This window comes from Populus alba, chromosome 17 (assembly GCF_005239225.2).
Source record: "Populus alba chromosome 17, ASM523922v2, whole genome shotgun sequence".
Classification (NCBI taxonomy): Eukaryota; Viridiplantae; Streptophyta; class Magnoliopsida; order Malpighiales; family Salicaceae; genus Populus; species Populus alba.
The window spans coordinates 477,468-543,277 of record NC_133300.1 but is presented as its reverse complement, the minus strand read 5'-3'; the positions used below and the strand labels follow the sequence as shown (position 1 = coordinate 543,277).

The following is a 65,810-nucleotide window of genomic DNA, read 5'->3' as shown; positions in this document are numbered from 1 at the left end:
TCCTTGTCTCTGCATGCGCAAGGGAGAAGGAGAACAGTGCTAAAACGATACTATTTTGGGTTTTTTTTTTTTTGAAGAAAAGAAAATGTAATTAGGAAGAACCCAAAAATGGGTTATGACAGTTGCCCCCCTCTTTACAATGCTTACGGAGCAAAGGCTTTGCGTATCAAGCTTGTAAAGAAAACAAAAGGAAAGAAAATGATTTGATTATCTTGGGCGACCTGCCCACACACGCTCACAATGGTCTATTTTCAAGGGCGACCAACCCATATACTCATACTGAAAGTGGTCTATTTTCAGGGACGACCAGTCCACACATTCACACTTACCCAACTTCATCATGCCCCCAAGTATTCAATTCGGGTTTTAGGATGAGGCTATGTGAAGAAAGGTTTGACAAGGAGTTGTTTTCATGCAGAAATTTTGGAATTTCAAAGCTATTCCAGACAAAAAAATCATTTTGACATCGATTCAAAGCAAACTTATTCTGAAGAAATTCAAGTGATTCCTATGGAGAGGTTTTCAGAAGCGATGAAAACTTTTTGTTTTGATTTTGATGAAAAATATGAAGTGACATTTGGTTGGTCAAAAAGGTTTCAGATTTAATTTGAGTGTTTCAAAGAACCAGTGTTCAAAACATTTATTTTATTTGCATGAATAATGACTTGGTTTGCCTGAGAAAGTATTGCCTACCGATCCAGATTGCTTGCCTTTGATAAAAAAGGGCTTGATTAGGCACGTAATGTAGGCTTGGGCTATTGGTTATAAAGAATGGGATATTTGCAAGCTCAAAAGGTGCTTAAGGGATTTCAAGACTAAGGATCACTTGTGCTTGTTTCCTGACCTTTTGTCATTTGAATTTATTTTTGAAATGGTCTATCGTGGCCCCTAGTGTTGGGCTTAGGCTCTTTCTCTTCATTCCTCACTTGGTCAAGCATCATCATATCAGTTCTTATTTTTTTTAAGCTCAGATCTTTTGGATTTTTCTTCATGCCCCCCAGTTTTGTTTTGGCATCCTTGATGATTGAGAATTTTCTTTTATGCCCCTTAGTGTTGCTTGGGCACTTTTAATCATTGGGGTTTTTTTTTCTTTTTTTTTTTTGCTATGTCTCTCGTACTTGCCCCTAGTGTAGGGTATAATATTAGCCAAGGTTATTTTTTTAAAAAAACTACTAGGCTCAAAAGAAGACTGCAAAGGATATAGTTTTAGCTTCATGAAAGGATCAGTAAGCATGCATTAAGGATCAGTAAGCCTTGCTTTCATGCGAGTATGCAAAATGATTTCTCATTATTCATCCAATTAAAACTCAGCTTTTGGAGTCACTTCATGGTGTTTTTTGTTGGTTTTGTTTTAGGTTTTCTAGGTGTATGGTTACCTTTCTAAGAAATCACTTGAATTTTCAATACTCATTAGTTTTGAACAAACACCAAAATAAATTTTTTTTTGTACTAAACTTTGAATTCCTAAAAATTCTTTGGAAGAAAAGGGAAACACACTAAAGGATTCTTGGTGCAATGGTTTTGTGAGCAAATATTGTGCTCAGAGTGTTATTTACATAAAACAATAACAAAAATGAAGGTATGTCATAAACACAGGAAAACACTTGATCTTATTAACAAGAAGGCTCTTTTGATAAAGAAAGTCTGTTGCATTATGAGCCAGATTACCAATAAGACTGAAACAAGTTAAAACAGACATGCTCAAACAAATGGAAATAATAGGGTCGACTTCATTCTTCCAATTTGGCAAATCTTCTCTTAGGCTAGCCTCCCCACCACGACTCTTGTAGATGTCTCATTGATGATAGGGATAAAAGAACTGTGGTCGAAATTCAAGTCCTTCAAAATTTATGCTGTCTTTTTCGCACCCTACCTTGACCATCAGTGCTTTTTGAGCATTCTACCTCTAGTGCCTTTACTGATCCTCCGCTTCAAGCATGATTAGGTAAGGGGTTCATGTTCATTTTAGGAGCGTCTTCCAATGCTACCCACCCAGCCTTGATTAGTTGCAGAAGCTTTCTCTTGAAGGCGTTGCAAGTATGGATGTTGTGTCTAGCAACACCAGTATGGTATTCACAAGTAAGCTCTGGCTTGTACCAGGTAGGGTAAGGTGGTTGCACAAGCGTCAGAGGTTCAGGAGCTACTTGCTCGATGCTTAGTAGCTTCTGGTACATCTCATTCAAGGGTAACGGTAATAGAGGTAGTTGTTCTTGGACCCTTTGGTAATTTCCAATTTGGCTTTTGGCTTGAAAGTTTTAGGGCTCAGGTTTTTTGATGTCGGCAACTTGGGATAGAGTATGATAGTTTTGGGATGAGGTTTTCCTACCCCTATAGTCATCTCCAATATGGTTGACCTCTTTCCTTTCGAAGCCTCTTTTCTCGATGGGTGCATAAATTCTACCACTCTTGATACCTTGCTCTATACATTCACACACTACCACAGCATCAGTGAATTGCTAGGCCAAACTACCCACCACATACTCATAATATGGTGTTTTGAGTGTGTTGGCAAATAAAGTGACCATCTCCTTGTCCAAAAGTGGTGGATGGACTTGAGTAGCTGATTCTTGCCATCTTTGAGCATATTCCCTTATGCTTTCTTTGTCCCTTTTCTCTAGATTGGGCAAGTTGGTTCTATCAGGAGCAATGTTCGTATTGTACTTGTACTGCTTGATAAAAGCATCCACTAGGTCTTTTCATCTCCAGATCTTTGTGTTGTCCAATCTAATGTACCAGCTCAATGTTGCCTTACTTAAGCTATTTTGAAAAAAGTTCATCATTAGTTTTTCATCATGTACTACTTCTGTTATTCTATTGCAATAAGACTTGAGATGAGTCATGGGACATTGTGTTCCACTATATTTGATGAACTCTGGAACACGAAACTTTTTCGGGACAACCACATTTAGGACCAAACACATCTCTACAACCCACACTGGATCATATAAGTCTACCCCCCCTCAATTACTCTGATTCTGGCTTCCAGTGCCTCCATCTTATCTTGATTAATGCTATCAGATGACATGGCCTTGTGGGACTCGTTAGCAAATACATCCATGATTGCAGGGTGCAGGTGTTGCTGACTGCACAAATGTTGGATTATGTTGAGGCTCTTGACCATGTTCACTCATTCTTTCTTCGGGCTGAGCTATTGTTGGAATCTGATTAAATTTGACCGGTTAGTTAGAAGGACCTTCACCAGAGGTATTTCACAGTGTTTGCTCAAGTAAGCTAGTGAGGCGAGCCACACTTGTCTTCAGAGACTCCAACTCTTCTTGAAAATGAGCGTCACGGTGAGCGTGCTCTTTATCTTCCATGTTTCTCGCTCGAAGTCGGGTGTTGTAGACTCTTTGGGGACCTATATTTCAACCTGATGCATATATGTATGTTATTTACAATGAATGGATGTATGTGTACGATGCAAATGTATGTACATGTGCATTAGAGAGTTCATACTTTAAAGATAGGTTTGGGCCATTACATGATGGGTGGCTTTCTACCTGGTCTCAAAAGGATCTTTTATTGTCCCAGTGATCACCCTCGTGGAGGTAATATGGGGGCTCAATAGGTAATCGGATGGCATATGCACCAATCATTACCAGTATAAGCACTCAACGAAGAGTTGGCATTTACACAAACTTAAACCTTGACTAAAAGTTGTAAGGTAAGCTGCTAGTCCCCCACTTAACCTAAAGTTTTTTTCAGTATAATTCCCCTCAAATATGAATGATGCATGAAATAATTTTATACAATGCATGAACAAATATGTACAAAATTAAAGCCTATGAGCAAATGAGAATGAAAATTAACAATAACACAAAACCAAACAATAAAGCACGATGATTAGATAAAAACAAAGCTTAGTCCACAAGGTCCCTAGTGGAGTCGCCATTCTATCGCACGTGTGTTACATCGCAGTGATCGTCCACCCTCTCAAGTAAACGTATGTCTATCTGAAAAATATGGGGAGGCAAGGAATTCTTGTCTCTTATTTGTGGGAAAATGGAATGGGAGTCGCCACCTAGTATTTTGGTCACTAGGAACCCTAACTAGTCTCAGAGATCAGGTACGGAGACTGGTTGCGTAAAGGGAAGGTATTAGCACCCCAAATACACCCTACCTAAGGTAAGCTGCATTGTTTTATTGTCTGATAAATGCTAAGGTTTCATTTATTTCTAATTGTTGATCTGTCTACGGTTTAAAAAAAATCCTCCTCGGTAAGGAGGTCCTTATCTTATCGGGTAAAGCCTAATTGTTCTAATGTCTATAAAAAAAACTACCTTTTAAATATCAGGAATACATTTTACGTATAAATTCATAATCCCAGACATTAAAACCAAACAAAATATTTTTTTGGATTTTTTTGAAATTTTGGCCAAGTTCTCGTGACTTTAATAAACAGGTTATTAAAGCTAAAATGCATGCTAAAACATTTTTTTTTTTTAATTTTTCTTTGTTGTATGAAAATACAATATGAGTTTTTTACTTTTAGAGACTTGGTCGTATGCATGGAAACAAAGACATTTTTTTAAAAGACATTTAAAATTATTTTTTTGATGAAAACCAGGTATTTTAATACCGGATTTATATTTTTATGGTATAAAAATACAAACCAATATTAATAAAAATTTAGTAGAGAAATACACGAAAAAATCACAGATTTTAATGAAAATATTTTTTGGAATTTTTTTTTGGACAGGCCGAAACCGGCCCAGAAATTTGGGCTAGGCCAGAATTGATTCGGCCCAAAGTCCACTTGAACAATAGACTTGAATTATAATTCACGTCCACTGTTCATGTATGAACAATGGAACCTGCTTGGGGAAGAAGAAGAAGGAAGAAGGGAGAGGCTGGGAAAGCAAACCTGGCGGCGGCTCATGGTGCTGCTGGCAATTGCTGACCGGAGAACGACTTGGACGGTGGTCGACCTTTCTTCTTCTTCTCTACGTTTTTTTCTTCTGCTCTGTTCTCCTATGTTTCTGTTTTTTCAGTGTTTCTTCTTCTGTTTCTCACGGTGCAAGGGTTGTTATCAATGACGGGGAGGACGGTGGCAACTGGCGGTGGCTCTAGGGTGGTGGCTATGCGGAAAGCAGCCAGTGGTTCTTCCTCCTTTCTCTCCTTCTTAGTTTTCACTTCCAAGACTTGGCAATGGCATTGGTGATGCGGCTGCTGTTCTTCTTGTCTGTGTAGAGGCGTATGCTTCTTCTTCTTGTTCACGAGTGTTACAGTAGGGAGAGGAAGGTGGTGAGAGACTGACGGTGGCGCTACTCCAAATGGTGGAGAGAGAGGGAGACCGAAGAGATTGAGATTACTGTTCTTCTCTTCTCCTCTGGTCTCTGTTTTCCATTATGTTCTCCATCTCTTGTCTAGCTTTTTTTTTTTTTCTAAAATCTGTCGTTGGTTTCCCTAAAATTCCTCTCCTGCTTTCGTTTGGTTCTTTTTTATTCTTTTTTCTTGTTTTCTCCCCTCAAATCTTCAATTCGTTCCCCTCTTTCTCAAAAAATGCGCCCCCCCCCCCCCCGAATCTGTCGTTTACTTCTCTCCTTCTCTCAAAATTTTTGCCCCCCTGGATTTCCTTTTTTTTTTTTTTTTCCTTTTCTCCCTCGAAAATTGTTGTTTTCTCTCTTTCATTCTCTCCTTTCTCTCTCAAAAAAATTGTTGGTCTCTCTCTCTGTGTATTTATAGCTGCAGGAAGAGAGGGGCACCTTACCACTGTCATGGCGCAGGGTAAGGTGGCTATCCTGCCCATGTCTTGGCACAGGGTAGGGTGGCCGGTCATGGCTTGCATTAATGGTAGCCGGGTATGGGATGTGGCTTGTGTTTTTGGGCAAGTGAGGAGAGGAAAGAGAAGGAGAAGGAGAACTTAAGAACCAAACTCAAAACTCAAAACTCAAAACTTAAGAACCTCCAGGCTGCTCTCAATTCTTAATTTGACCACTGCTCAGCAAACATTATATGAGAGTTTTATATATTAATTTTAGGTGAATATTGCATGAAAAAAAGAAAGATGCTCTCTTGACCCAAAAGATCTAGTGAAAAGTCGTTGCTGCATGTTTCCGAGTCTGCTTTGAAGTGTCCAAGAAACGACAAGTTTGGAAATAAATAAAGATTCGACAGTCTATTTCTTCAAGTCAAAAAGCAAGTCTCCTGTAATCCAAGTTCATGGAACACACAGCAGGTCTCTACTAGCGAGAAATAAGAATCATAAAAGCCTACCTAAAAATAAATTTGAATTGAAATCTGTTTTTGTTTCTGAAATCTCCAAAGAGAGCATTTATTCTGCATTGAAATGGATGGCCCTTTACTGCAACTTCCACGAAAGGGTGGGGAAAACAAACTAGTCAAGAAGCTTAAGTCCTCATTTTTAACTTCTTTCAATTTCCTCTTTTTTTTCAATAAAAGTATTTCAACTTAAATGTTAGCTGAGATTAAATCTTTTGTTTTTGTATTTGATTAAAAATAAAAGTACCCATTTCCTTAATAAGTAGGCTTAAATCTTTTTGTTTTTGTATTTGGAACTACATTTTAAAAGTATATTTGACTTAAAATCAATTTAATGTTTTTTAGTATTTTTTTAATGGTTTTGATGTTTAAATTTTAATAAAATAAAATAAAAAACTTATTTTCATATAATTTCAAGTAAAAAATACTTAAAAATTGAGCCACAATATTAAACACATACTTATTATACACACAGCCCTTCAATTATAAGCTTTTTACATTGAAACCTCAATATTTTGTTCTGTAATTAATTTCAATTGTTGGAACTTAGGAAGTTTTGATTGCTATTATTTCTTATATCAGATTAATCTCTTCCATTCTAAGGAACATAGCTTCTTAAAACAAGGGTAACGCCGCTGTGAAACCTTTGTTTCCAGGACTTGAGTGAATAAAAAATAAGCTCCGGGAGTATATTGATAAAGTATGCAAGTCTGATTCCAAATTTGGGACTCAGGAACCAAAACCCACAGCTTAAAAACATGTTTCGGGTAGCGTTCATGGACCGGGAACGTAGAGGTCGAAGGTGGCAGAAACTCATTTTAGTCCCTGTAGTTATAGAAACATCTTATTTGTTCCCTGTATTTAATTCAAGATTTATCTTAAAGTGATTGGTATGGACTCAATCAATATGGAAATAAATAAAGAAAAGATGCATTGATTTGTTAGTCTATTTTCTTCAAGTCAAAAAAGCCAAGTCTTCCTGCATCAATTCTAAATTTATGGACACGTAATTACAGAGAGAGTAATGGATGGCCCTATAGGACTCCAATTTCCACGAAAGTGTGGGGAAAACAAATTAGTCAAAAAAAAAAAAATGTTAAGTCCTGATTTATAACTTTTGTCAAATAATGTAGGCTTATTTTTCTTCCTTTTTTTTTTTCAATAAAAGTATTTGCATGTCAGTCAACTTAAATGTTAATTGAGATTAATTTTTTAATCCGAAAAATTTAATAATACTTAGTATATTTTATAATTTTTTTTCAATTTAAAATTTTGAAGTTTAAAAGAGAAAAAAACAAAGAAGGAGAACTTCCTTAACTTTAATATCAACTCCTTTTAATTGATTGCTTCCATATAATTTAAAGTTAAAAACTTTATCTGTTTTTCGCAATTATGTTTTGAAGATTTATTTTTATTTAATTTGATGATGATAATTAAAATAAGTATTAATAAAAACTTTAATGATTTAAATTTAGGGAAAACATGTTAGGGTGAGAAAACCTCATTCATAACAAATTATTACACTAAAGTGATTTTACACTCAATATTTATTTTTTATTTATTGACGACTGCTTACCAAACATTAAATGGGAGTTTTGTGTATTAAATTTAGCAGAATATTCCATGAACAAAGATGCTCTTGAGAAAAACATCTATGCAAAGTCATTAAATTTAATTCCTTATCACTGATTTAGGAATTAAATTCTTAAAAATCATGTAAATTATTCATAACCTTTTTTTCATTTTTTTTATTAACGTGAGTGTCCAGGCCTGTTTACACGCACCTCGACTAATCTCACGGGTCCTGAAGTTAACTACCATATAAATCTCTAGTGGCTATCATATGAGCAACCACAGAACTCAAACCTAAAACTACAGAGGGAGCAAACATGTTAGTTCTTATTGAGCATGTTGAGTCCACGAAGAAAAGATGCATTGATTTGTTAGTCTTTTTATTCATGTAAAAACAAATAGTCTTTTTATTATTAATAATAATACTAATAGATTCAAATTTTTTTTATTTTTAAATTTATAAATAGATTTTTCACATGATTTATCTCATTCAAGGATTTTTTAGCTTTAATCAAACATAAAATATGAACATGCTATTTTATTATTGTTTTATTAATTTATTTTAATAAACATAAGATTTTTTTAAAATAAAAACAATTATTCAAGCTATAAAGCTAGTATTTATGCTAAGGTAAACAAGATATATGTCAATAAAGAAATTTATCTTGATAAAAAAATCAAAACAATTATAAAAACAATACAAAAAAATATTATATATATGAGCTTAATATTATCAATTTGAAAGCAGGGCCTCCAAATTTTGAGAACATGGGCCTGTAAAATAAATCGAGACTTACAGCTAATAAAGATGGGTCTGTCATATCTAATGGTTGTATGAGTCCAGTACCCCTTCCTTCTTGTTTAACTACCAAAATATTTCCAGACTGCAATCTGCAGCATCAAATGATCAAAGATGTTTATCCTGTTTGTTCACACAGCAGATTCTTCTTAAGGAGAATCTCTGAATTATCAACAGACCACGTTGTTCCTCTCTTAGCAATGAGGCCGCCATATATCTGTACTGTTTTCCTACACACAGGGATATTGTTAGTTTTACAGCTAGTGCTGCTAATGGCACAAGATGCATGGCATTTCCCAGAAGATATGCAATGGGAGAGGGATCACTCCTGGGCAACCTTCACTAATTTACTCGCAGAGAAAATATTGGCTTGTTCTGCTTGTCGTTTTTCTTGGTTTTGTTTTCGTCTACGACGTCAATTTGCTGCTTGTTTTCTTCTTCGAAAACACATCCAAATTCTTAGGAACCTTGCTGATCAACAGATCGGTGAAGTTCCGGCGATGGCTGGAACTCAAAACATGAGGTTGTTTACCAGGTGGTAGATCTTTCTGCATTCCTCCACGCATGGAAGGATCACAAGACAAGCAGAGATTGTAAACCACCACACAGCATCTTTTCCACTTTCTTCTTCTGGTGCTTCTAGTTTGATGCTAGCCACCTGTCGTGACGTACGTACGGGTTTGATTCTTTTGGAAAGCCACTGCACATAGTCCTTGAGAATCACCTGCTTCTTGCTCATCACTTCCTCACCACCAACTCTGTGATCACTAGCCACGCTTTTTGCTAAAGTTCTTAAATTAATTTGTTGTTAAACAAAATGGTTGAAAAATGTTGCTGATGGTCTACAAGGTTGCAATATGCCCTTGTTGAAGAGTCAATTCAATGCACAATATGTTGTATACAAAACTTTAAGCTGTATCCTGAGGTTTTTTTCAAGTCCCCAGAAAAGAGACTAGTTTGAAATATTTGTAGTCACTTTTGCAGTACCTTGAATTTGGATAGATAGTTCAAGCTTATTCTCAAACAGCACCGTTGCTTCTTACATGTTTATTATACCAAAACATGATAGAGTTGCCTAAATTTGTCCTGTTTTTCCTGTTTCCATTTCAATCTCATCTCTCCCTCATTGCTCTTATGTCTTTGTACACTTGAAGCATTGTTGGTCTTCGATCTGGAATGGAATCAACACAGTGGCATGCAACTTTAAGCAGCTGAAATATCTCATCATCAAATCCTTGCCCAACCAGAGACTTATCAATGGCATCATAAATCTTGGAACTAGTCAAAAGATGACTATTCCATTCATTAAGAAGACTGTTTGAGGAACCGGTCATTCTGCTAGAATCCAGAAGCCAATGTTTTGATGTGATTGAAAATCCCAAAAGTTGAATGGAATTGGTCCCTGAAGCTGATTATATGAAAGGTTCAATCCTGTTAAGCTCGTACAGTTCTCCAATCCAAGAGGGAACTGGCCCATGAGCCCCAGGTCAGTGAGTCTGAGGTTTAAGACTCTGTTCTCTCAGGATGCCAGCATTCGACTCCCAGAAATTCACAGATGAAACCTTCTGTATTGTTGCTGAAATCCCATGTGCTGTTTAAGTATCCATAAGGGTCTATCATAGAATCCTTAATAGATTTCAAGCAACAAACATCAGTGTCAGTAGCACTAGTTACGGTGAAAGTAGCTAACAAGGAGAACATAAAAGAGTAGATAAAAAATAAATTAGCCATTTGGATTTGAGAGTTCATCAGAGTAAGGGTGTGTTTGGTATTGAGGTTGCTGTTGTGGTTGTGGTTTTAAAAAAGTTGTTTTATAAAAAATACTTTTAGTTGAGGTTGGTTTGGAAAAATATATGTTTGGTTAAAACTGTGGTTGAAATTGAGGTTGAACAAAAAGTAGTTTAATGTGTTTGGTAAAAAAATGCTTTTCAAATTGAGGTTATAAAATAATTAATATATATATATATATACATATATATTAATATTAATATTAATGATTTTTTATTTAAATATTGTAGATTTAACCACTGTTATTATATCATGAAATAAATAATATTGATATCAAATATTTTTTATTATTCCATTAAACTATGTGCAATATCATTACATACGAAATCTATTCATAAGAACTATATTTTCCATTGGTTTCTTAAATGCGCAATAAAAAAACTGAATTTTTTGTTACGTTATTAAGCGATCTCCTTTTAAGTTTATAAATAAAACACAATTAAAAAAAAAAAAAACTGAATTTCTTTTTAATTGGGTCGGACCCGGCAAGAACATAATTGGAATTGCGATCAAATCCCCCAAATGTTATGTTATCATGCGATATATTTCTAATTTATGTAGTGTTATTAAATAATATTAAATATAGTTTTTTCAAGTAAAACACAATTTTTTTAAAAAAATTACAATTTTATTATGTACAAAATTCATTCGACAAGAACTATAGAAAAAAATAATTTTTTGAGTGTGCAATAAATTTAAGTAAAATATTACCAGTAATAAAATTGAGATTACAGTACGAATAAATTTAATTCACCTTAAATTAATTTTTTTTTAAAAGTAAAATCAATTAATTGTATTTGTTTTTCAAGAAAAAAAAACGCAATGTTTTTCAAAAAAAAGAAAAGAAAACTAAAACTGTAACAGTGCGAGTGAATTAATTCACTCGCACTGTTGCAAGTTGCAACAGTGGAGCATGGCTCCACTGTTCACTGAACAGTGGAGCCATGCTCCACTGTTCTGCTTTTCTTCCCTGCGAGAAGCAGCATGCTGCTTCTCCAAAACATGCGGTGCAGCCGGGATTTTGACGGGTTCCACCATCAGAAAACAACTTTCTTTTGCTAACCAAACAGCATTTGGTGTGGCTGCGGGTGAACCTCACCCGCAACCACGTTACCAAACGGGGCCTAAGACTACAATGGAATGGTTGGAATGACAAAAAATGAGAAATAAGAATCATAAAAGCCTACTTAAAAATAAAATTGAATTGAAATCTGTTTTTGTTTCTGAAATCTCCGAAGAGAGCATTTATTCTTGAGCTACTTCTTCTGCATTGAAATGGATGGCCCTTTACTGCAATTTCGACGAAAGTGTGGGGAAAACAAACTAGTCAAGAAGCCAAGTCCTAATTTATAACTTAGGACAAGTAACAGACATGCCTATGAATCCAACTATAATTTTGTCAAAATCATTATACTATTTAGTTTTTTTAAGTTTCTTATATTCTGATTGGGATTCTCTCGATATATATGAATGTAATATTTCTGTTAATAAATATTGATGGAGTCAGCAAAGAAAAAACTGTAAAAAAATTAGTTAATGATTTTGTTTGTATTCGTGTACTTTCTAGTATTGTAAATAGTTATAATGGAAACGGTATTAAAAACCCACTTTTGAGTGAAGATATTAACTTTTTCCGATGTTCATGATCATCACTCCCGTAGTCGTTCTCTCTTGTAAAGAACTGTATCCATTGCCGGCAACACTAAGGATATGAATCAAAAGAAGAACTGTATTCATTGCCGGCGAAGAACTGTATTCTCAAGAATATGCATTTATAAAATATCCATTGCCGGCAACACTAAGGATATGAATCAACACTAAGGAATATGCATCAAATTCCAAGTTCATGATGGGACAGTACATCAAGAGAGAATGGATGGGAAAACAAATTAGTCAAAAAAGTTAGGTTCTGATTTATAACTTCTTTGTCTAGACTTATTTTTCTTCTTTTTTTCTTGTTTTTGTTTTTTTCCAATAGAAGTATTTGCACGATTGAGATTAAATTTTCAATCAGAGCAATTTTAATAATACTTAGTATATTTAATAATTCTTTTCGATAGTGATTTTGAAAGTTAAACTAATTAATAAAAGAGAAAAAAACGAAGAAGGAGAATTTCCTCAACTTTCATATCAACTTCTTTTAACGATTGCTTCCCTACAATTTAAAACCATGCCAGTTTTTACATCAATGTTTTGAAGATTTATTTTTATTTAATTTAAAGATGATAATTATAATAAGTATTAATAAGAACTTTAATGCTTTAAATTTATGGAAAAGGTGAGAAAACCTCATTCATGATAAATTATTACACAAAATGATTTTCCACTCAATATTGTTTTATTTATTTATTGACGACATGCTTAGCAAACATTAAATGGGAGTTTTGTGTATTAATTTTAGCTGAATATTCCATGAACAAAGATGCTCTTGAGATAAAAGATCCCGTGCAAAGTCATTAAATTTAATTCCTTATCAATGATTTAGGAAATTAAATTCTTAAAAAATCAAGTAAAATATTTCGTAACCTTTATTTTTCATTTCTTTATTGAGCACGTTGAGTCCACAAAGAAAAGATGCATTGATTTGTTAGTCTTTTTATTCATGTAAAAAAAAAAAAAAACGATGTTAGTCTTTTTTATTATTATTAATAATACTAATAGATTCAATTTTTTTTATTTTTAAATTTTATAAATAGATTTTGCACATGGTTTATCTCATTTAAGAAATCTCAATATATTAGTACTGAAGAACATATATATACATTGAAATTAAACCAGCTTCAAGAATTCAGGGTCTTGTGTAGATTGGAAGTAAAAACTGAACTGCTGTTGCTCAAGACTTGAATAAGGAATAAAAATATAAAACTAACAAAGCTAAAACAAAAAAGAATCAATCTTAAAGAGTAGTACCTCTTTAATTCCTTCCTCCAAAAGACCTGCTGTTGGGGAGCTGCCTGCTTGATCATCATCTGTTATCTTATGCTTCCTCTTCACCATCAACATCATCATTTCTGATATTGTGATTTTTTTTCCCCTCTCCCCCATATACAACCATGGTACACAGTAGGATGTAAAAAAAATTGCAACTGAAAAAAACTATATAACCAATCACAAAACCACTTTTGAATGAGTAATCAAACTTCATTTGATGAATTGAGCAGCTTTTCAAAGGCTTCCCACAGATAAATTGGCAATACTTGACTACAATGGAATGGTTGGAATGAACAAAAATGAGAAATAAGAATCATAAAAGCCTACTTAAAAATAAAATTGAATTGAAATCTCTTCTTGTTTCTGAAATCTCCGAAGAGAGCATTTATTCTTGAGCTACTTCTTCTGCATTGAAATGGATGGCCCTTTACTGCAATTTCCACGAAAGTGTGGGGAAAACAAACTAGTCAAGAAGCTTATGTCCTCATTTTCAACTTCTTTCAATTTCCTCATCTTTTTCTTTTCTAAATAAAAGTATTTGCACGTCAGTCAACTTAAATGTTAGCTGAGATTAAATCTTTTGTTTTGTATTTGAAACTACATTTTAAAAGTATATTTGACTTTAAAAAATCAATTTAATGTTTTTTCATATTTTTTTTAATGGTTTTGATGTGTAAATTTTAACAAAATAAAATAAAAAACTTATTTTCATATAGTTTCAAGTATAAAATACCTAAAAAGTAAACCACAGTATCAATTAATTTGTAATTAAGCTTTTTACATTGAAACCTCAATATTTTGTTGTGTAATTAATTTCAATTGTTGGAACTTAGGAAGTTTTGATTGCCATTAATTCTTATATTAGATTAATCTCTTCCATTTCAAGGAACATGGCTTCTTAAAACAGGGGTAACTCAGCTGTGAAAACTTAGCTTCCAGGACTTAAGTGAATAAAAAATAAGCTCCGGGAGTATATTGATAAAGTATGCAAGCCTGATTCCAAATTTGAAACTCTGAAACCGAAACCCACAGCTTAAAAACAAGTTTTGGGTAGTATTCATAGATGTGGAGCGTAGGGGTCGAAGGTGGCAGAAACTCATTTTAGTCCCTATAGTTATAGAAACATCTTATTTATTCCCTGTATTTAATTCAAGATTTATCTAAAAGTGATTGGTATGGAAATAAATAAGCCACAAAGAAAAGATCCGTTGACTTGGTAGTCTATTTCTTCAATTCAAGAAGCCAAGTCTTCCTGCATCAAACTCCAATTTGCACGAAAAAGGTTAAGTCCTGATTTATAAGTTTTTGTCAATTAATGTAGACTTATTTTTCTTGTTTTTTTTTTTTCTTTTTTGCAATGGAATTATTTGCACGTCAGTCAACTTAAATGTTAATTGAGTTTAAATCTTTAATCCGAGCAATTTTAATAGCACTTAGTATATTTAATAATTCTTTTCAATTGTGATTTCAAAGTTTAAACTAAAATTAAAAAGAAAGAAAAAAACTTCCTCAACTTTCATATCAATGATTTAAATTTAATTCCTTATCAATGATTTAGGAATTAAATTCTTAAAAATCAAGTAAAATATTCTTATCTGAGTCATAAAATAAGAATAATCTCATAAGAAGCAGATTAAAATAAATTATAAAGTTTAATTTTTAATCAACCTAGTGTTTAAAGATAAAATTTCAAAAAAAAAAGTCAATTAAAAAAAAACTTAAGTTAACCTATCAAACTCGTAGTTTGAGTAGTTTAATTTCGAAGGATATAATTAAAATTAAAAGAAAAAAACATATATTAGAAAAAAAAATAAAAAATAAAAAAAGATAAAAACATGTGGTCATGACTCATGACAAACATGTGGCTGCTTCGCCGCTTATATCAATATATAACAAGTCTATTTTCATTAGTTTCCAGATAGATTAACGGGATTTGATTAGAGTTGCTATTATCAATGAAGACAGATGGTGGTCCTGGAAATGTTGTGAGAAACAAGAAGTTGATGCTCAAAGACTACATCAAAGGTTCCCCAAAAGAATCAGACCTTCATCTAACAACTGAAAGTATAGAATTGAAAGTACCACAAGGTTCAAATGCAGTTCTTGTGAAGGTTCTTTACCTCTCCATTGATCCTTACCAGTATATTCGATCCACGAAGATCGAAAAACCTGGCTACTTCTCTTCCTATTCCCCTGGTTCTGTAAGTCTTTCATCTTCCTTTCTTCTCTTCCTTTCATATACAGACGGCCAGACTCAAATTTCCAGGATTGTAAAGTAACAGGCTGACCCTTTTCTGCTGAGAAAGGTTTTTTGCAGGTGATGGCCAGTTATGGAGTGGGTAGAGTTCTTGAATCTGGACACTCTGATTTCCAAAAGGGTGATCTTGTTTGGGGAACAACTGGATGGGAAGAGTACAGTCTGATTACTGAACCTGAAACTCTCTTTAAAATCCAACACTCAGATGTACCCTTATCTTACTATCTGGGAGTTCTTGGTAAGTTTTCAAGGATCTGATCACCAAACTCCTGAAAGATTTTGGAGCCCTAAAGGTGTTTTTGTGTCTTCTCCATAGGTATGCCTGGTTTGACAGCTTATGTTGGTTTTTATGAGTTCTGTGCTGCTAAGGAAGGAGAGACTGTTTTCATTTCTTCGGCATTTGGGGCCGTAGGTCAGCTTGTCGGGCAGCTAGCAAAATTGACGGGCTGCTATGTGGTTGGCAGTGCAGGAAGTCAAGAAAAGGTATTTCGTTTTTCATGACATTAACATCGGGTCTGCTGGCCTGAACTTTCCATGGATTTTTTATAGTGATTTCCAACTTCTCATATATATCCTATCAAGAGCACATCCATTTGTAGCATAACATCAGCTTTTCTTTAACCTGATCTTATCATTTGTTGTCATGACTAGTTTTCTTTCTGTTTGCCGTTCAAGATGACCCAGTTTCAACAATTTGATGTTTCTTTCTTCTAATTTCTTATATAAGGTTGATTTGCTGAAGAACAAGCTGGGATTTGATGAGGCCTTCAATTATAAAGAAGAGAAAAACCTGGATGACACGTTGAAAAGGTCAGGTTTTGCCTTTATCTGTGCTTGATATATATATATATATATATATATATATATATATATATATATATATATATATATTATTCGTGGGATGCAGAATCAACTAAAAACCAGCCTGCCCTGCTCCAACTACCCACTCACCATGTTATCAACCCTCCATGGAGCTACCCACTCACCATATTATCAATCTAAAGAAATGTGAGCTTCAAAAAACTCAATCCACAAGTTCTTGCTGTTGTTTTTGCATCGATTCGTTGCAGGCACTTTCCTGGAGGCATTGACATTTGCTTTGACAATGTTGGGGGCAAAATGCTCGATGCTGTGCTACTCAACATGAAACTTAATGGCCGCATTGTTCACTGTGGAATGATTTCACAGTACACACTGGATGAGCCTGAGGGCATAAAGAACATGATGAACATCATTTACAAGCGCCTTCGCTTGGAAGGATTTGTTGTCACTGATTACTTTCACCTCTTTCCCAAGTTCCTGGACTTCATGTTGCCTTGTATTAGAGAAGGGAAGATTGTGTATATGGAAGACATATCTGAAGCTCTCGAGAGCTGTCCAGCTGCTCTTGTCGGACTTTTTAATAGCAGCAATCTTGGAAAGAAAGTTGTTATAGTTGCTAGAGAATAACAAGCCAACCAAATTGTAGTGTTCTCATGGACCATTGAGAATCGTATGTATCCTCTTTCTCTTACAAGTTAAATATAATCAATAATGTGGTTGGACTCTTTTATATATTTAGATACAACTCGGCTTGACGGGTTTACTCAGAAATCGGTCGTTAAAGGTTTGTTCTAAGCTGGGTTTATTTGTCAACTAAATCGGGATTTGACACAATTAAACTTAGATAAGATCTAGTTGAGTCACTTCTAAAATTTTTTTAAAAATATATATTTAAAAACATAGTTTTAGTTTTTAAAAATTCATTTTGAAAAAAAAAAACTAAAATAATGCAATTTTGGGATAAACTAGGTCAATCCGCTAACTTATAAGTTGATCCTTCCAAACATCACCCGAGTATTGGACAAGTCTTATAACTATTAAATATAAAACTAAAAGGTGTGTATTTTCTACTATAACTAGCATTGTTCATACACAGTTACACTAACAAAACATTGTGGACCTCTTGTTCACTTTTTAGTAATTTATTTTGGTTCTCTAAATTTAATTTTGGATGATTAAATCCTAATTGAAAATCAATTGTTTTAGATTTCCTAGTCAAATGTGAAATTGAAAGAGGATGGGCCATAATAAAAAAAGACATCAAACATGGATAGATTATCATATATTTAAGGAAAAATACATTTAGACGCTCAAACTTTTAAAATAACATAAATTATATAATTTAGATCCCTTTAAATTAGAAGAAAAATATTAATTTTTGTACCAAAGTTTATTTGTATTATTTTTCAATATGTGATTAGAGAGAGAAGAGATAGAAAGATTAATTTGAAACATGTTGGCATTAAAGGATTCGTGGTGCTTGATTACTATCACCTCTACCCTAAGTATCTGGAAATGATTTTACCTAACATCAAAGAAATGATCCCTTTGGTTTGATGCCTTGTAGGATATATCGTAATCCCCAACGCATCCCTTGAATACACATGTTTAGCGCAGAAGTCTCAGTGAGTTGACCTCTATAGTTGAGGCTAAGGTTTCTCCACCGATGAATGTAGTCGATGACAGGCTTTTCATTCCACTGATGTTCATTGGTGAGTTTAATCATGCTAACCACAGGATGAGTGCTGTAAAAGCGGTTAAGAAACTCGCGCTCCAACTACTCTCAGGTATCAATCGAGCAAGACTCCAAGTCAGTGTACCAGTCGAAGGCATTACCTTTCATGGAACGAACAAACTGTTTTACCATGAGATCACCATTAGTCCCGACATTAATGCAAGTCTCCACAAAGTGAGCTATGTGTTGCCGAGGATTTCCATTGCCATTGAATTGTTGAAACTTTGGTGGTTGGTAACTTAAAGGCATCTTTAATAGGTCGATTATTTGGGTGTACGACTTTGTATACGAATACGAGAGTTGAATTGAGCTTTCCACCTAGTCTATGATGGCTTCCTTGATGAGTTTTTTTAGTTGATTTGTGGTGAAAATGCCATCAGTAATACCACGTATATTCTTTACAGCTTCGATTGTGGACTCCTCAATGGCATCTAGTTGATCTACTTGAAAAGCCTTGGTAGTCAAGGTTTGGCCTCCTTTGTTCAAGCTGTCAAGTTTGTTCATCAACTTTGCTATCTCATTGTCTTTTGCCTTGAGTGAAGTCGAAAGCCCCTCGACAGTTTTGTCAAGTTAGCCTCTTGATCCTCTAGAGATATTGTCTCGGTCATCATCACTGACATGGTGCCAGAACCCAAAGCCTTGGTGATTGACACAAAGAAGTTTCCATAAGTGAATTGTGAAAGTCTCCTTGAGTGCCAAAGACAATTTCGCATGCCCCACTTGACTTTTGTAGTGAAGTTGCTTGTGGCTTCATCTTTGAGGCGAGATCTTGTGCCCCTCTTGCATTCGAAGTTGATGTCAACTTGAGAGTCGGCTTAGTTTGTGCATACAACTCGACGATGGATTTTGTTTTCAATGGCGGGGTTGAAGAATCTTCAATAATATGTTGATGACTTGAATCGGTGGCCTTATTGCTTTTCGAAGCAACAATGGTGATCATGCTCCTTCTAATTGCCATTGAGAGTTTGTTGAAAATTCTTTCTTGAAGGGAAGAGATGAAAGGTAGAGATTTCCCTAGTGGAGTTGCTAGAAATTTGTAGACACAATTTTGAGCACCTAAAATTAAACAAGCACACTTGTACAAATATATAATTCTATTAAATATATAAATGTTACAATCTCTATGTATTATATTCTTTCAAAAGAATATGGCAATCCTCTGATTCTTCCCTTGGATTTGATGTATAGTGACTTGATTTATTTGAGTAATCAAGCCAAGATTTGTGCTTTGTAAGAACGCGAATTTGGGCATGTATTGCGAAGCAAGATGTTATGATTTGATGCTTTGAAGAGTACCTTGATTTATCTTCAAAGTGTTGTTGAAGAACTGTTATGGGGCGTTTTGGCTTGATCTAACTGAGCTTCATTCTTTTTAGACTTCGAGCATAGATGAAAGAGGCTTGAGAACTCTTTGAAAGAGAGCTTCCTTGCTTGAAAAGAGAGAGAGAGAGAGCTTTTTGGCTTAAAGAGCTTGTCTTGAAGAAAATTTGTACCTCCCAGAATCTCTTCTTTTTTTTTCTTTTTAGGTTGAGGCCCTCTATTTATAGAGATTTGTAGGGGCTCTCAGGTCCTTTTTCAATGCCACAAGGCATAATCTCATTGGTTGATATTTATTAACAGAATCTTGCATTTATGACAAGATATCTTGAATATATCATCCCAAGTGTCAACTTTTCATTAGCCAAGAAATATATAAATTAAGAATCATTTATTTTCCATATCATTTATTTCAATTTTTTTTTTTAAAGAATAAAATAATACATGATAAAATTTAATTGGTAAAAAATTTATGTTTCTACACCATTGCCGGCAACACTAAGGATATGAATCAAAAAAAGAGCAAGTTTTGCATCAAGAGCCATTTGTGGATAGCGAAACAGCTGCAAATAGCAGGAGATCGTTCAAAGTTATATTTGACTTTTAACTACGTACCGCGTCCAAAGAGAGCATTTACTCTTGAGCTACACATCTTCTGCCCTGAAATGGATGGCCCTATACTACAATTTCTACGAAGCTTGGGAAAACAAATTAGTCAAGAAGCTTAAGTCCTCATTTATAACTTCTTTGTTAGTAAAATCTGCAACTTACTTCCCGAATCAATACAATTTTAAAATTTAAACAAAAGAACAAGTCTACCCTTCCATATAAATTTCCAAGTTTTCCTGGTGTAGGGCTGAAGAACTCAAGGCGGGTCTTAAGAAACAAATCTTTTTATTTGGGGTTTGTTTACTGTGCCTGGAGTATTAGTTTAATGGGTTTTAGGTTGTGATTTTGGTTTTGTTGAGAAACAATATGGGAAATTAAACATGGTGTGCTCTGTGTGCATGGCATAAGAAGACAGTGAGGGTGAGGATGTGTTGTGGAAAGAATTTTGGTACTTTGAAACCAAAACCCACAACTTCAAAACCTGTTTCGGGTACTATTCATGGATCTGGAGCATAGAGGATAAGGGTGGCAGAAATTCATTTTAGTCCCTCTAGTTATAAAAACTTTTCCTTTGTTCCCTGTATTTAATTTAGGAGTCTTACAGTAGTAATGGGCATGGATTATATAATTTGACCACTGCTTAGCAAACATTATATGAGAGTTTTATATATTAATTTTAGGTGAATATTCCATGAAAAAAAGATGCTCTTGACCCAAATGATCTTATGAAAAGTCGTTGCTGCATGTTCGCGAGTCTGCTTTGAAGTGTCCAAGAAACGACAAGTTTGGAAATAAATAAAGATTCGACAGTCTATTTCTTCAAGTCAAAAAGCAAGTCTCCTGTAATCCAAGTTCATGGAACACATCGCAGGTCTCTATTAGCGAGAATGGATGCTTCCATATGATTTAACGTTAAAAACTCGCAGCTATCTGTTGTTATATTTTAGTGATTAAATATTATTGCTAACATGCTATATAGAGTAATTTATTCTCAAATAATAATAATTTGAACCACAGTAAAATTTCTGGAGATTTATTCTCAAAAGCTATCATATTGTGTACAATATTGGTTCATTACACCAAAGCATGATAGAAACTAGAAAATGCAGACTTGCTTTTTGTTTGTCCTGTTGTTTTCATTGGAATTCTGCCATTTCAATCTCCACAGATTTTTCTGAAGTAGCAGGGCAAATTTCAGGTTGCTTTAGCATCGATGAATCATCTACTAGGTCACATCTCTCCCTTATTGCTTTTATGTCTTCGTACACTTGAACCATTATCGGTCTTCGATCTGGAATGGGATCAACACAGGTACATGCAACTTTAAGCAGCTGAATGATCTCATCGTCAAATCCTTTCCCGATCAGAGACTTCTCTACCGCGCCATGAAAATCCGAACTGCTCGAAAGATGAGCAATCCATTCATTAAGAACATTGTTTGAGGAAGCAGTCATGTTGCTGGGATCCACCCCAGTAATCATCTCAAGAAGCACAACTCCAAATCCATGCACATCTTCCTTCACAAATGCCATCTCCCAAAACTCACTATTTACGGAGGAAGCGCAGGTCGAACTCACGAGCATTGCCTCTCCAAAATTTGATAACTTGGGCAGGAAGTTCTGATCAAGTAATATGCATTTTGAGCTAATGTCAAGATGGATTATTTTGACGGTATGACAGTTCTGATGAAGCCACGCCAAGCCTCTTGCTAATCCGACGGCGACTTTAACCCTCACACCCCATTCCATAGCTTTTTCCTGACCTTCTTCCATGGGATGTAGCCAATCATAAAGGTTACCATTTGGCATATATTTGTAAACCAGAAACCTTAATTTGGTTTGACTCAACGCAAAACCCCAACAGTGGAAGTACGTTGATATGTCTCAATGAACCAAGTATCTTCAACTCCGATATAAATTGTTCTTCAAGGAACTGAGAGTCATGTAACTTCTTCACTGCAAGGACATAACCATTAGGCAATGATGCCTTGTACAGCATCCCCATCTTTCCCTGTCCGATGACATTGTTCTCACTGAAATTATCGGTTGCATCTTTAAGATCTGCGTAGCTCATTCTTGTAACCCTCTTCTCCAACATGGAAATCTGTGGACAGAAATCTCAGTATATTAGTACTGAAGAACTTATATATACATTGAAATTAAGCCGGCTTCAAGAATTCAGGGTCTTGTGTAGATAAGCATCCTGTAATTGGAAGTAAAAACTGAACTGCTGTTGCTCAAGACTTGAATAAGGAATAAAAATATAAAACTAACAAAGCTAAAACAAAAAAGAATCAATCTTAAAGAGTAGTACCTCTTTAATTCCTTCCTCCAAAAGACCTGCTGTTGGGGAGCTGCCTGCTTGATCATCATCTGTTATCTTATGCTTCCTCTTCACCATCAACATCATCATTTCTGATATTGTGATTTTTTTTCCCCTCTCCCCCATATACAACCATGGTACACAGTAGGATGTAAAAAAAATTGCAACTGAAAAAAACTATATAACCAATCACAAAACCACTTTTGAATGAGTAATCAAACTTCATTTGATGAATTGAGCAGCTTTTCAAAGGCTTCCCACAGAGTCCTGTGTTGTTCGCAAAGCTGTCTGCTGGAATATTAGTATGTATAAAAGTTGGCACTGGTCCTGATAATCGATTGTTAGTAACAGTAAAGATCTTGATCCGATCGAGAAGGCCAATTTCTAGTGGGATATGACTACAATAGAATGGTTGGAATGAACAAAAATAAGAAATAAGAATCATAAAAGCCTACTTAAAAATAAAATTGAATTGAAATCTCTTTTTGTTTCTGAAATCTCCGAAGACAGCATTTATTCTTGAGCTACTTCTTCTGCATTGAAATGGATGGCCCTTTACTGCAATTTCCACGAAAGTGTGGGGAAAACAAACTAGTCAAGAAGCTTATGTCCTCATTTTCAACTTCTTTCAATTTCCTCTTTTTTTTTTTTTTTCAATAAAAGTATTTGCACGTCAGTCAACTTAAATGTTAGCTGAGATTAAATCTTTTGTTTTTATATTTGATTAAAAATAAAAGTACCCATTTCCTTAATAAGTAGGGTTAAATCTTTTGTTTTTGTATTTGGAACTATATTTTAAAGTATATTTGACTTTAAAAAATCAATTTAATTTTTTTTTGTATTTTTTTAATGGTTTTGATGTGTAAATTTTAACAAAATAAAATAAAAAAACTTATTTTCATATAGTTTCAAGTAAAAAAGACCTAAAAACTAAACCACAATATCAAACACATACTTATTATACATACAGCCTTTCAATTATAAGCTTTTTACATTGAAACCTCAATATTTTGTTCTGTAATTAATTTCAATTGTTGGAACTTAGGAAGTTTTGATTGCCATTAATTCTTATATTAGATTAATCTCTTCCATTTCAAGGAACATGGCTTCTTAAAACAGGGGTAACTCAGCTGTGAAAACTTAGCTTCCAGGACTTAAGTGAATAAAAAATAAGCTCCGGGAGTATATTGATAAAGTATGCAAGCCTGATTCCAAATTTGGGACTCTGAAACCGAAACCCACAGCTTAAAAACAAGTTTTGGGTAGTATTCATGGATGTGGAGCGTAGGGGTCGAAGGTGGCAGAAACTCATTTTAGTCCCTATAGTTATAGAAACATCTTATTTATTCCCTGTATTTAATTCAAGATTTATCTAAAAGTGATTGGTATGGAAATAAATAAGCCACAAAGAAAAGATGCGTTGACTTGGTAGTCTATCTTCAATTCAAGAAGCCAAGTCTTCCTGCATCAAATTCCAAGTTTATGGGACACGTAATTCAAGAAGCCAAGTCTTCCTGCATCAAATTCCAAGTCTATATAGGACTCCAATTTGCACGAAAAAGGTTAAGTCCTGATTTATAAGTTTTTGTCAATTAATGTAGACTTATTTTTCTTGTTTTTCTTTTTCTTTTTTTCAATGGAATTATTTACACGTCAGTCAACTTAAATGTTAATTGAGTTTAAATCTTTAATCCGAGCAATTTTAATAGTACTTAGTATATTTAATAATTCTTTTCAATTGTGATTTCAAAGTTTAAACTAAAATTAAAAAGAAAAAAAAATTCCTCAACTTTCATATCAATGATTTAGGAATTAAATTCTTAAAAATCAAGTAAAATATTCATATCCTTTATTTTTCATTTCTTTATTGAGCACGTTGAGTCCACGAATAAAGGATGCATGGATTTGTTAGTCCACAAAGAAAAGTCCACAAATTTATTAACTTGTTTTAATAATTACAAAATGTTTTCTTCTAGGATATGAATCGAAAGAAGAGCAAGTTTTTGAAGATAGAAAAACAGCAGCGAATAACAAGGTTATATCTCACTATTAACTTCAATTGTTGGAACTTAGGAAGTTTTGATTGTCATTAATTCTTATATTAGATTTAACCCTTCACCATCCCAATATTCTTCTTTTTTTTGTTTTTTTATAGTTCCTTCTATTTTGAGAATTGTGCTTTTTATATATATATATTAGGTTATATACTGGTCTTATAGATTTATAAAAAGAATCTTGTAAAAAGATAAGATAAGTTGGAGGTAATGATGAAGGTTTTGATGAGAAAAATAGATAAATTAAGTAATGAAATGATTAGTAAACATGATGTTCTTAGCTCTAAGAAAAAAAAGGAAATAATCCAAAGGTTTATTTGGATCCAAAAGTCTATTAATAATACTAATAATACATTTTTCATTGAAAATTAGATTCGAATTGTTTTTTTATTCTTAAATTTTATGCATAGGTTTTGAACATGATTTATCATATTTAAGGGTTTTTTTAGCTTTGAATCACAAATAAAATATGAACATACTATTTTGATATTTTTTTGCTAACTTATTTTAATAATCATAAGATATTTTTTTTAAAAAAATAAAAAATTATTTAGATAAACAAGATATATGTAAATAAAAAAAAAAATTGTGTGAACTAAATATTATTGATTGGAAAGGAGGGACTCAAAATTTTGAGAACATGGGCCTATGAAATAAATCGAGACTTATAGCTAATAAGGATGGGCCTGTCATATCAAATGGTTGTATGAGTCCAGTACCCCTTCCTTCGTGTATAACCACTTTCTTCTTCTGGTGCTTTTAGTTTGATACCGTTATTTTTTGTCATGTATGTATGGCTAGTTTGATTTTTTGGAAAGTTTATTTAGAAAAGATTTTTGAATAAAATTATTTTTTTAATTTATTTTAAATTAATATTTTTTTGTGTTTTTAAATTATTTTAATATGCTGATATTAAAAATAATTTTTAAAAAATAAAAAAAATATATTTTAATATATTTTTAAATAAAAAATATTTTTAAAAATAACCATACTCTCAACAAATAAAATCTCTTACTTCTTCTTGCTCATCACTTCCTCGCTACCAACTATGTTAGATTTAGCAGAAAGAAGAAAAATGATAAACTGAACAATATTCTTATTGAAGCAAATCTCATTGTTCACTGTTACATTGTTTATATAGGCTCGTTTGTGTAGAACTGAATGAGCCAAGATAATTAACAATAATAACTGATTTATATAACAGTTAACTGAATCTTCTAACTATCATAACTGACTTCCAACTTCTTTAACTAACTCTAACTGCTGCAATTGCGTGCTGAAGACGTCAACTGTGCATTGCTGGAGAGTGCTTCTGCTGATGATCATTTCTTTGCTCTGTTGTGGCTGTATATATGTTTAATACTCCCCCTTAAGATGAGACATAAAGAATCAAGGGGAATAGATGTTATGAAGGCTCATCTTGGACACCAAAGGAAGGAAAAGAGAGAAACCAAGAGCCTTGGTAAAAACATCTGCGATTTGATTTGTGGAAGAAACATGGAAAGTATGTAGAATGCTTGACTGAATCTTCTCATGAACCACATGACAATCAATGTCTATATGTTTGGTTCGTTCATGATATACAGGATTAGCTGCAATATGGAGAGCAGCTTGACTGTCACAGTAAAGAAGAGTAGTTTGTGGGGGAAACTGGAGATCCTGAAGAAGAGATCGAAGCCATACAACTTCACAACAAGTAGATGTCATGGCTCTGTACTCGGCCTCTGCAGAAGACCTGGACACAGTGGTTTGTTTCTTTGATTTCCAAGAAATTAAAGAATGATCAAGGAAAATACAGTACCCTGTCACTGATCGTTTAGAATCAACACACCCTGCCCAATCAGAATCACAAAATGCTTTCATTTGTAAACTGGAGAGGACTGGAAAGAACAATCCTTGTGCTGGAGAAGCTTTAATGTAACGTAAAACTCTATAAGCTGCAGCTACATGAGGAGCACGTGGTTGAGCCATAAACTGACTTAACATTTGAACAACAAATGAAATGTCAGGTCTGCTGATGGTGAGATAAAGCAAGCGCCCAACAAGTCATCTGTAAGCAGTAGGATCTTCTAAGAGTTGTCCAGAATCTTTAGAAAATTTTACATTAAGTTCCATGGGAATGTGGACTGGCTTTGAAGCCAACAAACCCGAGTTTTCAAGCACTTCCAATGCATACTTTCTTTGACAAACAAAGATGCCAAGTTCACTACGGGCTATTTCCAAACCAAGGAAGTATTTCAGCTGGCCAAGATCTTTGAGTTGAAATTTATCATTAAGTAATTGAATAAACTTTGAAACCTCTGCTGAATTATCACTAGCAACCACTATGTCATCAACATAAACCAATAATGTGATGAATGAACCGTCCAAAGTTCTTGTAAATAAAGTGTAGTCAGCTTTAGATTGTATGAATCCAAACTCAAGTAGAGTAGTGGAGAATTTAGCAAACCATTGCCTAGAAGCTTGCTTTAAGCCATAAATTGACTTGTGAAGCTTGCATACTTTCGACTCCCCCTTACTGACGAATCCAGAAGGTAATGACATGTAGACTTCTTCATCTAATTGACCATGAAGAAAAGCATTATTTACATCCAACTGATGAAGATGTCACTGTTTTACTGCTGCCACTGCTAAAAGAGTGCGCACAGTAGGGAGTTTAGCCACAGGAGAAAATGTTTCATAGTAGTCCAAGCCCTCACATTGGTTATACCCCTTAGCAACTAACCTGGCTTTATACCTCTCCAAAGTCCCATCAGATTTCAACTTGACTTTATAGACCCATTTGCATCCAATGACATGTGTTGAAGCAGGAAGGTCAACAACAGTCCAGGTCTTATTGAGCTCAAGTGCTTTAATCTCAATATTCATAGCCTCACGCCATTCCTTATGTTTGACAGCTTGAGTATAAGATGTTGGTTCAACAAGTGCAAAGACAGAAAGACTAAAAAAATTTTGAGAAGGGGAAAGATGATCATATGAAAGAACTGAAGAAAGTGAATAAGAAATACCTGAAGTTGTGGATGAAGATGTGGGATCTGAAGTGGAGGTTGCAAGATGACAATGATAGTCATGCAAATATCCAAGTGTCTGTTTTACCCTAGAAGATTTTCTGCTAGGCTGAGGTATACATGGTTATGAAGGTATTATATCCAAAGTAGATGATATGCAAGGTTCTGAAGTGGAATTTTGGTTATTTGGACTAGAAGGTGAAGGATTTGAAAGTAGGGGATCAAGTAAAGAGATAGTTGATTCATGCATGGGAACTGGCAAAGGTAAAACAGAATCATTAGCAGATAAGGGATTTTTGAGTGCAAAAGGAAATATATTTTCGTGAAACATCACATCTCTGGAGACAAACACAGTATGGAGATTTAAATCATAGAGCTTGTAACCTTTCATCCCATATGGATAACCAAGAAGTATGCAAGGCTTAGCTCTAGGATCAAATTTATGTCTATTTCGAAGAAGAGTATTTGCATAACAAAGACAACCAAATACCCGCAGATGAGAATATGATGGAGAAGACTTGAACAAAACTTCATAAGGTGATTTATTTTGTAGTGAAGGAGTGGGAATCCGATTTATCAAGTGCACTGCAGTGAGAGTGCAATCCCCCCAAAACTGTAAAGGTAAGTATGAATGAAAAAGGAGGGATCTAGCCACATTCAAGATGTGCTGGTGTTTGCGTTCAATAATGGAATTTTGTTGAGGTGTTTCAACACAACTAAGTTGGTGGATAACACCTTTTGTGGCATAGAAATGATTTTGGCATTGAATTGTGTTTCAACCAAATTAAAGAAAGCTTGAATGTGAGTTCGGGTTTGAGATTTATTTTCTAGAAGATGAATCCATGTAAATCTTGTATGATCATCGACAATTGTCAGAAAATATGATGAACCAGTGATAGATTTTGTAGAAAAGGGACCCCAAATGTCACAATGAATTAAATCAAATGGTTGTGTGGAAGTAGATGTGCTATGAGGAAAAGATAAACGATGTTGTTTGGCTAATGGACAAATGCTGCAAGTTATATTTGATTCATTTAGAACTTGAGGAATTACATGGGAAAACAATTTTAAAGGAATTTCTGCAGGATGTCCTAATCTGTAATGCCATAAGCTAGTATTAACAAAGTTTACAGAGAAACTAGCAGAAATTGAATCAGTGATAGGATGATTGGACATGAATTTTGCAGAATTGATAGAAATAGAATTCTGAGGTAAAACAGAAACTGAATTTTACAGCAAATGGTATAAGCCTCTAGCTTCTTTACCCACACCAATCGTTTTCCAGCTTGTGAGGTGCTGAACAAAACAAAATTTTGGTAAGAAAATGACACAGCACTGTAGAGTTTTGATCAACTTGCTAACAGATATGAGATTGAATGAAAAACAAGGAATACAAAGGACATCAGTTAGAACAAAATGTTCTGAGATTTTAATCGTACCAATGTGAGTTATTGAGGCAAATTGACCATTTGGTAGTCTTACGGATTTGGAAACAGCAGAAGTAATACTTGTAAAGAAAGATATGGAACAGATCATATGATCTGTTGCACCAGTGTCAATAATCCAAAGAGTTTTGGCAGGAATTGTGAGTGAAGACTGTTGAGGTAAAGATAAAGAGGATGCAAACACAGAATGTGTTGAATTGATAATAAAAGACTGAGCTGTAAAAAATTCACCTGCACTTGTCATACATTCACCTTGCATGGAGATTACTGACTCTTTACTTGAAGATGAGAAGGCTTGGTTGACAGATGAGTCATGCTCAGAGATCCTTGGGTTGAACATGTTGATGAGCTGTTGACACTGCTCATAAGTAATAGGCAGCTGAGGTCTAGAAACTTGACGAACGCTAGAAGATGCATTCTTTCCTTTATTAAACTTGTAACCGGGTGGAAAACCATGAATTCTATAGCACTTTTCCATAGTGTGACCAGAAACACCATAATGAGAATAGATAGGTCGATCCTTGCGAATATGAAAAGATCTATTGCCAGAAAAACGATTTGAAGACATTGTTTTTGTGAGTAAGGCAGTAGTGTTTTGATTAAAAGAAAGGCTTGCTGAAGAAATCATACGCTGCCTTTCCTCTTAGATTACAAGTGAGAAAAATTTGTTGATTGAGGGCAGAGGATCAATCAACAGAATTTGACCTCGAACATGTGAGTAACTTTCATTCAGTCCCATTAGGAATTGGTAGACATGCTGCTAATGATGGTAAGACATAATAGTCTTCAAAGCTCCACATGTGCACGTAGGAATTGGCTGATGATTTGCTAATTCATCCTATAATCCTTTCATAGCAGTAAAGTATGAACTAACTGAATTATTTTCTTGTGATAAGCAGGAGATTGATTTCTGGAGCTGAAAGATTCGTGGCCCATTGTGTTGAGAAAATCGATCTTGAAGATCATTCCATATTTCAGAAGCATCATCAATGTAAATGATGCTGTTTGCAATCTCTGTTGAAACAGAGTTGAGCAGCCATGAAAGGACCATATTATTGCAGCGAGTCCATGCCAAACCTTGAGAATCATAAAGATTGGATGGTTTAGGCAAAGTGCCATTAACAAAACTGAGCTTGTTCTTGGCTGATAAGGCCATCATCATTGCTCTTTTCCATGAGTTGTAATTCTCGCCATTGAGTGGTTTAGAAACAATCGTGGCTCCAGGGCTATCACCATGATACAAGAAGAAAGGGTTGGAAGAATCCATGTTTGATGTAGGAATGATATTTTCTATCATTGCTAAGAAAGATAAAGAGCTGATGAAGAGAATGAAGGAGGAAGATGAAAAGGATAAAGATTGCGGAGATAATCCTTTAAAGAAAATGCTCTGATACCATATTAGATTTAGCAGAAAGAAGAAAAATGATGAACTGAACAATATTCTTCTTATTGAATCAAATCTCATTGTTCACTGTTACATTGTTTATATAGGCTCGTTTGTGTAGAACTGAATGAGCCAAGATAATTAACAATAATAACTGATTTATATAACAGTTAACTGAATCTTCTAACTATCATAACTGACTTCCAACTTCTTTAACTAACTCTAACTGCTGCAATTGCGTGCTGAAGACGTCAACTATGCATTGCTAGAGAGTGCTTCTGGTGATGATCATTTCTTTGCTCTGTTGTGGCTGTATGTATGTTTAATAAACTATATGATCACTAGCCATGCTTTTTCTTTATATTTAATAATAGATATCTAATGTTTATTTTATTATTTATATCTATGGATAAAAATAACTTGCTAACCCTCGTATCAATTTGATATAGCAAGTTAAGATTCAGAGAATTTACCTCTTATAAGTGTTCTAATTTTAATGTTCTCATCAAATCTCGACAACATATTTGATATCCTTAAATAAACGATTGTACTAAACAAATTTAGTTGGAAGAATCGTAAGCTCTTTGTATAATCTCATCGTTCATTTTCATTTTCATTATTGATATACATGCTGAAAGATAAATGTAAAGGGCATACACTAAATCATTGATCTGCACGTCGCTAGTCGGATTACTTTTTTAAAAGTAAGAAGAAATGTCTAGGCATTAATAATATATTCTCAGTACAAAAGATTTAAATTGTGTGGAAATTAATTTGATGTGACCTTTTTTTTTTTTGCAGGTCCAAAAACAACTCAAATTACCAATAAAAACATAGTTTATCTCTAATTAAATATTTAAGATGAGATATTTTTAAAAAAATATTGAAAAAACAACATATTGAATTGATTTGAGTCAATCAAGATTAACCTAACAATTTACATACAAAGTAATGAAATCATAATAATCCAATAAAAAACAAATAAAAATAAATTATAATATTCAATTTTCAATAAATATAATATTGAAGAATGAATTTGAAAGAAAAAATCAATTACAAAAAGGACCTCAAAAAATTATCTAAATTTACCTGAGTTAACATATCAAACTTGTGATTATGATCATGAAACTAGGATAACTCAATAAAAAACAAATTATATAATTCAATTCTCAATCAAACTAGTATTAAAATATGAGATTTTAAAAACAAAATTGATTAAGAAAGGACAAAAAACAAATTGAGTTAATTAAAGTTAATATATCAAACTCATGATTCGAGTCATAAGATGAGAATAATCTCACAGAAAACATATTAAAACAAATCATGAAACTTAATTCTCAATCAACTCATTTTTAAAAGATAAAATTTAAAAAAAATCAATTAGAAAAAATAAAAAAAAATCAATCTATCAAACTCATAGTCTAAGTAATGAGTCTATGGTAACTTTATAAAAACTAGATTAAAAATAATGGATTTAATGTTGAAGGATATAATTAAAATTGAGAAAATAAAATATACGTTAGAAAATAAAATTAAAAAGAAAAACGCCTAGGAAAAAAACACTTTTTTCCCGTTAATATTACCTTGTGAGGAGGTGTTCAGTGAATACCCCTCCTTTTTTAATTTTTAATTTTTTATTTAATTCTCAAGAATATGCATTTATTTTGTTTAGGAATGATGGTTTTGCATAAAACAATTATTTACAATTTCATCAACACTGAAATGTACGTGCCATCAAGAAACAAGCACTGCCTCCTAAACTGCATAATTGACAAGTTAAAATATGCTGTATTTTTATTTATTTTGTAAATAAAAATCTATCCTAGAATAGTTTTAATTAAATATATTTTTTTAAATTAACTTTTTTTCTTCTGTTTTCATTGATTGTTTGCCATTTCTCACAACAGACTCTTCTTCAGGACAATCTCGGAGTTATCAACAGATCATATCATTACTCTCTTAGAGCTTGGCGGAGATAATGGTAAAAGGTGATGTTTTTTGTTTGAAAATATATTATAACAATTTTTATATATTATTATTAATATTAATATATCAAAACAATAAAAAAAATATATTTTAATTTGAATTTTTTTATTGAAAGAAAAAAATTAAAAATTTGGAAAACTTACTGCCTTCCAATAACACTCCCGAAGAGTGCTTTGGCAATGAGGCCATATCTGTATCGTTTCACTTACAAAACCAGAAACAACGATATTATTTAGCAGACACACATCTGCTGTTCCATTTTGTTTCTGCTGACTCCAGCTCAATGCCATCATCACCTTAATTAGCAGCGACTAGTCAGTTGAGCCAATAGCTTAGGATTTTTGGATGAATCTCTCTCTCCCCCTCCCTAAGAACCATTAACATTTGGAATGCTTGAAGCATCGTTGGCCTTTGATCTAGAATGGGATGAATACAGCTAGATGCAATCTTCAGAAAATGAAGTATTTCACCATCAAATCCTTGACCAAGAAGAGATTTATCAACAGCATGATAGAGGCCAGAAGAACTGCTCGATAGATGAGCGATTCGTTCAAACAAATTCTCCTCTAGAGTGTGAGATGATTTACTGTTATCATGCTGGAGAGCCACTCACAAGTTGCAGCTAATCCACACAGATGTATCAGGTCCTCAAAGAACTGAATCATTAGCAGGTAATCGATATTACATTGCTTTTATTGATGATTTTTCAAGAATGTGCTGGATTTTTTTCTTGAAATTCAAGTCAGAAGTAGCTGGAGTCTTCTGGAAGTTCAAGAAGATGGTAGAAAATCAAAGTGGCTGCAAAATTCAAGCTGTAAGGTCAGATAATGGAAAGGAGTACACTTCAGCAGAATTTGATATGTTTTGTGAAGAAGCTGGCATTGAACACCAGCTTATTGCTCCTTACACTCCGCAGCAAAACGGAGTAAGTGAAAGGAGAAATAGATACATAATGGAGATGGCCAGATGCATGCTACATGACAAGGAGTTACCCAAATATTTTTGGGCTGAAGCGGCCAGTACTGCTGTTTTCTTACAGAACAGATTATCCACCAAAGCATTGAAGGATAAAACTCCATTTGAGGCACGGTATGACTATAAACCTTCACTCAATTTTCTTAGAGTGTTTGGTTGCTTGTGTTTCTCTCACATTCCACAGGTTAAGCGGGATAAACTTGATAAAAATTCAGAACCAGGCATCTTTGTTGGGTACAGCTCTTCCTCAAAGGCATATAAGGTTTATCAACCTCAGACAGGGAAGATAATTGTCAGTAGAGATGTGTTCTTCAATGAAGAAGAGAAATGGAATTGGGAACAGACAAAAGAGACATCCACAAGCAAGCAAAAATCAAGTCTAACCTCCCAAACAAGAGAAGAGCAAGCATCAGAACAATGGCAAGAAGAATTGGAAGATGATCTTCCAATTCGTGGAACAAGACCGCTCCATGATATCTATCAGCGATGCAATGTGGCCATTTGTGAACCTGCTGGTTATGAAGAGGCTATTAAAGATCCAAAATGGCAGAAGGCGATGGAGGAGGAGCTGTCAATGATAAAAAAGAACAAGACTTGGGAGCTAGTTGACAGGCCAAAGGATAGAAAGATTATTGGAGTAAAATGGGTGTTTAGAACCAAGCTCAATGCTGATGGTTCCATCAACAAACACAAAGCCAGGCTTGTTGTTAAGGGATATGCTCAAGTCTTTGGAGTTGATTACTCGGATACATTTGCCCCTGTTGCTAGATTGGATACTATTCGGCTTGTGCTAGCTATAGCAGCTCAAAATGGGTGGAAGGTGTTTCAACTAGATGTGAAATCTGCTTTTTTAAATGGTATTTTGCAGGAGGAAATCTATGTTGAACAGCCCGAGGGATTCATGGAACAAGGAGAAGAGGAGAAGGTCTACTTGCTCAAGAAGGCTCTATATGGCTTGAAACAAGCACCTAGAGCATGGTATAGCAAGATAGATGAGCATCTGTCAAGCCTAGGATTTCAGAAAAGTTTGTCAGAGGCTACTCTTTATGTGAAATGTAAAGGAGACAATCTGCTTATAGTCTCTCTTTACGTTGATGATCTTTTGATCACAGGTGACAATGCCAAGCTTGTTGAAGAGTTCAAAAGGGAAATGATGAAAATTTTTGAAATGACAGACCTTGGACTCATGGCATACTTTCTGGGAATGGAGATCAAACAGTTAGAAAATGAAGTTTTCATCTGTCAAAAGAAATATGCCAAGGAAATTCTCAAGAAGTTTCATATGGAGGACTGTAAGGCAATGGCTACTCCAATGAATCCAAAGGAGAGCTTAAGTAAAGAGGACGACATAGACAAAGTTGAAGAAGGCTATTTCAGAAGCATGATTGGTTGCCTAATGTACCTAACAGCAACCAGGCTAGATATTCTTTTTGATGTAAGCATTCTCTCTCGTTACATGCATTGTGCTAGTGAAGTGCATCTTAAAGCTGCAAAAAGAATCATTAGATACATCAAAGGAACTATTGATTTTGGTGTAAAATTCAAGTACTGTCAAAACTTCAAGTTGCTGGGATTTTCTGACAGTGATTGGGGTGGATCAGTGGATGACATGAAGAGTACATCTGGGTACTGTTTTAGCCTAGGATCAGGAGTTTTCTCATGGAGTTCCAAGAAGCAAGAGACTGTAGCACAGTCTACTGCCGAGGCTGAATTTATTGCTGCTACAGCAGCAGTGAATCAAGCTTTGTGGCTGAGGAAGTTGTTCTGTGATTTACATTTGAAGCAACAAAATGATACAGAGGTGTTTGTGGACAATCAAGCAGCAATTGCAATCTCCCACAATCCAGTTTTTCATGGAAAAACCAAGCATTTCAAGATCAAATTTTTCTTTTTAAGGGAAGTGCAGAAGGAAGGAGAAGTGAGCCTCATTTATTGCAAATCTGAAGATCAGCTCGCAGACATTTTTACAAAACCTTTGCCAGCAAACAAGTTTGAACCTCTTAGGCAAAGACTTGGAGTTTGCAGCTCCTAAATCATGGAGGAGTGTTAGTTGATTGTTTTAGGACTGCAACGTGTCTAAGTATCAGAAATTATTTTATGCTTTCATTCTGTTTTTAGTTTGTCCTAGTCTTTAGGAAGTGGTTAGTTTGTTGGCACACGTTGATGTTCATGGCTTAATTCTCGGTTTCAGTTTTTTTTTTCTCTGTTTCTATTTAATGTAAGCTTGCTGCATAATAATATTTGAATTCCCAGTTTGTATTCCCTTATCTACTATTTCTATCTTTCTCCCTTCTCCATATCCATAAACTTCTACCTCTGTTATACTCCTTTCTTTCTTTAAAACTAACAGAATTGTTAGCTCAGACCTGAACTGTTTCCCTAAAGGTTGAGAGTCATGTAACCTCTTAACTGCAGTGAAACAATCATAAGGGTGCGCTGCCCTGTACATTGTCCCCATCTTTCCGACTCCGATGACATTGTCTTGGTCAAAACTGCGAGTGGCAATATTGAGTGCCGCGAAACTTGTTCTTGTAACCTTCTTCTCCAACTCCGAATTCTATTGTTGAAATCACCGATGAGAATTAGTAAAAGATGAACAACGCTATTTTACACAAAAATTTGCTAATTAGAATTATTCGTAAGATTGTCATTTGTCAAGGAGCCATAACAAAGTGCAAAATGATCTCAACAGTTTACATGCACAGAATGAGAGAGTTGACCACTTTGCTGCCTCCATATCTGAGCTCCACAGCTGGTAATGTTAAAAGTTACAATCCAGATTTTTCTATCATCACTGCCTTTCTCCCTAGATCTAGAAACCGCATGAAAATGTCTCGAGAACTTTCCTCTAAAAAATCTGCTCATCCTTGTCCAAATTAGACGAGTGTCTAAGAAGCACCTAGACTATCATATCACCGACATAACATTCCAATAAATCTCTTGATTTATCAGCTATCTTCTTATTCTTACTACCCTTATTTTAGATGGATCGAAGGCAAACAATAGGATACAAAAACAATTACGATTGAAACAGCAGATAATGCATAACCAACCACAAATCCACTTTTGAACGAGTGGAACAAAATTCTTTTCTGTGTCCTTAGCAGGGTTTTGAAGGCCTACCACTAAGTCCAGGGTTGATTTCCACCTAAAAGTTACTGTTTAGAATTAAAAATATTTTTCTAGCACCACCAAAAAAATAGCAAATATAAATAAAAACACTAACAGAATTTTTTTGTCAGTAGATTGCGATGGACATTACTGACAGACTATTCCCTCATTGTATCAATCGATAAACACTAATAGAAATATTCTCTCGGTATACACCGAAAGAGTTATAGTTAAAAATAAAAGAATTGAAAAAAAACAATCGAAGGATATAATGACGTGTCACTTTTACATATAGAATTACTGATAAGTTAGGATGGTCCCTTCATCACAGGATCTATTTATTTAGAAGTACCATGCTCAATGGAAAATTGACCTTTCAATGTAAGTTTATTTTCCTTTCACAACGACATGTTAATAATTTTTTTAAAAAATTATTTTTAATTAACAAATATAATTTTAAATTTACAAATATAGAAACGGTTAGAACCATAACATCGACGATGATGTGCTACTTTAATTAAGGACATGAACTAGAGGCTTCTCTTTTTTTTTTTTTGGCTATTTCTGTAATGAGTTAATGTTCTGGTCTGTGATCTCTAAAATTAAGTTTGCAACGATCCATGGTGAAATGAAAGCAACTATATCGTCTTTATAATATATAATAACAATAATAATAATAATAATAAAAACTAGCAAGAAACTAAAAATATGATGATGAAATTAAAATATTGAAAATAAACTCTATATATATATATATATATATATAGAGAGAGAGAGAGAGAGAGAGTTATATTGAAAACAAAATTGATCTAAGGATATTAAAAGATCATAAAAATCTAAAGGATTTCTCAAATAATAAAGAGCACAACTCCAAATCCATACACATCTTCCTTAGCAAATGCTGTATCCCAAAACTCACCATTCAAGGGGGAAGTGGTAGTTGGATTTACGATTATCGCCTCCCCGAAATTCGACAACTTTGGCTCGAAATCCTGATCAAGTAAGATGCACTTTGAGCTTATGTTAAGATGGAAAACTCGGATTGTACTACTGCAGTCCTGATGAAGCCATGCCAAGCCTCTTGCTAACCCGATTGCAACTTTAAACCTCACAGTCCATTCCATGATCTTTGCCTGGCCTTCCATTGGATGTAGCCAATCATAAAGGTTACCATTTGGCATGTATTTGTAAACCAGAAGCCACTGTTTTGATGTGATTGAAAATCCCAAAAGTTGAAGTAAGTTGACATGCCTCAATGAACCAAGTGTCTTCAATTCTAACACGAATTGCTCCTCGAGGATTCGACAGTTGTGTAATTTCTTCACTGCAAAGAGATAACCACTAGGCAACGCTGCTTTGTACAGCATCCCAATCTTCCCCTGCCCGATGACATTGTTTTCGCTGAAATTATTTGTTGCATCTTTAAGATCTGTACAGCTCATTCTTGATAAGCTTATTTTTTTACTTGAGACTTTTCTACATACAAGAGATGCAACAACAATCTTTTCTTAAGAAGCATGGTGATACCATCTGACACAGAGCTCTGATAATATTTGTATAATATATATTTAAACACAAATTCAATTGGTTATTCTAAGCTGGAAGAATTGAATCCATTGATCTTGACATGCAACAAAAGATCAGGAAGTATTATCCAAACCATTTTCACTCATCGGCGTATTTTGATCAGATTGATCTTCTGTTTGAATTACAGTGTAAAATGCTGGCAACTTATTCCCGGACACAATTATATTCTATTGCTTCTTACATGATGGTTTATGAACATGATAGAAACAGGAAAATATAGATCTGATAACTTCGGTCCTGTTTTTGCTGGCAACAGATTAGTCTTGAGAGGTAGCAGGGCAAATTTCAGGCTGCATTTGGATCTCTGAATCATCAACCACTTCACTTCTCTTGGTTATTGCCTTTATGTCCTTGTAGACCTGAAACATTGACGGCCTTCGATCTGGAATGCAATCAAGACAGTTACATGCAACTTTAAGCAGCTGAAAGATCTCATCGTCAAATCCTTGCCCAATCAGAAACCTATCCATGGCATCTTTAAAATAAGAAGTGCTCAAGAGATTACCAATCCATTCATTAAGAATACTGTTTGAGGAAAAATTCATTCTGCTACAATCCATCCCAGTAATCAGCTCAAGCAGTACAACTCCAAATCCGTGCACATCTTCCTTAACAAGCGCCATCTCACAAAACTCATCATGCACTCCTGGAGTGTTGCTCATACTCGTGATCAGCATCGCCTTTCCGAAATTCGATAACTTAGGTTCGAAATTCTTATCAAGCAAAATACACTTTGAGCTTATGTTGAGATGCACCACTTGACCTCTGCCGCCATGGTGGAGCCTTGCCAGGCCTCTTGCTACCCCAACCGCAACTTTCAACCTCAAAGGCCATTGCAGAGTCTTCCTCCGGTGTTTCACTGAATGTATCCAATCAAAAAGGTTTCCATTAGACATATACTTGTACACCAGAAGCCTTGTATTTGATTCCACGCAGAATCCGAACAGGGGCAGTAAGTTCTTATGCTTTAATGTTCCCAATGTTTTCAATTCAGAAACTATCTGTTCCTCAAACTGCTGAGAGTCAACTATCCTCTTCACTGCAAGGAACCTACCATCAGGAAGGGTAGCCATATACATGGTTCCCATTCGTCCCAATCCAATTTTGTTGGCTTGGCTAAAATTTGCTGTTGCCTTGCTGATGCCTACGAAATTCAATCTCTTCACAATATTCCCCAACATACAAATCTGTGGAAGATGAAGAAATGAAACAAGATTATATTTATATATATATATATGAGTCATTGTTGGGTTTTGAACAAAGATGTTAAGTCGGTTGGAAGAAACTTCCCTAGAGTTATTTTTCAATATTTACTTGAGTAAGCTAGAGGCATTATAGATACGGATTGGGGTGTCGTTAAACGCATTCTGTGTTGTCTACGAGGTACGCTCACCTATGGCTTATATATCACTTATAGTTCCTCATTTGCTCTCCATGACTTTATAGATACGGATTGGGCAAGTAGTACTAATGATTATAAGTCTACGACTGGTTATCTTGCCTTCTTTGGTTAGACACCGGTTTCATGGAAATCTAGCAAGCAACGCACAATTACTCGCTCCTACATCGAGGCTGAATATAAAGCCTTAGCTGATGGCACTGCTGAGGTTATCTGGCTTTAGCATCTATTGAGAGATCTGTAGATTCTTTCTACCTCTACTCTTATTATTTGGTGTGATAATCTAGGCGCTACTTACTTATCTTCAAATCCTATCTTCCATGCTCACACTAAACATGTTGAGGTTGACTATCACTTTGTACAAGACAGGGTTACGAAGAAAGAGATTTATTTTCGTTTTATCCCCTCTCACGATCAACTTGCAGATGTTTTTACTAAGCCACTCCCTACTATTTCATTTACTGCTTTTCGGTTCAAGCTTCAGGTTGATCATCCACCCCCATCTTGAGGGTGCATATTAATGTATCTATATAGGAAATATTGTAGGCATACTATATAGGAAATATTGTAGTCATACTCTTGTGTTGTAACCTCACCATTACTATTGTATATTGCCCTACACATATATATAAAAAAAGGTTGGCTAACCAATAGGTTAAGCCTCCCAATTATTCTTAACTTTACTCATCATTGGCATTGTGTTACCCTTATTTTAGATGGATTGAAGGAAAACAATAGGATACAAAAACAATTACAATTGAAATAGTAGATGATGTATAACCAACCATAAATCCACTTTTAATGAGAAACAAAATTCTTTTATGTGTCCTTGGTAGGGTTTTGAAGGTCTACTACTAAGTCCATGGTTGATTCCCACCTAGAAGTTACTGTTTAGAATTTAAAACATTTTTTACTACCAAAAAATTAGCAAATGCAAATAAAAACACTGACATAATTTTTCTGTCAACATTATTCTGATGAACTTTATTGACTGACTATTCCCTTGTTATATCAATCGGTAAACATTGATGGAAATATTCCCTCGGTATATACCTAAGGAATTACTGTGAGAAAAGAAAGAATTGAAAAAAAAAGCTAAAAGGTATGATAACGTGGCACTTTTACATCTATAATTACTGATAAGTTAATTTCGTTAATAAATCTATCTGTAAAATTTAATTTATGACTTGATAAGCTACCATTCTCTCCCCCTCTTTCATTTCTTCTTCTTCATTTTTCTCTACAACAAACAGCACCCCCCCTAATGTTTTCACAAATCAACCTCTCACTACAAATTCGGTCACCCCAACACTTAGTTTATCAGCATCCTTGTTCTGATTCAGATTTTATTGCGGATTTCCTGTTTCAAGTAAGCAAAACTACCTTTTTTTATTTATTTAAACTTAGTTGTAAAATGTTAATTTTTATTTCATATTTTTGTAGTATATGTATTTTGTTTAAGTGTTTACTTGTTTTGTAGCTTTTTTCTCATAGAAATATGTTCTATGAATGTATGATTTGTACATATTAGGGTTTGTTTGAGATTTTATAAAATTATATTTGTTTGTAAATTGATGAAATTTATTTTGAATTTGTGATGTAAGTGTTTTGTAAAGAAATGAATAATAGCTTATTTAACGGGTCTGTTTTATGTTGTCAATTTATTGTTAAGTTGAACTTTTCGGTAAATGTATAGAAATTTTAATTTATGTAGATAATTGATAATCAATTAAATACTATTAAAATAGATTGAATAAGTTTGAGTTAAACCAATGTTTGCAAATTTATTTAGTTTGCATAATTATATAATACATGTTGTCAACAATATTCTATACATGTTTGATATAAGTAAGGATGATCATTCATGGATGTATCGAGATTCACCTAAAAGCTTGTGTAGGATGGATTATTGAAATGAGGTTCAGGGTTTTATTAATTACACACTATTTAATCCAAGAAATATTAGTGAAAACAGTATTTGATGCCTGTCATAACCCATTTTTGGGTTCTTCCCAATTACATTTTCTTTTCTTCAAAAAAATAACATCAAAACAGTGTCATTTTAAACGACATTGTTCTCTTTCTTCCCTGCGCATGCAGAGGCAAGGAAGAAGAAGATTTTAAATATTTTTTTTCCTGATATTCTCCTTCTCTTTCTCCTCCCACTTGCCCACAAAACCCAGAGACAAGCCATCCCCCTTACCTTGCCACCATTAATACAACCCATACCCCAACCATGCCCTGCAAACAACCGGCCCCGTTTCCCTCATGTGCCTTGATGGAACAAGGCAAGGGGGACTCTTTCTCCGCTTGACTATAAATATAAAGAAGGGAGAAAATTCTGAGGAGGAGAGGAAGGTTTTGAAAAGAGAAAAGAGGGCTAAACATTTGAAAACAGAGAAGGGAGGAGAGATTTGAGAAAGAACAAAGAGATGAGGACATTGTTGATAGAGGCAACACACAGGGGAAAAGAAGAATTGCAGCGGCTGCCTCAACTCCTCGTCGTTGTCCCCCACAACAACTCCATTGGTTAGCAACCGCCAGCAACCCCATCGTCATCCTCTCACCATCTTCCTCCCCTATTGCAACACTTGTGAAGAAAAGGAAGAAACCCACATCTTTGCACAGACAAGAAAAATAGCAGCAAAACACTACTTGTCACAGTAGAGAAGAGCCACCATCGCTCCGCCATCATCATCACCGCCAGTTGCCACCGTCCTTCCCATCGACAACAGCACCATGAGAAACAAAAGAAGAAAACATAAACAAAGAAGAATAGAGTAGAAAAAAAATGCAGAGAACAAGAAGCGAAGCCGACCATCGTCTAAGCCATTCTCCAGTTAGCAACCGCCAGCAGCACCGCTTCAAAGCCGCCGCAGGTCTGCCCCTCTTTCTTCTTCTTCTCCTTCTTCTTCTTTGTTGCACCGTCTCCACTAATTTGCGTGAACAATGGAGAGTGCTCCATTGTTCACTAGGCCAGGCAAGTTCAGCCCAGTCCAAAAAAAATCAAAAAAATATTTTTGAAAATTTGTGATTTTTCCCATATATTTTTCTACTGAATTTTGCTTAATATTGGTTTGTATTTTTATATTGTAAAAATAAAAATCTGGTATTAAAATACCTGGTTTTCGTCCAAACATTTTTTTTATAAAAAAAATATGTTTGTTTTCGTGCATACAGCCAAGTCTCTTAAAGCAAAAACAATCATATTGTATTTTCATACAACAAAGAAAACTTCAAAAAAATATGTTTTAACATGCATTTTGACTTTAATAACCAGTTTATTAAAGCCACAAGAACTTGGCCAATATTTTAAAGAATCCAAAAAATTTATTTTGTTTTCTTTTAACATCAAAGATTATAAATTTATACGTAAAATGTATTCTCGATATTAAAAAGGTAGTTATTTGTTGATGTTAGGACGATTAGGTTGTACCTGATAAGATAAGGATCTCCTTGCCGATGAGAACTTTTCTTAAACCATAGACAAACCAACAATTAGAAATACAAAACAACCGTAGCATATATCAGACAATAAAACAATGCAGCTTACCTTAGGTAGGGAATATTTGGGGTGTTAATACCTTTCCTTTATGCAACCAGTCCCCGTACCCGATTTCGAGTAGTTGTAAATTAAGGGTTTATGAAATTCTTTATTTATATGTCAAATTCGGTTGCTTTCGATGTTTTGAATATTGTTTAGAAATGCATGAGTTGTGTATGAATGTTGAAATGTGGAATTATGAAAAGTAAGTAAATAATATTACAAGAGAGAAAAAATAAGACACTTTTATTATTTAATTTAAAAACTTAACCAAGTTATTGGAAACAATTAACCAAACTATTGTACACTAATGGAAATACTAAAAAATTCTAGAATTAAAAAAAAAAGATCTAAAAACTAGGTTGAGTACAAGTTGAGTGATCTCTTCACTGAATGACGAGGAAACAAATTGAATAAAATCAATTAGTTTGTGGCAATCAAATTTCAAATATTGTGTATTTGCAGTATTAAATTTTTTTGGTAGTCTATCGTATAAGGGAGGTGCTGTTGAATTTGTGTAGATCCTAGGGGAAAGTCAATAGCACGTTGTACAAACAGGATCGCTGCTAGTTCTTCTAACAATGCTTTCGATGATGATGAGTCGTTAGGTATCAACCCAGATCCGACACTTGAGACACATGCAGCCACTCTCAAAGCAAGCTCATCGAGTGTGCGACACTGCCACATCGAAGGGTTATCCCTTCACAGTGGGATCCATTTATTCGGAAGTACTAGGCTCATTGGAAAAATAAATTATAATTTCAAGTTTACAAACATTGAGGTTGCCAGAACCATAACATTGGCGATGAAATCGTCGAGGAAAATTCCATTATTTCAGTGGAGTCAAGTTTCCAAACATCCTGAATGGAAACCTATGATTTATGCATGGTTTGGAAGGTTTAAGGTTAGTATTAACTTAAATATTTTTATTATTATTACGCTAATTCTATTAGTTTATTAATATTAATGAAAAATTTGAATGGGTTAAAGATAACAATGTCATTACCATGAGAGTTTAGGAGAATCACGTTGCAATTAGGTAAGATTGAAATCAAGATAAATTTTTTAATCCTTTTCTTCATTTTTATTTTTTATTTACTAACAGATAATTCATTTGTACTATATGGGCTGCATGATTTTTGGTACAAGGTGCAAAAGAAAGCCAAAAAAATATGTGAAAGAAAGAGAGCTTCCAGGCTGGAAGGATGTCAGATCGTTGTATGTCTCAGAGGCTGTATGGGTGGAAAATACATACATACATACATACATTGAGCATGTGATGTCCGAGCATTTTGTGGGACAGTCACAGTCTGGTGTGGAGAACCGAAACAAACATGTTCACAATTTCATACCACGCACACCAGCGATTCCATTCCCTTTTTTTGCATTTGAAACGAATGGTAAGATTTTTCTTTTATTATATCCATTTTTTTATTTGTTGCTTTTTATAAATATATTTAACCAACAACAGTTTTCTTTTACGGCTACGGTTCTTGGACGCGAGTCAAGCTCGATGAATCTTTTTGTGAAAACGCACGTGCAGAGTGATGACCATCAAAAAAGGGTGTAGCAGCTTGTCGATATTCGAGCTTAACACTTTGTGGATGTTGGTTTTCAACTATTTTTTTCTTAAGTTATTATTTTTTTAATTTGCTAACTTTTTTTCAAGATACATATAACATCTAGTAGAAAAAAGATACGAAGACGATCCTTCAACCTATCTAGATCATGATCCAGATTTGTGGTTGGAGGCAGGATCGCCCAGTGGAACCGATAAAAATCAGGTGTACAGTCTCTTTAACATTATGACCGAAGACTTGCAAATGGCTTACAATGTTTCAATCGTTGGATGCTCGCAATTGATTCTGAGCACTCAAATTCTGAAGTCCGAGGCGATTTTAGACCAATGAGTACAAGCTCAAACAACCCATCTTACTGCTAAGACAGCCGAATTCCGCCAATTGGTAATGGAGATGAAATCACACATGGATGGTACATATACTCCCTTTTATTAGCCACATGGTCCTTGTTGTAACCCATTTTTGGGTCCCCATGAAAAATAAAATAAATAGCCAAAAGAGTTTAGAAAAAATAGCAGGAGGCAGAAACGCTCAGAAAACAGTCAGAAAATTGGTCAAGGAATTTAAAAATACAAGGATTGAATTTTTAACAATATATTCTTGAAGGATGAAAGCCCTATTGAGAAGGAAAATTTGAATTTTGAGGAGAAAAGCCCAAATTTGGATGTTTATGGATTTAATTGGATTTTGTTTTTGAATTTATAGAAGATTTGATTGCAAGAAAAATTGATTTTTAAGTCAATTTGGGCTTTAATTAGAAGAAATTTAAGTTCTGGGGCCAAAATATATTTTTTAGGAATTTATTGGGTCAAATCAGGGGCTTAATTGCATAAATATTGAAGTTTAATGGCCAATTAGGGGCTTAATTGTGAAAATCCGAAACCAGGGACCAATTTGGAGAAGGCGCAAAGATAGAGGGGGCTGTTTGGAATTGATTCAGGGGCTTAATTGAAGAAATTGGAAGTTTATTGGTCAATTAGGGGTTTAATTGCATAAATCAGAGTCCAAGGATCAAAGTGAAAAACGCGGCCAACTATGGGGACGGACCGAAAATTGGCAGGGACGAAATTGAGTTAAGCAAAGATGATTAAGGACTGATTCAAAAAATGTTCTGGCGCCTTTTCTTTTAAAATGAAACGGCGCGTTTTATCCAAAACGACGCCGTTTCATGCATAATAATTAAAAAAAAAAAAAAAAAAGAGACCGAACGGTGCCGTTTTGAACGGCACTGTTCACTTTCTTCTTCCCCCGAACATTACAGCGGGGAAGAAGGAAAAGTTTGTTTTTCTTTATGTTTTGCAGGTCCCTCTTGCCACCAACCGACCGAGGCCCCACGCCGGTGGCCCACCGACAGAAGACGCTGGCCGACCACCCGCCGCGCTGCCGAAGCCGAGGGAGGCCCGCCTGGATAGCCGCTCCCCGACAACCGCTCCTCGACCCGCTCCTTGGCTCCACGGTGAAGCCACGCCTGTTAGTTCTATAAATAGAGAACCGAAGGAACCCGAGAGGGGACGAAAAAAAAAGAAAAGGGAGGAACCCCGAAACAAAGAAAAAAAAACGAAGAGAGAGAAACACTGTAACAGAGGAGAGAGAAACCGCCTGACCCGCCGTGACCTAAGACGCCGCCACCGCCTCCGCAGCAGCACCGCCAGCAAGCCGTCGTCTCCGCCGTGCCAGGTACGCTCCCCCCCTGCACATTTTTTTTTTTTTTTTTTTTGTTCATATATTTCGTCCCCTGCATGCAGAGTCGTTCTGCATGCAGGGGACGGGGGGGAAAATAATTCCCCCCCTGTGTTGTTTTTAATTCTTCTGGGCCAGATGGTGTCTGGCCCAGAACTATGTGGGTCGGGCCAGAGTGGTCTGGCCCGATCCGGTGGTCTGGGCCAGGTCCGGCCCAGATAGAGTTTAATTAGTTTGTTGGGCCGATATCGGCCCAGTACCCGATGGGCCGAGATCGGCCCAACGACTGTTGGGCTGGGTCCGGCCCAGTTTAGTTTGGGCCGGCCCAGCCCCTTTTAATATATAAATATATTATAAATATATTATATTATTATTATTATTATTATTATATATGTGTATATATGTTATATATATAAAAAATATTTATATATAAAAAAAAATATTTCGAAAAAAAAATCTAAAAAATATTGTTGATTTTTCCGCATATTTTTATCAAAGTGGTTTAATAGTGGTTTGTATTTTTATACCGTAAAGATACAAAACCAGTGTTATAAATACCCGGTTTTCGTCAAAACATCAAAGATTTTCAAAATAAAAAATGTTTTTGCTTTCAAAAAATTTCTAAAAAGTCCCTAAAAATGTTGCTGATTTTTCTGCATATTTTTATCAAAGCGGATTAATATTGGGTTGTATTTTTATACCGTAAGGATACAAGCTCAGTATTAAAATACCCGATTTTCGTCAAAGCATAAAAAAAAAATATTTTCCAAAAATTGTTTTTGTTTTAAAATACGGCCTAGTCTCTCCAATATATATATATAAATATTATAACATCATATTTTCACACAACAAAGAAAATTTTCAAAACAATATATGTATTAACATGCATTTTGGCTTTAATAACCAGTTTATTCAAGCCATGAGAACTAGGCCAATATTTCAAAAATTCTAAAGAATCTTTTTTTTTTCTTTTAGTATTTGGGATTACGAATTTATACGTAAAACGTATTCCTAAATATTATTAATAAAATTTTGGTATGGACATTAGAACGGTTAGGATTTTACCCGATAAGATAAAAGACCTTCTTACTGAGGAGGATTTTTCTTGAACCATAGACAGACCAACGACTAGAAGTACAATAACACTTTAGTTTTTTTTTTTATCAGACAATAAAACAATGCAGCTTACCTTAGGTAGGGCGTATTTGGGGTGCTAATACCTTCCCTTTACGCAACCAGTCTCCGTACCCGATCTCTGAGACCAGTTAGGTTCCTAGTGACCAAAATACTAGGTGGCGACTTCAAAGAACAAAGAAAAATAAAAATTTCGCCAGTCGAACCCGTAATTGAATAGTTTTTTTTGGGGTGCGACAGTCCTAAAGAAGACTCGTCTCCTCCTCCAACACCTTTATTTTAAATTAATTGTATATGAACTTATAAATGTTTAAATTTGTAATAAATATTTGATTCTTATATTAATTTAATTATTTTCTACTTTTGTTTCATAGATTTTGATTTTAAAAAAATTAAATTATTACTGAAGGTGTTATTGACGAATTAAGTCCATCAGTATATACCAAATAGTTGGAAAGAATTACTGCAAATGTCACTACCACTATTTAATCACTAATGGAATTGCATATGATTGTTTTGTCAGTTATATATCAAATTCGCCGAGAGAAATACCAAAAGTAAAAAAAATCACTGATGGAATTATATACGGTTTTTCTATCGGTGATATGTCATATTCACCAATGAAAATACCGACGAAATGAAGCGGGTAATTTTTTTTGGTGTGCTTTTGCTTTTAGTAAACCCATTGATAATGATATTACTAACAAACCATAAATCACCGATAAAAGTTTTTCCAACAAATTGCTTTTATCAATGAGACCATCGGTAAAATCCATACCGGCGGATTGAGAGTATAAATACTAAAGAAGATTCTGTTAGTAGATTTAAAAATTCTAGTAGTGTAGTTGATGTATAATTTTTTATCCTATTTAATTGATATTTTTTTTATTTTTTTAGTTTTATTCTGGAAGTTTTTCGTAGTATATAAGCAATTTAGAAAAGATATAATATGGAGTTTTGATTAGAAAAAATTATTGAGTAATAAAAATTCAAATGAAAGTTTTTGTATGGTAACCTTATTCAACAAAATTTTATGTTCATGTGCTTGCTATTTATATAATATCGTGCTGTTTTGTTTGTGTCCCTTGTGTGCTACTTTAATTAAGGACATGAACTAGAGGTTTCTCTTTTTTTGGCTATTTCTGTAATGAGTTAATGTTTTGGTCTGTGATCTATTCAATTAAGTTTGCAACGATCCATGGTCTTGGCAACTGAAGAATATTGATTTATCCTTAATAAAAGCAGCTACATATATCGTCTTCATAATAATAATAATAATAATAATAAAGCTAGCAAGAAACTAAAAATATGATGACGAAATGAAAATCTTATGGGGATACCTGCACGTTGGCTTCTTTTCTCTTCATCTCTTGCCTTTCCATCAAAGATGTCATCATTGGTGTCTTCATCATCACTTCATTCCCTTTCCTCTTCATGAGACTAGCCCAAGGCACACAATAGGACATGAAAATAGTTATAACGGAAACCGAAGAGAAGACATAACCTATTACAAACCCACTTTTGAGTGAAGATATCAACTTTTTCCGATGTTCATGATCATCACCCCCGTGGTCGTTGTCTTGTGAAGAACTGTATCCATTGCCGGCAACACTGAGGATATGAATCAAAAGAAGAGCAAGTTTTGCACCACCCACAGCCATTTTGTAGATAGCAAAACAGCAGCAAATAACAAGAGATCCTTCAAGGTTTAAGCTCACAATTTCTAGAGCTCTTAATTTTCTACAGCATTTTGTTAGATAAAAAGAGAACAAGAGATCATTCAAAGTTTAAGCTAACAAAGTCTTGAAGCTCTTAATTTTATACAGCATTTTGCTAGATAAAAAGAGATCATTAATTGAACACGTTGAGGAGATGCATTGATTTGTTAGTCTATTTCTTCAAGTCAAGAAGCCAAGTCTCCTGCTTCAAATTCCAAGTTTATGGGACCCGTAATTAAAGAGAGAATAATGGATGGCCCTATAGAACTACAATTTCCACGAAAGTGTGGCAAAACAAATTAGTCAAAAAAGTTACGTCCTAATTTATAACTTCTTTGTCTAGACTTATTTTTCTTTTTTGTTTTTTCTCCAATTGAAGTATTTGCACGTGAGTCAACTTAAATGTTAATTGAGATTAAATTTTTAATCCAAGGAATTTGAAGTCAAGGAACGAAGCTGCTTCTCTAATAGCCCCGTTGAATAGGAGGGCGAAGGCTTTTTGAAAAAGTCTTTTTTGATGTCTCATTTTTTTCTAATTTCTATTTAGAGAGAGGGGGCTTCCAGTTCTTAGGAAGAGCCGTACGAGGCTTAGGTCAACACTTATATAATAGCCAGTCATCAATTGGAAGCAGGCAAAATGTTGATAAATTGCGATGGGTCCAAACCTTCGACCCGCGACTTATTGCGACCCGCCCGGAATGCCCATCCATACTCAGGCCAATATTTAGTATATTTAATAATTCTTTATTATTGTGATTTTGAAGTTTAAACTAAAATAGAAAAAAACAAAGAAGGAAAATTTCCTCAATTTTTATATCAACTTCTTTTAATGATTGTTTTCATATAATTTAAAATAAAAACCCTATCGATTTTTACATCTATGTTTTGAAGATTCATTTTTATCGACGAAATGCTAACCTCTTCTGAAACTAAGGATTTAGAAGCTCTCCTACGCAAATTTGATGATGGTGATGATTAAATTTAGAAGCCAAGTCTCCTGCTTCAAATTCCAAGTTCATGATGGGACAGTACATCAAGAGAAAATGGATGGCCCCATAGGACTACAATTTCCACGAAAGTGTGGGAAAACAAATTAGTCAAAAAAGTTAAGTTCTGATTTATAACTTCTTTGTCTAGACTTATTTTTCTTCTTTTTTTCTTGGGTTTTTTTTTTTTTTTAATAGAAGTGTTTGCACGATTGAGATTAAATTTTCAATCAGAGTAATTTTAATAATACTTAGTATATTTAATAATTTTTTTCGACTGTGATTCTGAAAGTAAAACTAATTAAAAGAGAAAAAAACAAAGAAGGAAAACTTCCTCAACGTGCTTTCACATCAACTCCTTTTAACGTGTTTCCATATAATTTAAAGTAAAAAATCCTATCAGTTTTCAGATCTATGTTTTGAAGATTTATTTTTATTTAATTTGATGATGATAATTATAATAAGTATTAATAAAACTTTAATTATTTAAATTTTGGAAAAAAATGTTAAGGTGAGAAAACCTCATTCATAAATATTTATTACACTAAAATGATTTTGCACTCGATATTTTTTTTTTTAATTGACGACTGCTTAGCAAACATTAAATGGGAATTTTGTGTATTAAGTTTAGCTGAACATTCCATGAACAAAGATGCTCTTGAGATGAAAGATCGTGTGCAAAGTCAATAAATTTAACTCTTTATCAATGATTTAGGAATTAAATTCTTAAAAATGAAGTAAAATTTTCATAACCTTTATTTTTCATTTCTTTATTGAACATCTTGAGTCCACAAAGGAATTAAAGATGCATTGATTTGTTAGTTTTTTTATTCAAGTCAAAAAATGCTTTGTTAGTCTTTTTTTATTATTATTATTAATAATACTAATAGATTCAAATTTTTTAATTCTTAAACTTTATAAATAGGTTTTAAACATGATTTATCACATTTAAGGAATTTTTAACTTTGAATCACACATAAAATATGAACATATTATTTTAATACTTTTTTATTAACTTATTTTAATAAACATTAAATGTTTTTTAAATAAAAACAATTATTCAAGTTATAAAACTAGAATTTATATTAAGTCCATAAAAAAAATTATTTTGATTAAAAAATCAAAACAATTATAAAAACAGTATCAAAAAATTTTATGTGATGAATATTATCGATTTGAAAGGAGGGCCTCAAAATTTTGAGAAGATGGGCCTATCAAATAAATCGAGACTCATAGCTATTAAAGATGGGCTTGTCAATCTGCATCAAATCAAAGATGTTTATCCTGTCAACTTCCTTAAAACTCAAGAGGCTCAAAAGCAGAGGTACGCGTGGAGTCGAAACTGGCAGGGCAGAAGCAGAGCTGATGTTGGCAATCTTTTGCTGCCTAGGACGCAGCACCATGAGATATTGTCTAAAGGGTGGCGGAGTAGAAGGCTGATCGGTGGAGGTATGTTGTGGAAGAGAATATATGGAGAGATCCACGTATAAGTCCAAACCGGGGCAGGGATTGAGCAGAGTGTCCAAATGGAGAAGAAGATTCGAACGATGAGGCTGGAGAGGCTGCAGCATAGGACAAATCCGATAGAGATGATGTTGGCACCGCAGAACCTGAACCTGCAAAATGATCAAGAGACATAGATGGAGATGATGGTGAGGGGATCGACAGGTCAGTGGGAATGGGAGATGGGCTGAGACTAGTGGAGATGGAAAGATGGTGAGGGTAGGCTAGGGACAGTGGCAGGCGGAGAGGAGGTTGGAGGGATGACAGGGGCAAACAGGTGGGCAGACTCAATGAATGGGAAAACTTGTTCATGAAATCGAACATGACGGAAAATGTAAATATGGTTAGACAACAATTCAAGACAACGATAACCTAGATGAGATGAATTATAGCCTAGGAACACACATAGAGTGAAGCAATAGTCTAGCTTATGAGCATTGTAAGGACGAAGGAAAGGAAAATAGAGACATCCAAAAGTACGTAAAAAGCATAATCAAGCGTCTGATGAAACAAACATTTGAAGGGAGATTTATTGCTTAAAACCAAGGTAGGCATACGATTAATGAGATAAACCGAGGTTTCAAATGCATAATTCCAGAATTTTAGAAGTGTATTACATTGGCCTAGAAGAGTAAGACTAGTTTTAACAATATAGTGATGATAACACTCAACAGTACCATTCTATTCATGAGTATGTGGACATATGAGATGATGGTGAATAACAATGGTTTTGAAAAAAGAGTTTAGTTTATGATGTTCTCCACCCTATTCAGTTTGAACAGTTTTGATTTTTCAAGAAAACTGACGTTCAACAAGTACTTGAAATTGTTGAAACACGTTAAATACATCTGATTTTACGGTAATAGGATAAACCCAAATAAATTTTATATGCGTATCCATAAATATGACAAAATATCAAAAACCATCAGATGATAGCATAGGAGCAGGGCCTCAAACATCACTAAAAAATAATTCAAGAGGAGTAGACGTTTTATGACTCATAGGTCCTAAGGACAAACGAGATTATTTTTCTAACGGACAAGCTTGACATTGAAAATTGAGGTGACATGTGGTACAGACAACCTTTTTATTGGACGTTAAGAGACTTAGAATGTGGGAACTAGGGTGACCGAGTCAGCGATGCCAAATATCAGCAGAAGTGGCCATGCTAGTAAATAAAAAAGCTTACGGCAAAGATGTGACAGAAGACTCTGAAAGGATATAGAGGCTATCTTTACTCTGACTGAAAAGAAGAACTTCCTTAGTGATGAGATCCTTGATATAGAAAACAGAAGGGTGAAATTCAAAAAAGACATAATTTTCATGACAAAATTTTATTTTTTATGTTGGATTATATACTAGTCTTATGAATTTATAAGAAGGATCTTGTAGAAAGACAAGATAGGTTGTACGTAATGATGGAGGTTTTGATGGGAAAAATGGATAAATTGAGTAATGAAATGATTACTTGACATGATGTTCCTAGTTGTAAAGAAAATGAGATTAAAAGGTCTACTGGATGAACACTTTTTTGTCTAGATGAAAATGTAGTTTAAAACTCCAATGATGATGAGAAAGATGGTGGAAGAAAGTCTCATGCACACCAAAATCTCTTATACAAGACACGATCAAAGAGAGAATTAGGTGGTAGATTTTGGCCAAATAAAAATTTCAGTCAAGGAATAAATTTTGATGAACTCGATGATTTAAATCGTAATTTGGATAGCATAAAACTTAAGATCTCATAATTTTAGGGAAAGAATGATCCAAAGGTTTATTTGGATTAAAAATAGAAGATTAAATTTGTATTTTCTTACCATTGATATTAAAAGGAAAAGAATGCAAAATTAATTATAGTTGAATTCATTGATTATGTTTTTATTTAGTGGGATCAACTTATTATATATATATATATATGAGAAGATGAAAGTAATCATCATCAAAAAATGAAGGAAAGTATATGATAGATTGTAATTTTTATATCAGGATTATAAAAGTATTGTCAAATATTTTAAAAAAATGAAAATAACTATAACTAAATTTAATGTTTTTAAAGATAGGAAAGCTACAAGTCTTCCAAGAAATCTTCAATAGATTTCAAGCAATAAATATCAGTGGCAGTACCAGTAGTTACAGTGCCAGTAGCAAACAAGGAGAACATAAAAGGAGGGTAGATAAAATCAAATTATTTTTCTTTTCTTTTCTTTTTTGTCATGCGGGTTCGTTGTTTGAAATTAATTCTTTTAGAAAAAAATACCTTGACACTTCTATGATCTTGACACCATTCATTTAAAATCTACAATTTACAATTTTAAAATTTAAACGAAAGAACAAATACCCTTCCATATAAATTTCCAAGTTTTCCTGGTGTAGGGCTGAAGAACTCAAGGCGGGTTTTAAGATACAAATCTTTTTATTTGGGGTTTGTTTACTGAGCCTGGAGTATTGGTTTAATGGGTTTTAATATGGGAAATTAAACAAGTGTTACGTGTATTGTTAGAAAAATCATGGCATGTCATGTCATGTGTAACACAAATATTAATCTCAGTAATTGAAAGATAAATTGTTTTTTTAGAAAAAAAAATAAATAAATGGAAGCAAATATGGAAACTGAGAATGATATAAATTTGATTAGAAATAAAAGTATCTATTTTCCTGAAAATGGGGCTAAATCAAACACGCAGCCCTTCATGAGTTATAAGCTTTTTAAATTGAAACCTCAATTTTATTTTATTTTTATGCTAATTAATTTCAATTATTGAGCCATAGGAAGTCTTGATTGCCATTAATTCTTATATTAGATTAAGCTATTCCATTTTTATTCTCATACAAGTAACTTTTTCTTTCTTATATGTACATAAACATAGATTCTGTGAAAACTTAGTTTTCAGGACTTAATTGAATGAAAAATAAGTTTTGGGAGTCGATTAATAAAGTATGCAAACTTGATGGGTATTACAACTTTCCCTTCCAAGTCTAAAATGACCCAATTCTTTTCATCCATAACATGTTGTTCTCTGTGTACATGGCATAAGAAGACAGTGTTTTGGAAAGAATTTTGGTACTTCGAAACCAAAACCCACAACTTCAAAACCTGTTTTGGGTACTATTCATGGATCTGGAGCATAGAGATTAAAGGTGGCAGAAATTCATTTTAGTCCCTCTAGTTATAAAAACTTTTCCTTTGTTCCCTGTATTAATTCAAGAGTCTTAAAGTAGTGATGGGCATGGATTATATAATTTGACCACTGCTTAGCAAACATTATATGAGAGTTTTATATATTAATTTTAGGTGAATATTCCATGAAAAAAAGATGCTCTTGACCCAAATGATCTTACGAAAAGTCGTTGCTGCATGTTTGCGAGTCTGCTTTGAAGTGTCCAAGAAACGACAAGTTTGGAAATAAATAAAGATTCGACATGAAATAAATAAATAATTTCTTCAAGTTCATGGAACACACCGCAGGTCTCTACTAGCGAGAATGGATGCTTCCATATGATTTAACGTTAAAAACTCGCCGCTATCTGTTGTTATATTTTAGTGATTAAATATTATTGCTAACATGCTATATAGAGTAATTTATTCTCAAATAATAATAATTTGAACCACAGTAAAATTTCTGGAGATTTATTCTCAAAAGCTATCATATTGTGTACAATATTGGTTCATTACACCAAAGCATGATAGAAACTAGAAAATGCAGACTTGCTTTTTGTTTGTCCTGTTGTTTTCATTGGAATTCTGCCATTTCAATCTCCACAGATTTTCTGAAGTAGCAGGGCGAATTTCAGGTTGCATTAGCAGCGATGAATCATCTACTAGGTCACATCTCTCCCTTATTGCTTTTATGTCTTCGTACACCTGAACCATTATCGGTCTTCGATCTGGAATGGGATCAACACAGGTACATGCAACTTTAAGCAGCTGAATGATCTCATCGTCAAATCCTTTCCCGATCAGAGACTTATCTACCGCGCCATGAAAATCGGAACTGCTCGAAAGATGGCCAATCCATTCGTTAAGAACATTGTTTGAGGAAGCAGTCATGTTGCTAGGATCCACCCCAGTGATCATCTCAAGAAGCACAACTCCAAATCCATGCACATCTTCCTTCACAAATGCCATCTCCCAAAACTCACTATTTACGGAGGAAGCGCAGGTCGAACTCACGAGCATTGCCTCTCCAAAATTTGATAACTTGGGCTGGAAGTTCTGATCAAGTAATATGCATTTTGAGCTAATGTCAAGATGGATTATTTTGACGGTATGACAGTTCTGATGAAGCCACGCCAAGCCTCTTGCTAATCCGACGGCGACTTTAACCCTCACACCCCATTCCATAGCTTTTTCCTGACCTTCTTCCATGGGATGTAGCCAATCATAAAGGTTACCATTTGGCATATAATTGAAAACCAGAAACCTTTGGTTTGACTCAACGCAAAACCCCAACAGTGGAAGTACGTTGATATGTCTCAATGAACCAAGTATCTTCAACTCGGATATAAATTGTTCTTCAAGGAACCGAGAGTCATGCAACTTCTTCACTGCAAGGACATAACCATTAGGCAATGATGCCTTGTACAGCATCCCCATCTTTCCCTGTCCGATGACATTGTTCTCACTGAAATTATCGGTTGCATCTTTAAGATCTGCGTAGCTCATTCTTGTAACCCTCTTCTCCAACATGGAAATCTGTAGACAGAAATATCAATATATTAGTACTGAAGAACATATATATACATTGAAATTAAACCAGCTTCAAGAATTCAAGGTCTTGTGTAGATAAGCATCCTGTAATTGGAAGTAAAAGCTGAACTGCTCTTGCTCAAAACTTGAATAAGGAATTAAAAAATAAAAACTAACAAAGCTAAAACAAAAATGATATCAATCTTAAAGAGTAGTACCTCTTTAATTCCTTCCTCCAAGAGACCTGCTGTTGGGGAGCTGCCTGTTTGATCATCATCTGTTATCTTATGCTTCCTCTTCACCATCAACATCATCATTTCTGATATTGTGATTTTTTTTCCCCTCTCTCCCATATAAACCCATGGTACACAGTAGGATGTAAAAAAAATTGCAACTGCAGTTGAAAAAACTACATAACCAATCACAAAACCACTTTTGAATGAGTAATAAAACTTCATTTGATGACTTGAGCAGCTATCCAAAGGCATCCCACAGAGTCCTGTGTTGTTCGCAAAGCTGTCTGCTGGAATATTAGAATGAAAAAAAATTGGCACTGGCCCTGATAATCGATTGCTAGTAACAGTAAAGACCGTGATCCGATCGAGAAGGCCAATTTCTAGTGGGATATGACCTGTTAGCTTGTTGTTGTCGAGTTTTAGAACGCATAAGAAAGATGAATTGGCAATATTTATTGGGATTTCACCAGAAAAGTTGTTGAAGGATAGGTCAAGGTTAGTGATGAATGGTATCGTTTTGGAGATGTTAGATGGAATCGGTCCCTGAAGCTCATTATGTGAAAGGTCCAAACCAGTTAAGCTCGTACAGTTCTTCAATCCAGGAGGGAACTGGCCCTTGAGCCCCAGGCCAGAGAGTCTGAGGTTTAAGACTCTGTTCTCATCAGGATGCCAGCATTCGACTCCCATAAATCTACAGATGAAACCTTCTGTATTGTTGTTGAAATTCCATGAGGTGTTTAAGTAATTATTAGGGTCTATCAGAGAAGCCCTAAAAGATTTCAAGCAAGCAATATCAGTCTCAGTAGCACTAGTTACGGTGAAAGTAGCTAACAAGGAGAATATAAAAGAGTGGATAAAAAATAAATTAGCCATTTGGATTTGAGAGTTCATCAGAGTAAGACTACAATGGAATGGTTGGAATGACCAAAAATGAGAAATAAGAATCATAAAAGCCAACTTAAAAATAAAATTGAATTGAAATCTCTATTTGTTTCTGAAATCTCCGAAGATAGCATTTATTCTTGAGCTACTTCTTCTGCATTGAAATGGATGGCCCATTACTGCAATTTCCACGAAAGTGTGGGGAAAACAAAACAGTCAAGAAGCTTATGTCCTCATTTTCAACTTCTTTCAATTTCCTCTTTTATTTTTTTTTCAATAAAAGTATTTGCACGTCAGTCAACTTAAATGTTAGCTGAGATTAAATCTTTGTTTTTATATTTGATTAAAAATAAAAGTACCCATTTCCATAATAAGTAGGGTTAAATCTTTTGTTTTTGTATTTGGAACTATATTTTTAAAGTATATTTGACTTTAAAAAATTAATTTTATTTTTTTTTGTATTTTTTAATGGTTTTGATGTGTAAATTTTAACAAAATAAAATAAAAAACTTATTTTCATATAGTTTCAAGTAAAAAAGACCTAAAAATTAAACCACAATATCAAACACATACTTATTATACATACAGCCTTTCAATTATAAGCTTTTTACATTGAAACCTCAATATTTTGTTCTGTAATTAATTTCAATTGTTGGAACTTAGGAAGTTTTGATTGCCATTAATGCTTATATTAGATTAATCTCTTCCATTTCAAGGAACATGGCTTCTTAAAACAGGGGTAACTCCGCTGTGAAAACTTAGCTTCCAGGACTTAAGTGAATAAAAAATAAGCTCCGGGAATATATTGATAAAGTATGCAAGCCTGATTTCAAATTTGGGACTCTGAAACCAAAACCCACAGCTTAAAAACAAGTTTTGGGTAGTATTCATGGATGTGGAGCGTAGAGGTTGAAGGTGGCAGAAACTCATTTTAGTCCCTATAGTTATAGAAACATCTTATTTGTTCCTGCACTCGACTCCCGCAAACCTACGTACAGATGAAACCCTCAGTCTGATTGGCGAAGTCCCATGAAGAGAAGTGATTGTAAGGGTCTTCCAAAGATTTTTTAATAGATTTCAAGCAATAAACATCAGTGTCAGTAGCACTGGTTACACTAAATATACAAAACAAGACAAAGATCAGTACTGAATGAGCTCTGTTCTGACTAGTGGCCATTGATCTTGGAGAGTTTGTAGCTAGCACTGATCTTACTTAAGGTAAAATGAAAAGGAACAGAAAAAACGAAGTAGAAGCCACATCAATATAGGTGGAAATGAGTGAAGGGTATCACAAAATTCAATGAGAGAGTTCTTTTCTGACTCTTGAGGTTGCTTTGAAGTTTTCAAGCTATCTTGGTCGCAGAAGAAAGGGAAAGCAACAGATAACACATTAATTTGAATTGGGATTTTATATATATATATGGATGATGGATGATGCTTCCTCGCAGTTAATATTGACTATCAACACAAGCTAAAAGTAAGGCAGTAGACAATTGAAAATGGATTACTGCTACCCGTGGATATTTTGTTTTCTTTGCTATGAACCTTGTCACCTACGGCAATTATTTTATTTTATTTTTTTACATGAGATAGATAGTTGATCTTGATAAGCTTGTTTTTTTACTTGAAAGAAGAATCCAACTTTTTCCTGTGTTCATCTTCACTCCCGTAGTAGTTCTCTTGTAAAGAACTGTATCCATTGCCGACAACACTAAAATTATGAATCAAAATAAGATCAAGTTTTGCATCAAGAGCCATTTGTGGATGGCGAAACAGCAGCAAATAACAAGAGATCGTTCAAAGTTATATTTGACTATTAACTACGCACCGCGTCCAAAGTTTCAAAGTCTTCAAGAAGGATGAGTGGGAATTAAGGACTCGAAAGCCGCGTCAGATTTAATAGGGTGTTTGGTAGTGGTTACTAGTTGCGGTTTTAAATATTTTTTAAAAATATATATATATATATATATATATATATATTAAAATAATACCATGTCTTCTGTAAATAAATAAATAAATGGATTGCTGAGAGGGGGCACACAGCAAGTCCACTAGAGAGAGTCGATGTTTCCATATGATTTAAAGTTACAAATCTGTGACTATGGATTGTTGTATTTTATTATTGCTAACAGTAGCATTCATGTCATATGTAAAAAAATAAAATAAAAACATGTTACTGATAAGTGATGTAATGAGAATATTCATTATTGCTAACGTTTAGTAATGTGAGGGGAGACTTGATAAGGTTTCCTTTTAGTTCTTGCGTAATTTCTTTAAAAATTATTTTAGCTTCTATATTTTATTTTCATTTACAAATTGGTCTTTATTTGATTTTTTTTTATTTGATTCTTATTAAATCTATAATTTAGTTCTTATAATAAAGAGGTTCTTAGAATTAGATCCCTAAATGATTACTCTAAATCATGAAATAGTTAATTTTATTAGTGAAAGAGAATTGTATTTTATAATTTATTTTTTTTTATATCAGGTTATATACCATTCCTACATATTTATAAGAAGGATCTTATAAAAAAAACAAGATAGATTGGAAGTAATAATAAAAGCTTTAATGAGAAAGATTGAAAGTTCAGTAATGAAATAATTAGTAAATATGATGTTTTTAGTGGTAAGGAAAAAAAAATTAAAAGTTCTATTAAATGATCTCGATGGTTTAAATCGTAATTTAAATAGTATAAAACTTAAAATCTCATCATTTTAGAAAAAGAATAATCCAAAGGTTTATTAGGATCCAAAAGTCTTTTAATAATAAATTTTTCATTGAAAATTAGATTCAATTTTTTTATTATTATTCTTAAATTTTACGCATAGGTTTTTGAACATGATTTATCATATTTAAGGGTTTTTCTAGCTTTGAATCACAAATAAAATATGAGTATACTATTTTGATATTTTTTTGCTAACTTATTTTAATAAACATAAGATATTTTTTTTAAAAATAAAAAATTATTCAGATAAACAAGATATATATAAATAAAAAAAAATTATGTGAACTGAATATTATCGATTTGAAAGGAGGGCCTCAAAATTTTAAAAACATGGGCTGTGAAATAAATTGAGACTTACAGCTAATAAAAATGGGCTTGTCATATCAAATGGTTGTATGAGTCCAGGACCCCATCCTGTTTGTTCACACAACAGATTCTTCTTAAGAAGAATCTATGAATTATCAACAGAACACGGTGTTGCTCTCTTATCTGAATCATCTGAGGTGAGCAAAGGCTTTCACCCACCCAAAGGCAGAATCATGTGGACATGACAGAGCTGGAAAGATGAGTATAAAGAGGGCGACTCTCAGCAAAACTTTGGTCGGTTATAGACTGGGGCGGAGCTAGAATTATTTGTTAGTGGGGGTAATAATTAATATAATAAAATATAATATATATTTTATTTTATTATACATGAATTATAAAAAACCTGTATAATTTAGTTTTATTCAAATAACTTACTATAAACATATAATGATCTTTGTTATAAGGTAAAATGTTTGAAGAAATACCAAATTGAGTTAAAGCAACGAAGTTAATTTCATCTTTATAATATATTCATCACTTTAATGTTTGGTCTTTATATCTATCAAATATAAACATACAAAGTATATAAGAAACATTAGCTAAAACGAAACATTATTTATGTTTGATAAACTTTGAAATAAAGTAAAGAAAAATAAAGAACTATTTTTCACTAATCAACGCGGGTTCTTTGTAAACTAAGGTACATTGGAGTTGTTCAATCATAACTTTAACATTACACATTGGAGTTGGTTCACTAGGCTGCGAGTTATCAATATTTTTTTTGAAAAAAAAATCAAATTCTTCTTATTTTTTTCATGGTTCAACCTAAAATCAAAACATACATCGTGAAAAAAATTTGATAATTTTGGTGATTCTGCTAAAAACAAAACATAAAAAAAAAAATCAAAGTATAATCAAAACAAACCAATGAAATATATATATAATTAATTAAAAAAAAACACTATAACAAGAATTCAAAAAATAATTGGTAAAATTAGCAGATCTAAGAAAAAAATAAAGCAAAAAATGATAGAATTATATATATAAAAAAACCTCATCAAATTATTAACAAACATCTAAAAACAAAATAAAAATAGATTTTAAATTTAAGTTACCTTGTTTTGTTTATAAAAAATAAATTAATTGATGGCTCTACTTCAATTTTTTCGTTGAAAAATTTTACTTATGATTTATATTTATATTTTTGTTTTTGACCGACTGCAAAATTTATTGTGTAAAGTAATGAATTTATATTTACAGGATTTATATTAGGGTATGTAAATTAATTTTTAAAAATAATCAAATTGAAAAATCACACTTAATTATAGTAAGAAAACTTACTTTTATAGAATAAAAAAACCTTATCCACAATTAATTACCTAATATATATATATATATATATATATATATACACATACACACACAGGGGCGGAAGGTATATATATATATATATATATATATATATATATACAGGGGCGGAATATTTTAGGTGGGGCCCGGGCCCCTGCTTGCCCCCCCCTTCCGCCTCGGGCTATAGAGATCATCCTATTTGTTTTTTTTTTTTTTTTAAAAAAATTAATTTTTTTTGTTTTTAAATTAATAATTTTTAGTATTTTTAAATTATTTTGATGTGTTAATATCAAAAATAATATTTTTTTTAAAAAATAACTTTTCTTCAACTTTAAACAAGTCAACAGTTAGAAAACATATATTTTTCTAAGTTTATATCAAATAAATAAACGATGCAACTTATCTAAAAAGACATATTAGAGATATTAATCCTTTACATAATAAGTCTACTTTCTCAAGCTTGGAGGCTAATTATAATTTCTAGTGATTAAAATATTAAGTGGTAGTTTTTTTTTTATTATTAATAAAAAATAAGAAGTTTTTGTTATTTCCTTCCATATTATTCTCGATTATTTTGATTTAGAAGAATGATTGTTGTGATTTCGCACGTGGCAATATATATTATAATAATCTCAATACACATAACTTTTGCTTCCAAGTGTATTTTAAAATTATATTTAACCTGATATAAGTATAAAATTAATGAATTTTTTTAGTGTTTTTGTTTAATAACGAGGCCATGACTGACACGTGGCTACTTCGCAGCTCATACCAGTATATAACAAGTCTATTTTCATTAGTTTCCAGATAGATTAACAGGATTTGATTAGAGTTGCAATTATCAATGGAGACTGATGGTGGTGCTGGAAATGTTGTGAGAAACAAGAAGTTGATGCTCAAAGACTACATCAAAGGTTCCCCAAAAGAATCAGACCTTCATCTAACAACTGAAAGTATAGAATTGAAAGTACCACAAGGTTCAAATGCAGTTCTTGTGAAGGTTCTTTACCTCTCCATTGATCCTTACCAGTATATTCGATCCACGAAGATCGAAAAACCTGGCTACTTCTCTTCCTATTCCCCTGGTTCTGTAAGTCTTTCATCTTCCTTTCTTCTCTTCCTTTCATATACAGACGGCCAGACTCAAATTTCCAGGATTGTAAAGTAACAGGCTGACCCTTTTCTGCTGAGAAAGGTTTTTTGCAGGTGATGGCCAGTTATGGAGTGGGTAGGGTTCTTGAATCTGGACACCCTGATTTCCAAAAGGGTGATCTTGTTTGGGGAACAACTGGATGGGAAGAGTACAGTCTGATTACAGAACCTGAAACTCTCTTTAAAATCCAACACTCAGATGTACCCTTATCTTACTATTTGGGAGTTCTTGGTAAGTTTTCAAGGATTTGATCAGCAAACTTCTGAAAGATTTTGGAGCCCTAAAGGTGTTTTTGTGTCTTCTCCATAGGTATGCCTGGTTTGACAGCTTATGTTGGTTTTTATGAGTTCTGTGCTGCTAAGAAAGGAGAGATTGTTTTCATTTCTTCGGCATTTGGGGCAGTAGGGCAGCTTGTCGGGCAGCTAGCAAAATTGACGGGCTGCTATGTGGTTGGCAGTGCAGGAAGTCAAGAAAAGGTATTTCATTTTTCATGACATTAACATCGGATCTGCTGGCCTGAACTTTCCATGGATTTTTTATAGTGATTTCCAACTTCTCATATATATCCTATCAAGAGCACATCCATTTGTAGCAGAACATCAGCTTTTCTTTAACCTGATCTTTTCTTTTGTTGTCATGATCACTAGTTTTCTTTCTGTTTGCCATTCAAGATTACCCAGTTTCAACAATTTGCTGTTTCTTTCTTCCAATTTCTTATATAAGGTTGATTTGCTGAAGAACAAGCTGGGATTTGATGAGGCATTCAATTATAAAGAAGAGAAAAACCTGGATGACACGTTGAAAAGGTCAGGTTTTGCCTTTATCTGTGCTTGATATATATGATTGTGCATGCTTCTTGGCCATCCATCTTCTTCCTGCAGAGATAGCTTTTAAAAAAATAGGTATATCACACCTCAAAGCAACAAGACTTAGCTTTCAGAATATATCCTTGATATGCATGGTCTTATGCTATAATATCTCCCTGTCTTGAAAGCGTTAAGACCTTGGATAAAAGATCCCCCATTAAAGGATATTTGTGTGATGCATAATCAATTAAAAACCAGCCTGCCCTGCTCCAACTACCCACTCACCATGTTATAAACCCTCCATGGAGCTACCCACTCACCATATTATCAATCTAAAGAAATGTGAGCTTCAAAAAACTCAATCGACAAGTTCTTGCTGTTGTTTTCGCGTCGATTCGTTGCAGGCACTTTCCTGGAGGCATTGACATTTGCTTTGACAATGTTGGGGGCAAAATGCTTGATGCTGTGCTACTCAACATGAAACTTAATGGCCGCATTGCTCACTGTGGAATGATTTCACAGTACACACTGGATGAGCCTGAAGGCATAAAGAACATGATGAACATCATTTACAAGCGCCTTCGCTTGGAAGGATTTGTTGTCACTGATTACTTTCACCTCTTTCCCAAGTTCCTGGACTTCATGTTGCCTTGCATTAGAGAAGGGAAGATTGTGTATATGGAAGACATATCTGAAGCTCTTGAGAGCTGTCCAGCTGCTCTTGTCGGACTTTTTAATAGCAGCAATCTTGGGAAGAAAGTTGTTATAGTTGCTAGAGAATAACAAGCCAACCAAATTGTAGTGTTCTCATGGGCTATTGAGAATCGTATGCATCCTCTTTCTTTTATAAGTTAAATATAATCAATAATGTGGTTGGACTCTTTTATATATTTAGATACAACTCGGCTTGACGTGTTTACTCAGAAATCGATTGTTAAAGGTTTGTTCTAAGCTGGGTTTATTTGTGAACTAAATCGGGATTTGACACAATTAAACTTGGATAAGATCTAGTTGAGTCACTTCTAAAATTTTTTAAAAAATATATATTTAAAAACATAGTTTTTTGTTTTAAAAATTCATTTTGAAAAAAAAAAAAACTAAAATAATGCAATTTTGGGATAAACTATGTCGATCCGCTAACTTATAAGTTGATCCTTCCAAAACATCACCCGAGTATTGGAGAAGTCTTATAACTATTAAATATAAAACCAAAAGGCGTGTATTTTTCTACTATAACTAGCATTGTTCATACACAGTTACACTAACAAAACATTGTGGACCTCCTGTGCACTTTTTAGTAATTTATTTTGGTTCTCTAAATTTAATTTTGGACGATTAAATCCTAATTGAAAATCAATTGCTTTAGATTTTCTAGTCAAATGTGAAATTGAAAGAGGATGGGCCATAATGAAAAAAGACATCAAACATGGATAAATTATCATATATTTAAGGAAAAATAAATTTAGACGTTCAAACTTTTAAAAATAGCATAAATTATATAATTTAGATCCCTTTAAATTAGAAGAAAAATATTAATTTTTTATACCAAAGTTTATTTTTCAATATGTGATTAGAGAGAGAAGAGATAGAAGGATTACTTTGAAACATGTTGGCATTAAAGGATTCGTGGAACTTGATTACTATCACCTCTACCCTAAGTATCTGGAAATGATTTTACCTAACATCAAAGAAATGATCCCTTTGGTTTGATGCCTTGTAGGATATATAGTAGTCCCCAATGCATCCCTTGAATACACATGTCTAGCGCATAAGTTTCAGTGAGTCGATCTCTACAGTTGAGGCTAAGGTTTCTCCACCGATGAATGTATTGATGACAGGCTCTTCCTTCCACTGACGTGCATTAGTGAGTTTAATCATGCTAACCACAGGACGAGTGTTGTAAAAGCGGTTAAGAAACTCGCGCTCCAACTGCTCTCAGGTATCAATCGAGCAAGACTCCAAGTTAGTATACCCAGTCGAAGGCATTACCTTTCATGGAACGAACAAACTATTTTACCATGAGATCACCATTAGTCCCGGCAATAATGCAAGTCTCCACAAAGTGAGCTATGTGTTGCCGAGGATTTCCCTTGCCATCGAATTGTTGAAACTTTGGTGGTTGGTAACTTAGAGGCATCTTTAATAGGTTGATTCTTTAGGTGTACGGCTTCGTATACAAATACGAGGGTTGAATTA

At 33.9% G+C, this 65,810-nt stretch overlaps 6 protein-coding genes across 9 annotated transcripts; 2 read left to right on the top strand and 4 right to left on the bottom strand.

Moving 5' to 3' along the window:
• Positions 1–9,923: 9,923 nt before the first annotated feature.
• Positions 9,924–22,839, bottom strand: LOC118029635 (probably inactive leucine-rich repeat receptor-like protein kinase At5g48380). Its single transcript, XM_073405876.1, is given in 5 exon segments — positions 9,924–10,114; positions 10,117–10,323; positions 21,269–21,890; positions 21,892–22,155; positions 22,366–22,839. Coding segments are annotated over 5 exon segments (1,419 nt in total). The 5' UTR covers positions 22,501–22,839.
• Positions 15,267–17,121, top strand: LOC118029664 (2-alkenal reductase (NADP(+)-dependent)). Of its 3 annotated transcripts, none has more exons than XM_035033561.2 (5): positions 15,267–15,513; positions 15,630–15,807; positions 15,886–16,052; positions 16,297–16,379; positions 16,640–17,121. In XM_035033561.2, exons 1-5 carry the CDS (start codon positions 15,268–15,270, stop codon positions 17,016–17,018), a joined length of 1,053 nt encoding a protein of 350 aa, XP_034889452.2. In that variant the 5' UTR covers position 15,267; the 3' UTR covers positions 17,019–17,121. The 3 variants fall into 3 exon arrangements, with proteins under 3 accessions (XP_034889452.2, XP_073262110.1, XP_034889453.1); XM_073406009.1 differs by having other exon boundaries at positions 16,477–16,782; XM_035033562.2 differs by having other exon boundaries at positions 15,376–15,513; positions 15,619–15,807.
• Positions 22,840–37,185: 14,346 nt separating the features above from the next.
• On the bottom strand, positions 37,186–37,779 carry LOC140954888 (probably inactive leucine-rich repeat receptor-like protein kinase At5g48380). The gene has a single exon (XM_073405875.1). The coding sequence runs from the start codon at positions 37,777–37,779 to the stop codon at positions 37,186–37,188; it is 594 nt and encodes a 197-aa protein (XP_073261976.1).
• A 125-nt stretch (positions 37,780–37,904) lies between these two features.
• On the bottom strand, positions 37,905–49,086 carry LOC118029634 (probably inactive leucine-rich repeat receptor-like protein kinase At5g48380). 2 transcript variants are annotated; one of them, XM_073406008.1, is made up of 3 exons: positions 48,602–49,086; positions 38,430–39,111; positions 37,905–38,306 (listed from the first exon to the last, which is right to left on the bottom strand). In XM_073406008.1, exons 1-3 carry the CDS (start codon positions 48,920–48,922, stop codon positions 38,182–38,184), a joined length of 1,128 nt encoding a protein of 375 aa, XP_073262109.1. In that variant the 5' UTR covers positions 48,923–49,086; the 3' UTR covers positions 37,905–38,181. The 2 variants fall into 2 exon arrangements, with proteins under 2 accessions (XP_073262109.1, XP_073262108.1); XM_073406007.1 differs by having other exon boundaries at positions 37,905–39,111.
• A 5,833-nt stretch (positions 49,087–54,919) lies between these two features.
• LOC118029633 (probably inactive leucine-rich repeat receptor-like protein kinase At5g48380) lies at positions 54,920–57,333 on the bottom strand. Its single transcript, XM_035033529.2, has 2 exons — positions 56,374–57,333; positions 54,920–56,161 (listed from the first exon to the last, which is right to left on the bottom strand). Exons 1-2 carry the CDS (start codon positions 57,280–57,282, stop codon positions 55,160–55,162), a joined length of 1,911 nt encoding a protein of 636 aa, XP_034889420.2. The 5' UTR covers positions 57,283–57,333; the 3' UTR covers positions 54,920–55,159.
• A 5,114-nt stretch (positions 57,334–62,447) lies between these two features.
• LOC118029660 (2-alkenal reductase (NADP(+)-dependent)) lies at positions 62,448–64,502 on the top strand. The gene is made up of 5 exons (XM_035033556.2): positions 62,448–62,745; positions 62,862–63,039; positions 63,118–63,284; positions 63,532–63,614; positions 64,019–64,502. The coding sequence occupies exons 1-5, from the start codon at positions 62,500–62,502 to the stop codon at positions 64,395–64,397; spliced, it is 1,053 nt and encodes a 350-aa protein (XP_034889447.1). The 5' UTR covers positions 62,448–62,499; the 3' UTR covers positions 64,398–64,502.
• The last annotated feature ends 1,308 nt before the right edge of the window (positions 64,503–65,810 follow it).

What these genes read in the sequence shown, in the direction of transcription:
- LOC118029633 (XM_035033529.2), bottom strand. Translation starts at nt 57,282, where the DNA reads ATGAACTCTCAAATCCAAATGGCTAATTTATTTTTTATCCACTCTTTT. An exon ending in TGGAGGAAGGAATTAAAGAG is followed by an intron (nt 56,162 to 56,373) that starts GTACTACTCTTT and finishes TTCTGTCTACAG; the next exon opens with ATTTCCATGTTGGAGAAGAG.
- LOC140954888 (XM_073405875.1), bottom strand. Translation starts at nt 37,779, where the DNA reads ATGAGCTGTACAGATCTTAAAGATGCAACAAATAATTTCAGCGAAAAC.
- LOC118029634 (XM_073406007.1), bottom strand. Translation starts at nt 48,922, where the DNA reads ATGGCTGTGGGTGGTGCAAAACTTGCTCTTCTTTTGATTCATATCCTC. An exon ending in GAAAAGAAGCCAACGTGCAG is followed by an intron (nt 39,112 to 48,601) that starts GTATCCCCATAA and finishes CATCTTCCACAG; the next exon opens with ATTTGTATGTTGGGGAATAT.
- LOC118029660 (XM_035033556.2), top strand. Translation starts at nt 62,500, where the DNA reads ATGGAGACTGATGGTGGTGCTGGAAATGTTGTGAGAAACAAGAAGTTG. An exon ending in CTTCCTATTCCCCTGGTTCT is followed by an intron (nt 62,746 to 62,861) that starts GTAAGTCTTTCA and finishes GGTTTTTTGCAG; the next exon opens with GTGATGGCCAGTTATGGAGT. An exon ending in TTACTATTTGGGAGTTCTTG is followed by an intron (nt 63,040 to 63,117) that starts GTAAGTTTTCAA and finishes TCTTCTCCATAG; the next exon opens with GTATGCCTGGTTTGACAGCT.
- LOC118029664 (XM_035033561.2), top strand. Translation starts at nt 15,268, where the DNA reads ATGAAGACAGATGGTGGTCCTGGAAATGTTGTGAGAAACAAGAAGTTG. An exon ending in TTACTATCTGGGAGTTCTTG is followed by an intron (nt 15,808 to 15,885) that starts GTAAGTTTTCAA and finishes TCTTCTCCATAG; the next exon opens with GTATGCCTGGTTTGACAGCT. An exon ending in GTGCAGGAAGTCAAGAAAAG is followed by an intron (nt 16,053 to 16,296) that starts GTATTTCGTTTT and finishes TTCTTATATAAG; the next exon opens with GTTGATTTGCTGAAGAACAA.